Source organism: Triticum dicoccoides, chromosome 7A (assembly GCF_002162155.2).
Source record: "Triticum dicoccoides isolate Atlit2015 ecotype Zavitan chromosome 7A, WEW_v2.0, whole genome shotgun sequence".
Taxonomy (NCBI): Eukaryota; Viridiplantae; Streptophyta; class Magnoliopsida; order Poales; family Poaceae; genus Triticum; species Triticum dicoccoides.
This window is the reverse complement of record NC_041392.1, coordinates 389,349,094-389,421,182: the sequence shown is the minus strand read 5'-3', so window position 1 is coordinate 389,421,182 and position 72,089 is coordinate 389,349,094. Positions and strand designations below refer to the sequence as shown.

At 44.3% G+C, this 72,089-nt stretch overlaps 1 protein-coding gene across 3 annotated transcripts; it reads right to left on the bottom strand.

The window, feature by feature from the left end:
- Window positions 1-47,907: 47,907 nt before the first annotated feature.
- On the bottom strand, window positions 47,908-52,262 carry LOC119329195 (cyclin-B1-2-like). Of its 3 annotated transcripts, XR_005159340.1 has the most exons (4): window positions 51,687-52,262; window positions 51,490-51,590; window positions 48,945-49,102; window positions 47,908-48,336 (listed from the first exon to the last, which is right to left on the bottom strand). XR_005159340.1 is itself a non-coding variant. In XM_037602199.1 (3 exons), exons 1-3 carry the CDS (start codon window positions 51,813-51,815, stop codon window positions 49,048-49,050), a joined length of 285 nt encoding a protein of 94 aa, XP_037458096.1. In that variant the 5' UTR covers window positions 51,816-52,262; the 3' UTR covers window positions 47,908-49,047. The 3 variants fall into 3 exon arrangements, 2 of the variants coding, with proteins under 2 accessions (XP_037458096.1, XP_037458097.1); XM_037602199.1 differs by having other exon boundaries at window positions 47,908-49,102; XM_037602200.1 differs by lacking the exon at window positions 48,945-49,102.
- Window positions 52,263-72,089: the final 19,827 nt, after the last annotated feature.

Here is a 72,089-nt window from a genome sequence, read left to right as displayed (position 1 = left end):
TGTCCCATTATATTTGGTAGACCCTTCTTAAATACTGTTAATGCTAAGATAGACAGCAATAAGGATATTGTTTCCGTTGGTTTAGGGGATATGTCTGATGAGTATAATTTTTCTCAATTTCGTAGACAACCCCGTGACAAAGGATTTCCTAGTAAAGATGAAATTATTGGTCTTGCTTCTATTGTCGTGCCTCCTACTGATCCTTTAGAACAATATTTGCTAGACCATGAAAATGATATGTTCATGAATGAAAGAAGGGAAATAGATGAAGTATTCTTTAAACAGGGACCTATTCTGAAACACAACTTGCTTGTTGAAATCCTAGGGGATCCTCCTCCACCCAAGGGTGATCCTGTGTTTGAGATTAAACCTTTACCTGATACTCTAAAATATGCTTATCTTGATGAAAAGAAGATATATCATGTTATTATTAGTGCTAACCTTTCAGAGAAGGAGGAAGAAAAAATATTGAAAACTCTAAAGAAGCACCACGCTGTTATTGGATATACTCTTGATGATCTTAAAGGCATTAGTCCCACTCTATGTCAACACAAAATAAATTTGGAGAAAGACGCCAAACCAGTTATTGATCACCAACGACGGCTAAATCCTAAGATGAAAGAAGTGGTAAGAAAAGAAATATTAAAGCTCCTTGAGGCAGGTATAATTTATCCCGTTGCTGATAGTCAGTGGGTAAGTCCTGTCCATTGTGTCCCTAAGAAGGGAGGTATTACTGTTGTTCTTAATGATAAAGCTGAATTGATCCAGCAAAGAATTATTACAGGTTATAGGATGGTAATTGATTTCCGCAAATTAAATAAAGCTACTAAAAAGATCATTACCCTTTGCCTTTTATTGATCAAATGCTAGAAAGATTATCCAAACATATACACTTTTGCTTTCTAGATGGTTACTTTGGCATCCCTCAAATACCTGGATCAGCTGATGATCAAGCAAAGACCACTTTTACTTGCCCTTTCTGTACTTTTGCTTATAGACGCCTTTTGGTTTATGTAATGCACCTGCTACCTTTCAAAGATGCATGATGTCTATATTCTCTGACTTTTGTGAAAAGATTTGTGAGGTTTTCATGGACGATTTCTCCGTTTATGGATCCTCTTTTGATGATTGCTTGAGCAACCTTGATCGAGTTTTGCAGAGATGTGAAGAAAGTAATCTTGTCTTGAACTGGGAGAAGTGCCACTTTATGGTTAATGAAGGTATTGTCTTGGGGCATAAAATTTCTGAAAGAGGTATTGAAGTTGATAAAGCTAAAGTTGATGCTATTGAAAAGATGCCGTGTCCTAAGGGCATCAAAGGTATAAGAAGTTTTCTGGGTCATGCCGGTTTTTATAGGAGGTTCATTAAGGACTTTTCAAAAAATTCCCGACCTCTGACTAATCTACTACAAAAAGATATTCCTTTTGTCTTTGATGATGATTGTGTAGAAGCATTCGAAGTACTTAAAAAAGCTTTGATTTCTGCACCTATTGTTCAGCCACCTGATTGAAATTTACCTTTTGAAATTATGTGTGATGCTAGTGATTATGCTATAGGTGTTGTTCTAGGACAAAGAGTTGATAAGAAATTAAATGTTATCCAATATGCTAGTAAAACCCTAGACAGTGCCCAAAGAAATTATGCTACTACTGAAAAAGTATTTTTAGCAGTTGTATTTGCTTGTGATAAGTTCAGACCTTATATTGTTGATTCTAAAGTAACTGTTCACACGGATCATGCTGCTATTAAATATCTTATGGAAAAGAAAGATGCTAAACCTAGACTTATTAGATGGGTTCTCTTGCTACAAGAATTTGATTTGCGTATTATTGATAGAACGGGAGCTGAGAACCCCGTTGTAGACAACTTGTCTAGGTTAGAGATTGTTCTTGATGACCCACTACCTATTGATGATAGCTTTCCTGATGAACAATTAGCTATCATAAATGCTTCTTGTACTGCTCCTTGGTATGCTGATTATGCTAATTACATTGTTGCTAAATTTATAACACCTAGTTTCACATACCAGCAAAAGAAAAAGTTCTTCTATGATTTAAGACATTATTTCTGGGATGACCCACACCTTTATGAAGAAGGAGTAGATGGTGTTATTAGACGTTGTATACCTGAGCATGAACAGGAACAGATCCTACACAAGTGTTACTCTGAGGCTTATGGAGGACACCATGCTGGAGATAGAACTACACACAAGGTATTGCAATCCGGTTTTTATTGGCCTACTCTCTTCAAGGATGCCCGTAAGTTTGTCTTATCTTGTGATGAATGTCAAAGAATTGGTAATATTAGTAGACGTCAAGAAATGCCTATGAATTATTCACTTGTTATTGAACCATTTGATGTTTGGGGCTTTGATTATATGGGACCTTTTCCTTCCTCTAATGGGTATACACGTATTTTAGTTGTTGTTGATTACGTTACTAAGTGGGTAGAAGCTATTCCAACTAGTAGTGTTGATCATAACACCTCTATTAAGATGCTTAAAGAAGTTATTTTTCTGAGGTTTGAAGTCCCTAGATATTTAATGACTGATGGTGGTTCACATTTTATCCATGGTGCCTTTCATAAAATGCTTGCTAAGTATGATGTTCATCATAGAATTGCATCTCCATATCACCCGCAGTCTAGTGGTCAAGTAGAATTGAGTAACAGAGAGCTCAAATTAATTTTGCAAAAGACTGTTAATAGATCTAGAAAGAATTGGTCCAAGAAACTTGATGATGCATTATGGGCTTATAGAACTGCATATAAAAATCCTATGGGTATGTCTCCATATAAAATGGTTTATGGAAAAGCATGTCACTTACCTCTCGAACTAGAACATAAGGCATATTGGGCTATTAAAGAGCTCAACTATGACTTCAAACTTGCTGGTGAGAAGAGGCTTTTTGACATTAGCTCACTTGATGAATGGAGAACCCAAGCCTATGAAAATGCCAAGTTGTTTAAAGAAAAAGTTAAAAGATGGCATGACAAAAGGATACAAAAGCGTGAGTTTAATATAGGTGATTATGTGTTGCTATACAACTCTCGTTTAAGATTTTTTTACAGGCAAACTTCTCTCTAAATGGGAAGGGCCTTACGTTATCGAGGAGGTCTATTGTTCCGGTGCCATAAAAATCAACAACTTCGAAGGCACAAATCCGAAGGTGGTGAACGGTCAGAGAATCAAACATTATATCTCTGGTTATCCCATAAATGTTGAAACTAATATTATTGAAACCGTAACCCCGGAGGAATACATAAGGGACACTTTCCGGAACGTTTCAGACTCCGAAAAGGAATAGGTACGTGGTATGGTAAGTAAACCGACTCCAAAACAGTTCTAATGTCAATTTTTCTCTGTTTTGGAATATTTAAGACAATAGAAAAATAAGAAGCACACCAGAAAGGACACGGAGCTTCCAGAGGGTGGAGGGTGCGCCCTACCCCCTGGGCGCGCCGCCTATGTCGTGGGCACCTCTTGCACTCTCCGGACTCCGTTTTCTTGCACGATATTTCTTTTGGTCGGTAAAAAATCATTATATAATCTTCTGAAGGTTTTGACCACCGTATCACACAAAAATTCTCTGTCTTTGTTTCGAGTTGTTTCTGCTACAGATTAGAGCAATATGTCATCACAAGATTCGGAGGGAGAAGCTATGTGGCTGATTACCTTGCAGATCATAAAGTCTACGGGGACTTGGAGCATTGTGGTTGGACCACGGAGGAAGAAGAAGACTATGAGCCTAGGGGAAAGGAGGAGACGAGATCAGATGAAGATGAAGTCCCATTACCTCAACCTGGGGACATGCATGTGGAGTTCAAAAAGTCAAGCCTCCCCAATAGAGCAAAGAAACCTAAGATCGAATTTATCCCTTTTCGTCTCTTGCGGGAGGACAAACAAGAACTATGCAAAAAGGTACTAAGCCTTGAGCAGGAGATCGAGGACCTAAAGGAGCAGAATTCTATTCTCAAGCACAAATTAAGGAAGAAGCGGACATCATCAACAACTCCTTCATCACCACCTCCGAGGAAGGAAACATAAACACATGGGTATGGGCACTCCCCTTGGCAACTGCCAAGCTTGGGGGAGTGCCCCGGTATCGTATCACCATCACAACTTTTATCTTTACTGTTTTTCTTAGTTCGATTCTTTTGGTAATATCTTGATCTAGTAGAATAAAGTTTTTGTATGATCTAGTTGTGAGTTTTGCTTTATGATCCTTCTATGTAATCGAGTCCGTGAGCTATATATAATAAAGATTAGTGTTGAGTCAAGGGCTTGATTATCTTGCTATGATCTTGATGGAATAAAATAAAAGAGAAAGAATAAAAAGAAATAAAGAGATCATATGGATCTTATGGAGAGTAATGACTTCACATATAAGAGTATGATGAATAAAAGTTGTTGAGAGTTGACAAACATAGTTTTGGTCATCGTTGCAATTAATAGGAAGTAATAAAGAAAGAGAGGTCTTCACATATAAATACACTATCTTGGACATATTTTATGATTGTGAGCACTCATTAAAGTATAACATGCTAAAGAGTTAGCGTTGGACAAGGAAGACAACGTAATGGGTTATGTTTTCTTACATCTGAGATAAATTATATTGTCATGGATCATCTAACATGTTGAGCTTGCCTTTCCCTTTCATACTAGCCAATTCTTTGCACCATGTAGAGATACTACTTGTGCTTCCAAATATTCCTAAACCCGTTTTTGCCATGAGAGTCCACCATACCTACCTATGGATTGAGTAAGATCCTTCAAGTAAGTTGTCATCGGTGCATGCAATAAAAATTGTTCTCTAAATATGTATGACTTATTAATGTGGAGAAAATAAGATTTATACGATCTTATGATGTGGAAGAAATAAAAGCGACGGACTGCATAATAAAGGTCCATATCACAAGTGGCAATATAAAGTGGTGTTCTTTTGCATTAAGATTTTGTGCATCCAACCACAAAAGCGCATGACAATCTCTGCTTCCCTCTGCGAAGGGCCTATCTTTTACTTTTAGCTTCTACCTTATATAAGAGTCATGGTGATCTTCACCCTTCCTTTTTACATTTTATCCTTTGGCAAGCACAATGTGTTGGAAAGATCTAGATACATATAGCTAATTGGATGTGAGTCTGCATGAGCTATTATTGTTGACATTACCCTTGAGGTAAAACGTTGGGAGGCAAAACTATAAGCCCCTATCTTTCTCTGTGTCCGGTTAAAACTCCATACCCATAAATATTGCGTGAGTGTTAGCAATTGTGAAAGACTAAATGATAGTTGAGTATGTGTACTTGCTGAAAAGCTCTTATACTCTTTCCTATGTTATGATAAATTGCAATTGCCGCAATGACTGAGATTGGAGTTTGTTAGCTTTCAATGAAGTTTATGATTCATACTTGAAATTATGGTTGAATTGGTACTTTAGCATAAGAGATCATATGACAATATATATATATATATATATATATATATATATATATATATGTTGTTCTAAGAATGATCATGATGCCCTCATGTCCGTATTTTATTTTTTAGCGACACCTCTATCTCTAAACATGTGGACATATTTTTCGATTTTAGCTTTCGCTTGAGGACAAGCAAGGTCTAAGCTTGGGGGAGTTGATACGTCCATTTTGCATCATGTTTTTATATCAATATTTATTGCATTATGGGCTGTTATTACACATTATGTAACAATACATATTCCTATTCTCTCTTATTTTACAAGGTTTACATGAAGAGGGGGAATGCCGGCAGCTGGAATTCTGGGCTGGAAAAGGAGAAAATATTAGAGACCAATTCTACACATCTCCAAAAGTCCTGAAACCTCACGGGAGCACGTTTCAGAATATATAAAAAATATTGGGCGAAAGAAGTACCTGAGGGGGGCCACCCACCATCCACGAGGGTGGGGGCGCGCCCTACCCCCCAGGGCGCACCCCCTGCCTCGTGGGCCCCCTGGTGGCCCTATGATGCCCATCTTTGGCTATATGGAGTCTTTCGTCCGAGAAAAAAATCATAAGCTAGCTCACGGGACAAAACTCCGCCGCCACGAGGTGGAACCTTGGCGGAACCAATCTAGGGCTCCGGCGGAGATGTTCTGCTGGGGAAACTTCCCTCTGAGAGGGGGAAATCATCATCGTCGTCATCACCAATGATCCTCTCATCGGGAGGGCATCAATCTCCCTCAACATCTTCACCAACACCATCTCATCTCAAACGCTAGTTCATCTCTTGTATCCAATATTTGTATCCAAACCTCAGATTGGTACCTGTGGGTTGCTAGTAGTGTTGATTACTCCTTGTAGTTGATGCTAGTTGGTTTACTTGGTGGAAGATCATATGTTCAGATCCATTATGCATATTAATACCCCTCTGATTATGAACATGGATATGCTTTGTGAGTAGTTACGTTTGTTCCTGAGGACATGGGAGAAGTCTTGCTATTAGTAGTCATGTGAATTTGGTATTTGTTCGATTTTTTGATGAGATGTATGTTGTCATCCCTCTAGTGGTATCATGTGAACGTCGACTACATGACACTTCACCATTGTTTGGGCATAGAGGGAGGCATTGGGGAGTAATAATTAGATGATTGCTACCTCTTGAGCACTGCGTTGGTTTTCCCTTGAAGAGGAAAGGGTGATGCAACAAAGTAGCGTAAGTATTTTCCTCAGTTTTTGAGAAACAAGGTATCAATCCAGTAGGAGGCCACGCACGAGTCCCTCGCACCTACACAAACAAATAAAATCCTCGCAACCAACACAATAAAGGGGTTGTAAATCCCTTCACGGTCACTTACGAAAGTGAGATCCGATAGATATGATAAGATAATATTTTGGTATTTTTATGATAAAGAGGCAAAGTAAAGAAAGCAAAATAAACGGAAAAGGAAATAGCTTGTTGACGGAAGATTAATATGATGGAAAATAGACCCGGGGGGCCATAGGTTTCACTAGTGGCTTCTCTCGAGAGCATAAGTATTACAATGGGTAAACAAATTACTTTTGAGCAATTGACAGAATTGAGCATAGTTACGAGAATATCTAGGTATGATCATGTATATAGGCATCACGTCCGAGACAAGTAGACCGACTCCTGCCTGCATCTACTACTATTACTCCACACATCTACCGCTATCCAGCATGCATCTAGAGTATTAAGTTCAAAAGAACAGAGTAACGCTTTAAGCAAGATGACATGATGTAGAGGGATAAACTCATGCAATATGCAATAAACCCCATCTTGTTATCCTCGATGGCAACAATACAATACGTGCCTAGCTGCCCCTACTGTCACTGGGAAAGGACACCGCAAGATTGAACCCAAAGCTAAGCACTTCTCCCATTGCAAGAAAGATCAATCTAGTAGGCCAAACCAAACTGATAATTCTAAGAGACTTGCAAAGATAACCAATCATACATAAAAGAATTCAGAGAAGATTCAAATATTGTTCATAGATAAACTTGATCATAAACCCACAATTCATCGGTCTCAACAAACACACCGCAAAAGAAGATTACATCGAATAGATCTCCACAAGAGAGGGGGAGAATTTTGTATTGTGATCCAAAAAGAGAGAAGAAGCCATCTAGCTAATAACTATGGACCCGAAGGTCTGAAGTAAACTACTCACACTTCACCGGAGAGGCTATGGTGTTGATGTAGAAGCCCTCCGTGATCGACCCCCTCCGGCGAAGCTCCAAAAAGGCCCCAAGATGGGATCTCACGGGTACAGAAAGTTATGGCGGTGGAATTAGGTTTTTGGCTCCGTATCTGGTAGTTTGGGGGTACGTAGGTATATATAGGAGGAAGAAGTACGTCGGTGGAGCAACATGGGCCCCATGAGGGTGGAGGGCGCGCCGGGGGGTAGCACGCCCCGCTGCCTCGTGCCCTCCTGGTTGCTTTCTTAACGTAGGGTCCAAGTCCGCTGGATCATGTTCGTTCCAAAAATCACGTTCCTGAAGGTTTCATACCGTTTGGACTCCGTTTGATATTCTTTTTCTGCGAAACTCAGAAATAGGCAAAAAACAGCAATTCTGGGCTGGGCCTACGGTTAATAGGTTAGTCCCAAAATTAATATAAAAGTTTATAATAAAGCTCAATAATGGCCAAAATAGGATATAATATATCATGGAACAATCAAAAAGTATAGATACATTGGAGACGTATCAATGATGGGTTGCTAGAGTGATAGAAGCTTAAACCCTAGTTTATACGTTACTTCGTAAGGGGCTAATTTGGATCCATATGTTTCATGCTATGGTTAGGTTTACCTTAATACTTCTGTTGTAGCTGCGGATGCTTGCAATGGGGGTTAATCATAAGTGGGATGCTTGTGCAAGTAAGGACAGCACCCAAGCACCGGTCCACCCACATATCAAATTATCAAAGTACCGAACGCGAATCATATGAACATGATGAACACTAGCTTGACGATAATTCCCATGTGTCCTCGGGAGCGCTTTCTGTCGGGGATATACCCCGTGGTATGACCCGGGCGGATGTATGACCCGGCTGGAGCATGGCGACTCACTGGCAGCTCGCTTGAGCATTATGATTCACTGATGACCCAACGGGCGGGTCAGACGGGCGACAAGGCCCAAGGCCCAATAGGCTAGTTCATGTAATGATGGGCCAGCTTAAGAGGAAAGTATAAGGAATATTCCCCTACAAAGGAAGCAAGACTAGGACTCCACTTGTAATAGAGTAATCATAATCCTACTAGGACTAGTCATGTAACCCGCCCCTTCAACTTATATAAGGAGGGGGCAGGGCACCCCAAGAGGGGGGAGAAGAGAATCGCGAAGGCTAGACACAACTAAAGAGGAGCCGGCTTATGCGACGACTCCCTCATGAGCATAATGAGACCTAACCACAAACAGCATGTAGGGCTATTACCGGATGATGTTTCCCGGGGCCCGAAGCTGTCTAAACCCTTGTCTTGTGTTGCGTCTCTCGATTCTGATCAACCCCTCTCAAGCTACCACATAGATGCGTTGGTCTCACGACTAAGTCCTTTCAACGAGGACATCTGCCGTGACAATTCCATGACAGTTGGCACCCACCGTGGGGCCTGCGCACGGTGGTATTGAGTTCTTAGAGGGCTCTATCTCAGGGATCAAGAAGTTTGCAATTTACGGATGAGACGCAACCGGATTGATTAAGTTTGTCGGTTAAACTTTGAATCAGGCAGTGCAATATTTTTTGAGTTCAAGATATGTCAACCGCTGTTTGTTTGAGCGGGCGGTCGAATTACAAGTCGCCGAGGACGTCGTTTTTTCCGCTATAGCTTATTTCGCCGGCATGTCAAGTTTGGATCTATAACCACCGTCAAGTCAGAATTTTCAATTCAATCAACCGAGGCATGGTTAAATTTTCCTACTCAAGCCCCAAGAAGATCCGGCGTTGTAGCAAGTCATGATGGTGTTTGACCAATTAGTGGTACTACTCATTACCTGAAGGGAATCAAAGACAGTCTGGATTGTGATGATAAAAAAGGAAACTAATCTGTTGATCCAATGATTTCCCACGAAAAAGGGCTCTAGACCCAAAAAGAAAAAAAAGAGGGTGTGGGGACCGTGAGCTGGAGAAAGACCCGGATGAGGATTGATCAGATCAACCACGACCCGGGGTAGGAGTTCGATGCGCCTCTGCTTCCTGCTGCCGCGGCCTTGCTTCGCTGGCACCTTCCCACCGTCGCTCTCCACTTCCACCTGCAGAGAACCGGCCACAACCTTCGCCCCTACACCTGCGGCCTCGTCCGCAAGTCGGCCACTGTCGACCCGCTGTCTTCATGGCCCTGCCGCCGGCCGCCGGCGGCGCCTCTGCAGCCGCTGCCGTCTCGACTCTCCGCCTCCGCGTTGCTCCGCTGAGCCGCCCCCTCGGCGTTCAAACTTTCGTCTTCCAGCAGGCCCTCGACCTTCACGCCCGGTTCGTCTCCACCTGAGCCGCCCGCGCCTCGCCGGTTTTGCCTCTACGTTGAGTCACCGTAGTGCTGCCTGCCTCGGGTCGACCTCCCTTCGCCGGTGCTCCGCCACTGCATCTGCGGTCAGCCTCAACCACCACCTCGGGTCGACCTCCCGCCGCATGACTCCGCCTCTAAGTCATCGGCCCTCATCGCAAGTTGCCTCTGTCGGCCGTCTTTAAAACAGCCGGCCGCGCCTGAGCTGCCAACGCCGGCGCGCTAAGCCGTGGTTGTGGCCTGTTTTGACCTCGCTCCTCGAGTCGCCGACCTGCCTCACAACGCCGCCGCTTTACCTCTAAACCGCCATCACTGGTTTACCTCGCTGCCCCCGCCGACAGTACACCCCGTCGCTCCTCCTTAAATCGCCTCCGGGCCGGTCGTCGCTGTCGCGCCCTCGTCGTTCGACTCATCGGTGCCTCTCCGACTGCACCGCGAGCAGCTTCCCATGAGCCATGACAAGGCCGAGCCGCCGCCTGCCTAAGTTGCCCCGCGACCATTGAACCGCCGGCCGCTCCTCTCGATATTACCGAGAGTTGCTCCTGCTAAGCCGCCGCCAGAGAAACACCGTCCCATGTGAGTTGCTGCCTACCCTTGGGTTGACTCGCCCCGCCTTGTCGTGCGCCTCCGCCTCGATTTCAGAGAGTCGCCCGCACCCGAGTTCCTCTTCTTCGCCACCGGGTTGCGTCCGAGCGGTTGTGGCCTTGTTCTACCTCTGTTCCAACTCGCCCCCGAGCAACACCCTCCGCTGCTGCTGGCGGGTCGCTGTCCTCTGTGCCAAAACGCTATACGCCTCCAGCCCAGTACTCCTCCCGAGACATCGCTCACACCGGATTCTAACTCACCTCGTGAGGAGCAAAGGAAAAAGTTGCAGCTCAAGCACGGGGCACCACTACGAGCCGGATCAGTAGTGTCAATCCAGTAGACAATTCAAATCATGGAGTATTAGTGCTTGCTACAATGACCCCATGTGAAGCGTCAATCAAATGGAAGATGGTGCGTGTATGCACAAATTCTGGATGGTAATAGAATCGCCAGCGCGCCAAGTTGTCGGCCGCTTTGACATTGTTCCTCCAGCCGCCCTCCGCTATGGTCTCACCTCGCCTCCGACGGGAGTCGCCCTTGTGCGGCCTTGTCCTGAGACGCCCCGGCCGGCTATCGGTTTCGACCCCCACGACCTCTGGTTGACCTGCTTCTGAGACACCGTGACTCGTGCTGCAAATCGCCGGCTTTGAGCTGCCGCTACCATTGAGAGCCTATACCTCGCCTCATCGGGTGATCCACCAGCACCGGCCCTTCGCATCGCCGAGCTGCCCTTCGTTTGAAGCCGCCGAGGTCGTAACCCGCCGGCACCCCCATTGAGCCGCTGCTGCACGCCACCTCTGTTTTGGTCCAGAGCCTCTGGGCCGGCCTGTACCGCTGATGAGTCGCCACTCCGGGTTGCCTCCGTCGTTGTGCCTCGAGTTGCCACGTTCCTTCTCCGCTTTGCCGAGGGCTTCCTTGAGCCGCCTCGCTCTGCCACAGATGAGCCGCCCTGCCTTGGAGCTGCTCCATTGACCCGCCGGCGCGGCCTTCAGCCGCCCTCCGCCGGTTGCGTTTTACTTTAAGCCGCCCCTGCTCGAGGACACCTTGCACCTTGCCAGCTGTTGCTATTCAGCTGCCGTGGTTTTTTCCGTTCTGGATAACAAAAACAAGGAAAGGCTGGGTTGGGCAAAAAGTCAAAGTGGTCAGGGGTTGAAAAAAAATAGCGGGTCAACATGACCCGGAGAATCAATCTTGAGCCACCCGGTTCCGCGCTTTAAGCCGCCACCTTCACCGCGGCCATGAGAGAGTGGCTAAATCACAGTTGAAGTGACTGGAGGTGATCTATGGACGCTATATACGGCTCATTTTTCGTCCAGACAAATCAGGTGAAAGTTGTCCAATCAATTTTTATTGATACATTTTTATTTTCTTCAAGAAAAATTACTCTCGTTTGTACAATTTCTTATGCAAAACAATTCATCATTACAATAGAGACCATCAAACTATGGCCCTTGCCTACACCGAACGGGTCAATGGACAGGGTCAATTATAATCCACCGAGATTCAACATATTCCAGCAATCCACTGGTCATATCATGATCAAGTATGGAGAGTCTCAAGTCAACTCCTCAAGTAAGTCTTAAGACTCGGGGGCTACGATGACATGCCTTGGTAAACATTGTGAGATTCAAGACCCCGGATCATTGGAGGGAAGATAACCTGGTTCCGCAGGCTGCCACCATATTGGTGAAAAAAATTTAAAAGCCATCAGAAAATTGCCGATTCAAAATGAAGATTTTGGTTTAAAATCCGGTTCAAGAGACATCCCTCTCCCACAAAGATTTGAAGCTCTCAAATCCGGTTCAAAATCCGGCTCAATGTAAATTTGTCTCTCACAAAGCCTTGAAGCTCTGAATATCCAGTTTAAGAATTTCCGGTTCAAAAAGAATTAGTCTCTCGCAAGTTCGAGTTCTCAGAAAAATTAAAGGGACTAAAGAGATTCTGTTGCAAAGCGCAACTCAAACATAGGTACACTGCTTCCAAGACCATTGGGGGTTGATCGTATTCGAATCTAGCTTAACCCCTTTTTGGTCCGACTTTGATCGTATTCGAATCAGAGTCGTTAAAAAAGTCTCAAGGTCATTTGGGGGCTTCCTGTTCAAACATAGGTTGTATTCGAACCAAAGAGAACATAGCTGTCAGTACCCTCTTGATCGGCACAATGCCAAACCCACTAGGGGGCTTCTTGATCGTATTCGAATCATAGCTTAACCCCTTTTGGGTCCGACTTTGATCGTATTCGAATCAGAGTCATTAAAAAACTTTCAAGGTCATTTGAGGGCTTTCTGTTCAAACATAGGTCGTATTCGAACCAAAGAGAACATAGTTGTCGGTACCCTCTTGATCGGCACAACGCTAAAGCCACTTGGGCTACATGATCGTATTCGAATCCTAGCTTAACCCCTTTGGTCCGGTTTACTGATCGTATTCGAATCAGAAGCCTCAAATTTTTCTTTCTATTTTGCTTAAGTTTTTTGCAAACAATCTTTGTTTTTGTCTTGAGGCTTTTGTCCAGATCTAAGTATAAGTGTGGTTTAAATTTAACCCGGCTTGACTTTGGATGATAATTCGCCATTATATGACAATCATAAACATTTGGAAGTTTTGGCTTCTAAAGATTGGGTTATCACCCTTACTGCACAGGTATCATAAGCCGACAGTGCAATTCAATATCACAGGTATGATATAGTTTATACATGATTATGTTTAAACCGGCCCTGGCTTTTGACGTTAAGTCGCCAGGGCATATGTTGTTTAAACTCTGTGCAGGATTTGTAGAACTATGCCTTATATAAATGCTTAAGTCCAAGCTCATCATTAAAATTGATGCTTCAAAATGATTATCTATTCTGGATTTTCTCAAAGGCTATAAGCCGTCGGGTTATAAAAATTCTGGCTTACAATGGAGGTGTATTAAATCGACATTGGTCAAGAGCCGCCAAGTATTTAAACTCCATATTTACTTGTCAATAGATAAGGTATTCAAAGTCGGTTTGGCGCAATGGCTATTATTTTATCAATGGATATTGTTTATTCTACAATGGAAGGAATAGTCCCGAGTCGCTGCAGGCTTACGACCCGGGGGCTACATTACTCAAATTGAGATTATATCAAATATGCAAGTCCCATGTCACTGCCAGCATGCACCATGGCACTTGGGGGCTAATACAAAGTCATTTTTTGCTCAACTTATTGAAGACCCGACTCATCACATTCTGAATGAGTCGGCCCTTGGGGGCTACCAATTGCTGTCAACAATTCAAGGTACACAAGTCTTAATCCATTATATTGAAGGGTCCACTGCTCAGTTGGTAAAGCACAAAGCTCTTAACCTTGTGGATGTGGGTTCAAGCCCCATGGTGAGGGTTACATCATATGATATTATTGTCAATGAAGTATATATAAAGTCCCAGCTTAGTATTATCTTACTAAGCCGACCCTTGGGGGCTACACTGATTGAAGTTTTTATAAGCATAAGGTAATTTTCAAGTCCTAGGTTGCTGCAAGCATGACAACCCAGCACTTGGGGGCTACATATGTGGAATACTCAGTTCTGACTAAGATGAACAACATGAATTCTTTCAAAGTGGTAATATTTATATTGAAGCAAGTCTTAAGTCATCACTTTGCTCTAGTCAAGACTTGGGGGCTGCAGGTAATATGGATATGAGGGAGAGAAATCTTCAAAATTCTCGGTTTTGACCCGGCGTCAACAACAATTATGACCCGGTGCTATCAATATTTACAAGCTGACAATTTTGGATAAACAGGGAAGTTTTACATCTTTAAGCCGGATGAATATCAATTGAATATTTGCAGACCAATATTTTTTGTCAAGTGATTGAAGGTCGACTCAAATGGATTCTTTGTTTACAATATTTCTTCTACAAGCAAATTGATTATGAAGCTGGTCTATTGACCCAGATTTTCTAGAAGGAGGAAATGACAAGGATTTAAGGATGATCAGGTGCCGGCTTACAAGAATATTTAACCTGGAGCACAACCTGCCAAATTTGTTCTTGTGTTTATGTTGCAGATCAGTTTAACATGGATAAATCCAAATTAAACTGGGGGCTAATGTCGAGGATATACCCCGCAGTATGACCCGGTCGGATGTATGACCCGGCTGGAGCTTGGCGACTCACTGGCAGCTCGCCTGAGCATTATGATTCACTGGTGGCCCGGCGGGTGGGTCAGACGGACGACAAGGCCCAAGGTCCAATAGGTCGGTTCATGTAATGATGGGTCGGCTTAAGAGGAAAGCATAAGGAATATTCCCCTACAAAGGAAGCAAGACTAGGACTCCACTTGTAATAGAGTAATCATAATCCTACTAGGACTAGTCATGTAACCCGCCCCTTCAACTTATATAAGGAGGGGCAGGGCACCCCAAGAGGGGGAGAAGAGAATCGCGAAGGCTAGACACAACTAAAGGGGAGTCGGCTTATGCGGCGACTCCCTCATGAGCATAATGAGACCTAGCCACAAACAGCATGTAGGGCTATTACCGGATGATGTTTCCCGGGGCCCGAAGCTCTCTAAACCCTTGTCTTGTGTTGCGTCTCTCGATTCCGCTCAACCCCTCTCAAGCTACCACATAGATGTGTTGACCTCATGACTAAGTCCTTTCAACGAGGACATCTGCTGTGACAATTCCACGACACTTTCCTTCATATAAGAGTTTGTCCAGGCTTGTCCTTTGCTACAAAAAGGATTGGGCCATCTTGTTGCACCTTATTTACTTTTATTACTTGCTACTCGTTACAAATTACCTTATCACAAAACTATATGTTACCGATAATTTCAGTGCTTGCAGAGAATACCTTACTGAAACTACTTATCAGTTCCTTCTGCTCCTCGTTGGGTTCGACACTCTTACTTATCGAAAAGCAACAATAGATCCCCTACACTTGTGGGTCATCACCGGTGCACAAGACATTTCGACAATGGTAAAACAAATCCAGCAAGACCTCTCGACGTGCTGACACCCTGATAGTAGCCGCGCGTATCTCGTCTCAGGCCATGATCAGATGGGACAAGCTACGAGTAAAACTAGCCCTCGAGTTTCCCCGAGGTGGCCCCGCAGGCTGCCCGTTTGGGACCAACACCATTAGCACTGCCCCCCTGTTTATGTAGAAAGAATCCTCGGGTTCATGACGCCTTATGCCAATTAATTATTTATTTCAATATTATTATGTAGGAAAATGTTAAAACCAATGTTGGGCCTTGCTGGAAGAGTTTTATTCAAAGCGAACTATCAAGAGGGGGCCATAAACCCTCATCATGTTAGGGACGCAAAATCAAGGAATATAAACCGGTATGACAGAAACTAGGGCGACAAGAGTGGAACAAAACACCAGGCAAAAGGCCGAGCCTTCCATCCTTTGCCAAGTATATATGTGCATTAATTAAATAAGAGATATTGTGATATCCCATGATATCCATGTTCCAACATGGAACAACATGCACCTGCAACTAGCAATGCTATAAGAGGGGCTGAGCAAAGCGGTAACATAGCCAAACAACGGTTGCTAGGATGGTGGAAAAGGTTAGAGGCTATCATGGCAATTTGGGAGGCTTGATAAACAAGTGGTAGGTAGCGCGACATAGCGATAGCATCGAGACAACTAGCATAGCAAAGATAGTAGTGAGATCCAAGGTGACGGTCATCTTTCCTGAAATCCCGCTAGGAAGAAGAACGAGTCCATGAAGAAGGCAAACGGGCGTAGTCGAACGAATCCTCACGATCGCAACAAAACAGGAACTATCGAGAAGAAGCACAACCGAAAAGGAGCAAACAACATGGTAAACACACAAGACATAACATGGTGTGATGCTCATCCAAGTATGATGCATGACAATTCTATATGATGCTACTCATGGCACGAGATGATGCATACAAGAACATCACATCAAAGCAAGTTTAAATGAGGCCGGAAACAACATATAACAATTTCGGAAACTCCCCATATGCAAATTTCGAATTTGGTACTGATCTGAATAACACATAATGTTGAAGTTGTTAAACAGCAAGTTAAAGTGAACCATGATGATTTACGTGTCTTTCTAGTCAAGTTACATATAAAGTTCATTTAATTTAGAGCTACGGCCTAGAAGATATGAGCGAAACAAGTTAAACATGGCATTGATGCAAATGCAAGCAAAACAACATCGCAAACACTCCAAAACAAGGATGCAACAAGGTAACATGAAACTACATGCAAAACGAAGCAAGTTTCATATAGAGCATGCTCAAAACGGAGCAACGGTTCAACACATACACTCAATACAAGTTCCAAACACAATCTGCCCAAAACAGCAACTAAGCACTTTGCAATCAAGGAAACAACATGCTACAGGAGACATATGGACACAAACTTGCTATGCACTTGAAGTACAGATTAAATGCTTCAATTATCATCAAGGTTCAGGTTCATAGGCATAAAGATTAATCCAACGTGATCAAAGAAAAAGGCAACTTTATAACACGGATTATAACTTAGTGAAAAACAGGGCATACATGTGAGCAGAAATAACATGTTGACATGTTGGAGGCATGAAACAAACATGCTAGAGTGCAAGATCATGGCAAACAAAAGCATGACATTAAAGTACAGGCTATACATGGCAAAAAAATCATTACTAAGCATCTCCATATATGTCGTGGAATTGTCACGGCAGATGTCCTAGAGCAAGGACTTAGTCATAGGGCCATCGCACTAGGAAGCTTAAAGGGGTTAATCGGGACAAAGGACACGAGAGGGTTTTATACTAGTTCGGCCCCTTACGATGAAGGTAAAAGCCTACATCTAGTTGGGATTGGTATTGCTGGGGTTTCGATCACCAAGAGGCTCAACTCGCCGGCTTGGTTATCGACTTGTTGTTACTTGCCCTAAGCCGCCACCGGGTCATCCCCTTATATACATAGGTTGACGCCTGGTGGCCTACAGGGTCCCGGCCGGCTCATAATCGTGTCCGGCTCGGTGACTTCCTTTATATGCCTTTCTTTACAAGTCTTTCCTTACATACGGTGGTTTACAATATCAGGCCTTAAGCCGCCCCCAGGCCTTTGGGCCTTCTATAAGGTTTAATAAACTATCATCTTGAATGTTCACTGGGCTTCTTATGTAACCCGCCATTGGGGTTGACCCGGCCCCTCCTGGGCAGGTCATACTGATAGTAATATCCCCAACATTAGGCCCCAGGTTGACTTTGAACTTCGTTCTTGGTCAATCTTCAATACTTAGACAAAAATTCATCTTCTTATCTTCGCTGAAGTTGTTGTAACCTGTCGTGACGTCATCTTTTGAAAACGCAAAAAACTTTCATGACGTCATCTCCCAACAGATCTTTTATCTTTAATGTCTCCCGAGAATCGAGGCGCCTATGTAGATGGATAACCATTATTCGACTCTTCCTTGATATTCGCGCCCGTCTGTTCACATCTTTCCCTTATAAATAGGCACGCCTCGGCCTTCTCATTTTCCTCTCTCACTCTGTCTTCTTCCTCTCGCAAACCCCCTGCTGCTCGATTCTGCCACCGCCGCACCTCATCTCCGTCTCCGTCGACTTTGGCCGCTGCATCAACCCGAACCGATCCAGAGAGACCGCGGCGACCTCCGCAGAAGACCTGCAACCATAAGTTTTCTTTCCTTCGTTTCTCAGATCTGCATTAGGGTTTCCGAGCTCCTGCGTGTTCTCCATAGTTCATCGCAGTTCATCGTAGTTCTTCCACCGCAAGCCTTTCTTGATCCAAAAAGATATATATATATATATATATATATATATATATATATATATATATATATATATATATATATATATATATATATATATGCTCGCGCGGTAGTGTTTTTGTACCTCTTCTTGATCCATAAATCCCTTTTTCGAATTCAAAGGCTGCTTTTAGAACTTACCAACTTCTCTGTACTGAACTTTTTAGGTCTAGAATTTTTTTCATTTTGAATAGCCATTTGATCTGAAATAATATCAATCAATGTAGGAAACTTGTTTGTCTCAACACTTAGCTGAAATTGCCTTCTTAAAATATCTGTAGTCATGGTGGCTTATCATACCGGCTTAATTTTCCTTATATGTCATTAGCCCTTAACTAAGCCGCCATTACTTGTTTGCATCTTCATCACTTAACTGTCAATCTCACCATTTAAACTGAACTAGCATGTTGCTTTTCTTTTCAGTTCTTCTTTGCACATCATGCCGTCCAAAGCACCAACCATCTGTAACTGGGTTCCCTCAACCGTAACTGAGGAACGTTTAAAAGAGTTCTTCACTATAGGATTTCTCCCAGCGAAAACCGTCATGTCTTATCGTGCCCCTGACTCGTAAGAAGAACAACCCAATCAACCATCTGTAACTGGGTTCCCTCAACCTTAACTGAGGAACGTTTAAAAGAGTTCTTCACTATAGGATTTCTGCCAGCGAAAACTGTCATGTCTTATCGTGCCCCTGACTCGTAAGAAGAACGACCCAATCCAAGAGACGGTGAAGTGATCGTTCTCACTGAACACATGAACCGTGGCTTCTCACCGCCCGGCTCAAAGTTCTTCAAAGAGGTCCTCCACTTTTTCAAGCTCCACCCTCAAGATAGCGGGCCTAATTCCATATCTAACATATGTAACTTCCAAGTACTCTGTGAAGTATATCTTCAACAAGAGCCGACCGTGGAGTTGTTTAGAGAATACTTTTATCTGAACCGGCAAAACGAGTGCACCAACGGTCTTAGCTTAGAGCTTGGAGGCATATCAATTCAGCATCGGCAGGGTGCCGTCTTCCCCCTCATTGTCTTACCAAGTCACCCAAAGGACTGGAACCAGACTTGGTTCTATTGCCAGCACACTTCACCAGCAAACGAGAAGCCACTGCCGGGTTATCGCCCCGACCGTCTTGACTCCAAGTTCGTGCTTCCTGATAAGCTTACTGTCGCTGAACGCAAGAGGCTGATACCATCCATCAAAAGGATCAATGCTCTGTTGGGGAATGGGTTAACTGGAGTTGATCTGACCAGCTGCTGGATCTCATGGCGGGTCATCCCTTTGAGCCGCCGGTCAAAGCTGATGTATGAGTATGGTGGTGGCCCGAATGACTCTCTTCGTCACAGCCCCGTTCAATTGACAGAAGAAGATATTGTCTCAATGTCAACTCTTCTGTTGAACGGGAAATACGAAGATTGTAGTGTCGTCGGGTTAAACCCCTTCTGCCAGCTTAACCCGGTGCCAGAAGTAAGGATGTCGTTATTTCTCTCCTTTGTATTTTCCCAGCCGTATTGTTTTAATACTTGCCTGACTCTTTATCTTGTTTTTACCTGTCTGCAGGCCAACTCTGACTTCTGGAAGGTTAAGTATGACCACGAGGCTGCCAAGAAAGCGAAAGTCGCCGCCATAAATGCCAAGAAAACGAGCCGGAGGTCGAAAAAGAAGAAAAAGAGCACTGCTGAAGATTTGATGAAACTTGATGATACATCTGATTCAGAGGTAGCCCTTGATTCCCTTGGCCAATTTTTTAACAATCTTATTGACGCTGATCATTAACAGGATGACACTGGGGCCAGTCAGGCTGTGGAAGCAGAGGTAACTATCATTTCCTCTGACTCAGAGCCTTTGCCAAGACAACAAATTCGACGAGTGATTCGTAAAGTAAGGTTTCTAACCCTTTAGCTCACTTGGATCCCACCTTTCGTTTGAAAAAGCAGCAACATGAAAGCCGCTGTCAGGCCCGGACTGAAGATGAGCCGGCTGTCATTCTTCAACAAACTCCTCAGAAGCGCCCAAATGAGGTTTACTTCTTTCTGTCTTTAACTCTGTTTAATGGATCATTTCCCCTGCCTTACTTTTAACTTTGTTTTATCTTTTCAGGAGGTGTCTCGCTCTTCTGGCGACTCATCGCAGACGCAATTTCCGGCCTTCAAGACTACCCCTGGGTAAAAAATCCTCATTTTTTCTGGTTTGTTCAAATTGTATCTTTATACTGACAATCCTGCAACATTTCTCTTAGTGGCCAAGCTAAATCCAAGAAGGCAAAGGCAGCTAAACCGGCAGAAGACCCGCCGGTGCTTGCATCTGACCCGGCCAGGCCACCTTCTCCATTAACCGACGCTCCAGAAGGCCCGCCTGTTGATACAGAAGCAAATCCTCCTGAACCGTCGTTTGATGAGACCACTGTAAACCCGTCCGCAACTGGACCATCAAGCTCAGTCAACCCGCCATCACCATCTGCCCAAGACATTTAGATCACCAAACAGATATAAACAAAGGACAAGGGCTGAGACTAACTCTTTTAGTTAATGTAGCAGGTAATTGCGTATAAGTAATAACCACACCTTGTACCTTTTGATCCTTAGACCACCGGCTTGAATAACCCGGGTGATGAAGTTGATAATTCAAACTTTATGAGAAGTCAATGCTTTTGAATACCCAATGATCATTATACCTTGGTAGCTGTGTTGTCAAATAGTCGAGCCAGTGAAGAAGACCAGGCTAATTATTTGTAATATTGAGACAACAAAAAACTAAAAGGCAAACAACAGATAATAAGTATAATTTAACCTTGTATTCAAAAGGTTGGGGGCTTCTGATTCGAATACGATCAGTAAACCGGACCAAAGGGGTTAAGCTAAGGTTCGAATACGACCATATAGCCCCCAGTGGTTTTGGCGTTGCGTCGATCCATAGGGTACCGATAGCTATGTTCTCTTTGGTTCGAATACGACCTATGTTTGAACAGGAAGCCCCCGAATGACCTTGAGAGGTTTTTAACGACCCTGATTCGAATACGATCCAAGTCGGACCCAAAAGGGGTTAAGCTATGATTCGGATACGATCAAGAAGCCCCCAAGTGAGTTTGGCCTTGAGCCGATCAAGAGGGTTACGACAGCTATGTTCTCTTTGGTTCGAATACGACCTATGTTTGAACAGGAAGCCCCCAAGTGACCATGAGATTTGCAGCTAGATTCGGATACGATCATAATTCGGACCAAAAAAAGTTAAACTTGATTCAAATATGATCAGCTCCTTAATAGTCATTCGAAAATAAGAAATAACAAAGATGCATAATCTTTGAAAAGAAAAGAGACCGATGGTCTTACTTTATTGCTTATCATGGTATATACAATGTTAAAGTATGTACATGATGAGAGCCGGTGGCTCAGGTGTAGTATGGCCGAAGTTGGGCAATGTTCCACGGCCAGCGGGTCTCCTCCTCCGACTTACGTGAGTCTTTGTGCTCTCGAACGTCAATGAGGTAATATGACCCGTTGTTTTAAGTTCTTACTGACCACAAAGGGTCCTTCCCAAGGTGGGGATAACTTGTGTGCATCTGACAGATCCTGGATTAGCCGGAGCACTAGGTCGCCTTCCTGAAAAGTCCTGGACTTAACCCGGCGGCTGTGATAACAGCGCAGGTCCTGTTGATAAATTGCTGACCAGGCCGCTGTTAAGTCTCTTTCTTCATCCAACAAGTCAAGTGCATCATGTCTGGCTTGTTCATTATTAGCTTCAACATAAGCCGCCACACGGGGCGAGTCATGACGGATGTCACTAGGCAACACTGCTTCTGCTCCATAAACCATGAAGAAAGGTGTGTAACCTATAGACCTATTAGGTGTGGTGTTGATACTCCACAACACCGAGGGTAATTCCTCTACCCAACAACCCGGCGTTCGCTGTAAGGGAACCATAAGCCGGGGTTTGAGACCTTTCAAAATTTCCTGATTGGCTCTCTCAGCTTGACCATTGGATTGAGGATGAGCTACAGAAGAAACATCAAGACGGGTGTGCTCACGTTGACAAAACTCCTCCATAGCCCCTTGGGATAGTTTAGTGCCATTGTCAGTGATAATGTTGTGTGGAAAACCAAAACATAAGATCACCTTTTTCATGAACTAAACCGATGTGGCCGCGTCACACTTACTCACTGGCTCCGCCTCAACCCACTTAGTGAATTTATCAACTGCCACCAAGAGATGTGTCTTTTTATCCTTAGACCTTTTGAAAGGTCCCACCATGTCAAGCCCCCAGACCGCAAACGGCCAAGTGATTGGAATCATCCGGAGCTCTTGAGCCGGCACATGCGCTCGTCGTGCAAACTTTTGACATCCATCACATCTGCTGACCAGATCCTCTACATCAGCGTGAGACGTCAACCAGTAAAAACCGTGACGAAAAGCCTTGGCCACCAGAGATTTTGACTCGGCGTGATGACCACAATCACCTTCATGGATCTCATGAAGGATTTATTGACCTTCTTCGGGGGAAACACGCCGCTGAAACGCTCCAAAAATGTTGCGATGGTATAATTTTCCAGCCGAAATCGTCATTGACTTAGACCGCCGGGTTATCTGTCGAGTCAGGGTCTCATCCGCTGGCAACTCTCCCCGGGTCATGTAAGCCAAGAACAGCACTGTCCAATCTGGGATGACATGAAGAGCTGCCACCAACTGCGCCTCCGGGTCAGGAACAGCTAAATCCTCTTCTATGGGCAACTTGACAGACGGGTTATGCAAAACATCCAAAAAGGTGTTAGGTGGTACCGGCTTATGTTGAGACCCCAACCGGCTTAAGGCATCAGCCGCTTCTTTCTTTCGACGGTCAATGTGCTCCACCTGATAACCTTTAAAATGCCCTGCAACAGCATCAACCTCCCGGCGATAAGCCGCCATGAGAGGGTCCTTGGAATCCCACTTGCCTGATACCTGTTAAGCCACTAGATCTGAGTCGCCAAGACATCTGACCCGGCTCAAACTCATCTCTTTTGCCACTCGAAGACCATGGAGCAAGGCTTCATAATCTACTGCATTGTTAGTGCAAGGAAACATCAACCGTAACACATAACAAAATTTGTCACCTCGCGGAGAGGTTAACACAACTCCAGCCCCCGAGCCTTCCAACTGTCTGGACCCATCAAAATGAATAGTCCAATATGTGTTGTCTGGTTTTTCTTCTGGCATCTGCATCTCTGTCCAATCATTAATGAAGTCAACCAGTGCTTGAGGTTTGATCGCGGTGCGTGGCACATACTTCAACCCATGAGACCCAAGCTCAATCGCCCACTTGGCGACTCGTCCAGTGGCTTCCCTGTTTTGAATGATGTCTCCCAAAGGAGCAGAGCTAACCACGGTGATTGCATGTCCCTGAAAATAATGCTTAAGCTTCCGGCTTGCCATGAACACCCCATATACGAGCTTCTGCCAATGTGGATATCGTTGCTTGGATTCAATTAGCACCTCACTAGCGTAGTAAACCGGCCGTTGAAACGGATGCTCCTTGCCAGCCTCCTTGCGCTCCACCACAATAGCCACACTAACAGCTCGTGAGTTGGCGGCCACGTATAACAGCAGCGGCTCTTTCTCAACTGGAGCAGGCAGGACCGGCGACTCAGCAAGCTGTGTCTTCAGATCTTCAAAAGCAGAGTTCGCAGCATCGCTCCAAACAAAATCATATGTTTTCTTCATCATCTGATACAGAGGCATTGCCTTCTCCCCTAACCGGCTTATGAACCGGCTCAAAGCAGCAACACGGCCCGCCAGTCGTTGAACGTCATTGATGCATGTTGGTTTGGCCAGGGATGTAATTGCCTTGATTTTCTCCGTGTTAGCCTCAATACCTCGGTTAGACACCAAAAAACTCAAGAGCTTGCTGGCTGGGACTCCAAAAACACACTTGGTTGGGTTAAGCATCATTTTGTAGACCCGGAGATTATCGAAAGTCTCTTTCAGATCTGTGACTAAGGTTTCCTCTTTCCTAGATTTTACCACTATATCATCCACATAAGCATGAACATTATGCCCAATTTGATCGTGAAGACAATTCTGCACACACCGTTGGTAAGTCACCTGGGCACTCTTAAGCCCAAAAGGCATAGACACATAGCAAAAAGCTCCAAAAGGAGTGATAAAAGCCGTCTTCTCCTGATCCTTGACTGCCATCTTGATTTGATGATAACTAGAATAAGCATCCAGGAAACTCAAACGTGCGCAACCCGCCGTAGCATCAATGATCTGATCACTACAGGGGAGAGCAAAAGGATCAGCCAGACAAGCCTTGTTTAGATCGGTGTAATCCACACACATACGCCAGGTGCCATTCTTTTTTAGTACAAGCACCGAGTTGGCTAACCACTCTAGGTGAAAGACTTCTACAATGAACCCAGCTGCCAAAAGCCAGGCCACCTCTTCTCCAATGGCCTTGCGCCTTTCTTCATTGAACCGTCGAAGAAATTGTCTGACAGGTTTAAACTTTGGATCAATATTGAGAGTGTGCTCAGCGAGTTCCCTCGAGACAACCGGCATATCTGAAGATTCCCATGCAAAGATGTCCCGGTTCTCATGGATGAACTCGATGAGCGCGCTTTCCAATTTTGGATCCAAGTTAGCACTGATGATGAACTGCTTGGATGAGTCGCCAGACACAAAGTCAACCATCTTGGTGTCATCAGCTGATTTGAACTTCAACACCGGCTCATGCTCTGTTGTTAGTTTCTTTAATGACGTCATGTCTGTCGGGTCAACATGATCTTTGTAAAATTTTAACTCCTCTGTTGCATAAATAGATTCAGCATAGGCAGCATCACCTTCTTCACACTCCAAAGCTATTTTCCGGCTCCTGTGTACTATAATGGTGCCCTTATAACCCGGCATCTTAAGTTGCAAATACACATAACACGGCTGAGCCATGAATTTGGCATAAGCCGGCCGTCCAAATAGAGCATGATACGGGCTTTTGATCTTAACCACCTCAAAGGTTAATTTTTCTGCTCTGGAGTCATACTCATCCCCAAAGGCTACTTCCAATTCAATCTTACCCACTGGGTACGCCGACTTGCCAGGAACCACACCGTGAAAAATAGTGTTGGATTGTTTAAGACTCTTATCAGTCAATCCCATCCGGCGGAACGTCTCATAGTAGAGGATGTTGATGCCGCTGCCTCCATCCATGAGTACCTTAGTGAATTTGTATCCACCAACCTGAGGCGCCACCACCAAAGCCAAGTGACCCGGATTATTGACCCAGGGTGGGTGATCCTCTCTGCTCCACACAATAGGCTGCTCTGACCAACGTAAGTAACATGGAACCGCCGGCTCAACGGCATTGACGGCCCTCTTGTGAAGTTTCTGGTCTCTCTTACATAAGCTAGTGGTGAATACATGGTACTGCCCACTATTCAGCTGCTTCGGGTTGCTCTGGTATCCGGACTGCTGCTGATTACCTTGGCCGGGTTGTGGATTATACCCTCCTTGGTTACCAGGATGGCCCTGACCGTGGAATCCTCCTCCACCTAAGCCGGCACCCAGGCCTTGGAAACCGCCTCCACTTGAGCCGCCACCTGGGTCGTGACCTCCATCAAATGCGTTTGAATTTTTAAACGCCTTCATGATCGTACAATCTTTCCATAGGTGGGTGGCTGGCTTCTCCCGGGTGTCGTGCTTTGGACAAGTCTCATTCAATAGTTGCTCAAGGGTGGGACCTGACCCGCCCGATCGAGGGGGTTGTCTGCCCTTGCGCCGTTGATTTCCGCCATGTGCATTGTTGTTAGCAACAAACTCATCAGCCTTACGTTTATTACCTCATTGATTCGTCGGGTTATGCTGGTGACCCTTGCTGTTGCCGTTCTTCTTTCCCTTTGTTGCCTTTTCTTTGTCAGACACCGGGTCCTTGGTAGTATCAGAATCAGCATACTTGACGAGAGCCGCCATCAACGTTCCCATGTCATTACAGTCACACTTGAGCCACCCCAGCTTCTGCTTCAGAGGTTCAAAACGGCAATTTTTCTCCAACATTAAGACTGCTGAGCCGGCATCCATCTTATCAGATGAATGTATTATCTCTTTGACCCAGCACACCCAATGGGTTGTGGATTCACCATCCTCTTGCTTGCAATTGGTCAGGTCCACAATCGACATAGGCTGCTTACATGTGTATTTAAAGTTTTGGATGAACCAGGCCTTCAACTCCGCCCATGAGCCGATAGAATTGGTTGGCAATCCCTTCAACCAAGTACGAGCTGTTCCATCTAACATCATAGTGAAATACTTGGCCATTGCTGCATCGCTGACCTCCAATAACTCCATAGCCATCTTATAACTCTCAATCCAAGCCCCGGGCTATAAGTCAGCTGTGTAATTAGGCACCTTACGAGGACCCTTAAAGTCCTTTGGCAAACGCTCATTATGTATGGCCGGCACCAAGCAAGGAATGCCTCGGTTCTTGTGGCCACTCCTGCCTCGACCAAGGTTGCTGGATAAGCTGGAAAAGTTTGATGAGCCGCCTGATCTGCTGCCATTTGAACTGCTCGTTTCGCCTCTTGACGAATCCTCTCCTGATCCGCCAAGTTAAGGGCTCCAGCCCGCACTGGCTCATGCTTGTATGGCCGGTTGTGGCATTGAGCATTGCTTGACATATCTGCGGATTCCATATGCCTACTGTAACTCGGGCTCCGGCTTGGGCGGGGAGTTGAATGGATCATGTCTCGACTGTAGGAGTATGCATCCTGCTGCGCCAGAGCTGTTTGAAGTTCTCTTACCGTCCGTGTTTCAATTGTCGTCGGTGAGTCACCTTCCATCGGAAGAGCCGCCAGACGAGCCGATGCTGTGATGAGGTTTTCCAAAGGGTTGGAGAAGTGACCCGGCGGTGTTGGGACATAATGAGGCGGAGCGGTAATTATACGAGGTGGATCCATGGTGCGCGGCTGGACCAGTGCGCCGGGTGTTGTAATCCGGGTTGCCTCCGGCGGGTTACTTCCCCCGGCTCCGGGTGTGTGAAAAAGATTCCTAGGATCGAGCGTCAGAGGCAGACGTGATTGGTTTTTCTGATGCCTCCTCCTCATGACCTTGTTCGATGCGTTCAGATCCACCAAGAGCCAGAAGGTCTCCGCTTGAAGCTTTTGAGCACGCACGTCCAAAGCCGCCCGCTCTGCTGCCATCCTGACTTCCTCTGCGGCTAGATTTCCTTATCTTGCACCATCTCTTCATGTACGCGTGCCACCTCTGCGTCATGCTGGGCTTTATCCGCCTGCTCTACCACGGCAGTCAACAGAGTCGTTAGTTTATCCATGAGGTCCATCAAGATCTGAGCCGGGGGGCGCGCGGGGTCTCCTGACCCGGCTGCAGCCGACCTGGTGGTTGTTGCCGCCGCTGCTGTAGAGTTCTGCCCGGGCTATGTCCCTGCCATGAAGACTCCGGCCCAATTCGGCAGCTCAAGAGGGTCCGGAATACTGCTGCCATCGGAACAGCCCCTGAGCATGTCGTCCTGCAGCTGGTACAAAGAGTCTGTCTCGCCCGTTGATGATGCAGTGTCAGAACAGACGGTCGTCTCACCGCCCTCCACCGATCCTTTAGAGTATTCACCGCCGTGGACGCAGCCTACAAAGGCATGCTTCACGGCAGATTGAACACAGGTGGTCCTCACGCGCCGAGCCGTTTCGATGAGGTTGGTGTGGACGTCCGGCTCAGGACCTGACTCTCCGATCTGGCCGATGAAGACATGAATTCCACTGAAGGGGACCCGGTATCCGTACTCAATTGAGCCGGCCTCGGGGCCCCAGCCTTCGTCGTCGATGTAGAGCTTGTCGCGATGACTCTTGGTCATCCAACCCACAGCGTATCCCTTGAACCCTTCGAAGTTGCCCTTCAAGAACTCAAATCCACCATGCGCTGGGCCCACGGTGGGCGCCAACTGTCGTGGAATTGTCACGGCAGATGTCCTAGAGCAAGGACTTAGTCGTAGGGCCATCGCACTAGGAAGCTTAAAGGGGTTAATCGGGACAAAGGACACGAGAGGGCTTTATATTAGTTCGGCCCCTTACGATGAAGGTAAAAGCCTACGTCTAGTTGGGATTGGGATTGCTAGGGTTTCGATCACCAAGAGGCTCAACTCGCCGGCTTGGTTATCGACTTGTTGTTACTTGCCCTAAGCCGCCACCAGGTCGTCCCCTTATATACATGGGTTGACGCCTGGTGGCCTACAGGGTCCCGGCCAGCTCATAATCGTGTCCGGCTCGGTGACTTCCTTTATATGCCTTTCTTTACAAGTCTTTCCTTACATACGGCGGTTTACAATATCGGGCCTTAAGCCGCCCTCAGGCCTTTGGGCCTTCTATAAGGTTTAATAAACTATCATCTTGAATGTTCACTGGGCTTCTTATGTAACCCGCCATTGGGGCTGACCCGGCCCCTCCTGGGCGGGTCATACTGATAGTAATATCCCCAACAATATAACCTCTATATCAATGGAAATCATCAAGGAAGTAACCAAGTCATAACAGATTCTGAGACTTGGTGAAAAAACAGAAGGCTGAAAATAGATTCACGATGCACACTTTGAGATAACAAAAGTATATGCTACAGGAACATTTCGTGGCATCAAAGGGCATGGCAAGTATGTACAAGTAGAGCACCACAAAACATGAACACTGAGCTACTACTAGAAAGCATTAGAACATGCTCAAAACATCATGGCAAGGATGCAAATGATTCCAGATTCACAGACTTAGTGGAATTTAGTGAACATGGCAGAAACAGTGACAAGTAGACATGTTTGCAAGCTTGGTTAACTCAACATAAAGCATATCATGGCAGGTGAATATAATCAACAGCAATAAGACATATTTGTGCAACTACTCATGTCCAAAACAAGGTCATAAGATGCATAGAACACTAGCTATTCACATGAAAAAACTGAACTTACTATTAGCAGACTGAAAGAAACATTAATTAGCAATTTGAGAGCATGGTAATGACAAGCTACAACAGGCCATAAATGAAAACAAGGGCATGGATGGATAGAGCATAACAAGATCTACGAAACATCCTTACTAGGAATATCCAGATTATGCATAGATTCACTAGTAGCATCAAATTAACATGGCAACATAATGTAGCAGATTCAGACTTGGCAGAAATCAGTCACTGAAATCAGCAACAGCAACTAGCCTACTTTGCATGCTTGTGCTAGTCACCATAGGGCACATACAAATACATGGATTGCACCACTATAGAGATGGCATGAATAGGCTCCTAAAACATGTTGACATGATGCTCAAAAGATAGACACAGAAAATGTTATGAAAAAGAAAAATCACCAAGTTATGGTAACTTCCAGCAGGTTATAACATTTAGCACTTTTGCAATGACGATTAAGGCATCAAGATGATCAGTAACATGAATGCAAATTACACTAGCGTGTAGAGCATCAAGAGATGAACAATTCTATATAAAGAACATCATCATAGGATTAACATGCACAAAGTTATGCCCATCACAAGATGCACAGATAACATTCCAGACCCGGGACTTGGTGGAAATTTCACCTCGTGAAACGGGACGGGGAGATTCCGGGACGGAGGGATCCGGGGACGGGGCGTGGTGTTTGGTTTGGGGGAGTGGTGGATCTGGTCCACTCCCCGGATCCGACGCCGGCGAGCTCCGGCGAGCGCGACGCGGAGGAGGACGGCGCGGTGGAGGCGAGGGGCAGTGGCGAGCTTGGCGGGCGGTGAAGCGCGGCGAAGCAGCGGCACAGGTCACCGGCATGAGGGCGCGCAGGGCGGCATGCCGTGGCGGTGGCAGCACGGCTTCCGGTGGTGGCGTTGTGGGTGGCGATGGCGGCGCGTGGCGGCGAAGGCGGAACGGGCGGCGGCGTGGGGCGGCAAGGCGGCGCGCGATAGCGAAGGCGGAGTTGGCGGCGGTGGTGACGCGCGGCGGCGGCGGGGTTCGGCAGCGGACCGGTGCGAGGCGGCGGCGGCGGCGGCGGGATGGGCTCACACTGGCCCGATCCGGGCCGGGCGGGCCTGGCGCGATGGGAAGGAGAGAGAGGGATGACAGGGTGACGTGTCGCGCCCTGATTGGCTTGGGGCGGCGGCTGGACGCGTCCAGCCGTCCGCGGACACGTCCGGCAGCGGGAGGAGGAGGAAGCTAGGGTTTTGTCCGAAAATGGAGGGGGTGCCTTTATATAGATTCTGGGAGCTAGGAAAGGGCTATTGAGGTGCAGTTTTCGCCCACATGGTCGTGATCCAACGGCTAAGAGCATGGTGGGGGTTTAGATGGGCTTGTGGGCTATTGTGGAGGGGTTCTGGGCTGCAAAGAGAAGGAGGGCTTCGGTTAACCTAGTTAACCGTTGGGGCATCAAATGACCTCTAAATGGAACTAAATTTGACAGGCGGTCTACCAGTGATGTACCAAGACCACTCGTCAACTCTCGGCCCATTCCGAGAATGTTTTTCTCCCGCTCACAAAACAAGATCTGGGAGGTGCGACTGGTGCGTGTGAGAGTGTCGGATACTGAAATGGACAATAGAGAAAAATGACCGGATGCAAGAGAGGAACACGAATGCAAATGAGATCCACATGATGACTTGAGATGAAATGCAGATGATGACATGGCAACATGTAACACGCAAGCAAATGACATGGCAATGACGGCGAATAACTGGAAGACACTTGGAGCATCGGACTCGGGGCATCACATCAGCTTCCTGTATAAAGAAGCTGTGTCCGGCTCTGCACAATCAATACAACCCTTAGCCATGAAGGCAAAACATCAAAAACGGGAACAGTGTCTGTTACTGACAACTTTTTCGGTGAAGCGTCACACTTGACCCTTCAACATTTTGAACCGTTTTCACACCTCCCGTTTCGTGTTTCGAGGCTTAGCCTCTATTGGTACGTCTTGTCAAAACAGATATCGTGCCCGCCCATTACGGGATTCTCATCAAGATCGTTTGGGTAACCCAACCGTGCCTTAACGCACCATCTTGTTGGGAACAGGTGAGGTTTACGGCTTGAGAGGAGGGGCGTTTTGTATTTTCGCTGCCTATAAGAGGGTAAAAATCCCTTCTCTTTTTTCCCATGCCTTCCTCTAGCCTCTGTCTTCCCATCTTCAAGCTCGAGCGCCCAAAAACTCCAATCTTTCACACCACTGCCACCCTCCCCAGCAATGGCTGGATCCGGCTCCAAGGGCAAGTGGGAGACCTCCTCCGTCACCAAGAAGGACATCAGGGAGCTCCGGAGCGCGGGCTATTTGTCCGCAGATATCACGCATAGGCTCCCTGACAAAGATCATGTTATCCCCACTCCGGAGGTCGGCGAGAGAGTTGTGTTCATTCCTCATTTCCTCCGAGGGCTAGGGTTTCCCCTCCACCCCTTCGTCCGAGGCCTCGTGTTCTATTAAGGGCTAGATTTCCATGATCTAGCCCCAAATTACTTCCTCCACATATCGGCATTCATTGTCGTGTGTGTGGCTCTTCTCCGCATCCCCCCACACTTCGGCCTATGGCTCAAGGTCTTCAATCTGAAGCCGAAGGTGGTCGACGGACAGCACGCGAACTGCGGTGGGACCATGGTGAGCAAGCTTCCCAATGTCATCTGGCCCAACGGGGTTGTCCTGGAGACGGTCAAGGTGTGGCAGCAGGAGTGGTTCTACATCACCGAACCTCGCGACACCAACTGGGCGGCCATGCCTGATTTCAGATCCGGACCCCCCCACGAGACTTACCTCATGGATCTCTAAGGGCCTTGATTGGGGGTCCCAACCAGAGGTGCAGATGCTGCAGAAACGCATCTCCAACATGTTGGGTTCGAACACCGGACTCACAAATATGATTCAGGTGATGCTCTTCCGCTGCATTCTTCCCTGCCAACTCCGGGCCTCCCGCATGTGTGAGTTCAATCTAGAGGAGCCACGGACCTTGAAGCGCTTCTTCAGCATCACGCACGAAGACATATGAAAGCAGCTCTTCAAGGCCCAGAAAAGTTGGCCTATGAAGACCAAAGACATCAGACTCGATAGCAAGAACCCGGCCTCACCGGTAAGCATAATATTTCCAAAGACCTATTCGATCAGATAAGTTAGATATAATGTGTTGCATGTCTTCCGTACAGGGCTGGACGGTAAAGGCGGAGCGGATCAACTATCCTGCTCTGCTGCCCAAAGACCCAGCTACACCCCAGCTAACAGAAATGCTGGTCCCGGTGCCTTATCAGGCGCTGGAGAAGAAGGCCAAGAAGAAGAAGGGCAAGGAGGCCAAGGGCGGTCCCCGCCACAAAGGTCCTTCGGACACGGTGTCCGGAGAGACAAAAGCCCTCTCTTCCCACGAGGGAGATGAGGAAGAAGAGGAGGAGGAGGTGGAGAGCGACTCCCCACGCAAGGGGAGGGAGAAGAAAAGGGCGGCATCTGAGGACCCGGAGGGGGAGGCGCCCAAGAAAGGGAAGGTGGTCCTCTCGGATAGTTCAGACTCAGAGTCTGAACTAGTCCCCAAGAGACCTCCCAGGGTGAAGCCCCTAGCCGAACCGTAAGTATTCAGAACTCTATTGTTTATCTTCGGTCTTCCTATTTACATTATATAAATTATTTTGTTATTTTGCTTTTCAGCCCTCCATGCGAGCTCCCACAAACTCCAATATCGGAGGGGAACTCTCTGCCACCCGAAATGGCAGAGAGTGACACGCCGCCGCGAGCCCCCTCGCCTACCCCCATGGAGGACGCCGAAGTGTCGTCCCGAAGGACCTCTCCAAGCGAGGGGGCGAGAAAGGTAGTCGAGAAGGCATCCGAGGTTAATACCTCGTTCACCGAAGACGAGGGACAGCCCCCATGACAACCGACGACGAGGAGCCCCAACAACCCGGGCCCCAGCTGAACATCGTCCCGGAGACCAACACGACTCCGAGATCAGGCGAGCAGCCCCCTTTGAAAGAGGGGGGAGGAGCATCATCTCCGTCAGTGACCTCCACTAATCCGAAGGCGCCCGGCGCTCTGGAGGAAGCACTGCAACGTGCTTCCATCATGGCGAAGCACCGCACCCTGATGGGTGTGGTGGTGGAGAAGGTTCAGTCTGCTTAGAGCGGACTGAACGAAGCCTTTACCAGCCTTTTGACAGGCTTTGAGGTATGTCACGTAATGCTCTAAAAAACTTTTCATATAGAGGAATATACCTGTACATAGACAATAGTGTTGGGGAACGTAGCAGAAATTCAAAATTTTCTACGCATCACCAAGTTCAATCTATGGAGAAGTCTACCAACGAGGGAAGGAGAGTGCATCTACATACCCTTGTAGATCGCTATGCGGAAGTGTTCAAGAGAACGGGGTTGACGGAGTCGTACTCGTCGTGATCCAAATCACCGATGATCCTAGTGCCAAACGGACGGCACCTCCGTGTTCAACACACGTACAGCCCGGTGACGTCTCCTACGCCTTGATCCAGCAAGGGGAGAAGGAGAGGTTGGGGAAGACTCCATCCAGCAGCAGCACGACGGCGTGGTGGTGGTGGAGGAGCGTGGTACTCCAGCAGGGCTTCGCCAAGCACCGCAAGAGACGAGGAGGGAGAGGGGTAGGGCTGCGCCAAGAAGGAGAGGAACTCATCTGTAGGCAGCCCCAAGTCCTCAAGTATATATAGGGGAGAGGGAGGGGTGCGCCCCACCTAGGGTTCCACCCTAGGGGCGGCGGCCAGCCCCAATCCCATCTAGGGTGGCGGCCAAGTGGAGGGGGAGAGGGAGGCGCACCAGGCATGGGCCTTAAGGCCCATCTGCCCTTAGGGTTTGCCCCCTCTTCCCCTTAGGCGCATGGGCATTGGTGGGGAGGTGCCCCATCCCACTTAGGGGCTGGTCCCTTCCCACTATTGGCCCATGTAGGCCTCCGGGGCTGGTGGCCCCACTTGGTGGACCCCCGGACCCCTCCGGTGGTCCCGGTACACTACCGGTGATGCCCGGAACACTTCCGGTGGCCAAAATCATACTTCCTATATATTAATCTTTACCTCCGGACCATTCCGGAACTCCTCGTGACGTCCGGATCTCATCCGGGACTCCGAACAACATTCGGTAACCACGTATATCTATTCCCTATAACCCTAGCGTCATCGAACCTTAAGTGTGTAGACCCTATGGGTTCGGGAGTCATGCAGACATGGCCGAGATAACTCTCTGGCCAATAACCAACAGCGGGATCTGGATACCCATGTTGGCTCCCACATGTTCCACGATGATCTCATCGGATGAACCACGATGTCAAGGATTCAATCAATCCCGTATACAATTCCCTTTGTGTAGTGGTACGATACTTGCCCGAGATTCGATCGTCGGTATCCCGATACCTTGTTCAATCTCGTTACCGACAAGTCTCTTTACTCGTTCCGTAACACATCATCCCGTGATCAACTCCTTGGTCACATTGTGCACATTATGATGATGTCCTACCGAGTGGGCCCAGAGATACTTCTCCATTTACACGGAGTGACAAATCCCAGTCTCGATTCGTGCCAACCCAACAGACACTTTCGGAGATACCTGTAGTGTACCTTTATAGCCACCCAGTTACGTTGTGACGTTTGGCACACCCAAAGGATTCCTACGGTATCCGGGAGTTGCACAATCTCATGGTCTAAGGAAATGATACTTGACATTAGAAAAGCTTTAGCATACGAACTACACGATCTTTGTGCTAGGCTTAGGATTGGGTCTTGTCCATCACATCATTCTCCTAATGATGTGATCCCGTTATCAATGACATCCAATGTCCATGGTCAGGAAACCGTAACCATCTATTGATCAACGAGCCAGTCAACTAGAGGCTTACTAGGGACATGGTGTTGTCTATGTATCCACACATGTATCTGAGTTTCCTATCAATACAATTCTAGCATGGATAATAAACGATTATCATGAACAAGGAAATATAATAATAACCAATTTATTATTGCCTCTAGGGCATATTTCCAACAAATAGCCCCTGAGGCTCTGTCCGGTTTTTAAAAGAAACCGAACAGAGGATCCACATAGTATTCGGGAGAGCTAACATGTTGCTTTGTTATTGTAACATGCTTCCCTGTTGGCAGCAACCGCCCAGGCCGCAAAAGTTTTTGAACTTAATCAGAAGCTTCAAGTGGCTGATGAAGAGATCGACCGCGTTAACAAGCGGTTCGACGAGACACGAGGTATGCGTATAATGTTAATAACTTATTTGTATATCAGAAGTGATATGTGAGTTTAGAGGTTAACTCTTTGAATGCTTTGATTATGATCGCAGCTAGCGCAGCCGAGGTCGAGACCCTCAAAGGCTCTCTTGCCCAGGCCAAGAAATAGGTGGAGGCGAATAAGGCAACCGCTGACAAAGCGGCTGCGGAACTGAAGACCGAGCAAGCTGCCCGCAATCAACACGAAGCTTGGGTGGCCGAGGTCAAGCAGGAGCTGAAGGATGCCATCCGCAAATGCGAGACCTTGGAGGAGAAGGCTTTGGCCCAATCATCCGAGCTCACCAAGGCTCTTCAAGATGCTTCCGAGTCTGCTATCAGTCACACATTTGTTGGTATGGCACATTCATTCAGGCTATGAAACAGAATGCACAAACAAAAGTGTGGATGTGTGGTTATGGATGCTTGTACACATATGTGAATTGTGATTTTTTGCAGTCCATGCAAAAAATGAGCTAAAAATGAAGTTTTATTATGGCTGTTAATTAATCTAGTTATGCATACAAAACACATATTTACACTTTCAACAATTGATACTACGACCTACATTCAATTTGTATGTTGTACCAGCTACAATACGAATAGGACGCGGAGCTACTTGTTGTAGGCTATTCTCATAGAATGATAGTAGATGACTTCTCATCATCACCAGCTATAAATATCTACTTTGGGTTTCTATATTTATGCAACTTAGTGAATTGCTAAGGTTTAATTAGGTATACAGAAACAAATAACGAGACACTGATATAACGTTTCTTTGTATGACTAATTTCCAAATTCCATCTCAAGTAATAAAAAAATGTTTCATACCTTGAGAATATATTTCCAACATGGACTATATGTAGCAGTGTCCCGAATTCCAGTTGCAAATAAACCAAAGGCTCCAGCACTGCATCCATGCAAATTGATAATAAGGAGAACATATGCAAAAATTGGAGCAGGTTAATCCTGCATATAAAACTTAGAAGACAATATATATGATGGCCTTTTAGGCCAAACATGATTGAACTAACTTGAGCTTCTTAGTCATATATATTACACGCATGTCACGTCAAGTCCTCCTAAGAGCAGATCAATTTGCAGGAGGCAAGGATGCATACTTGTGATGGCTTGAAACTTTAAGCTCCCAACAGGTTTTGAAAAGGCAAAGTGTAGTGACCCGACCTCAAACGGCCAAGCCTCTGTGTATCCGTCCCATCCCTGGATCGGTATGCTGGCACACACAGTACATCAATGTATATATCAAAGTGCAATCACATGTATAAATAACGTAAAACTGATATATATACCTCATAAGTCTCAGCGGAAACAAACATAAGGGTATGGAGTCCATCAACGCCAACGGCAAGTTGAGTGTAGAACGTAACCCTACAATGTAACTCTTACTCGTCATAGAAAATTCCTGCAACATAAGATGTTGCAGCCCTGTAGGTCAGTACATTGAATGTACTGGCAAGTCACATCATAAGAATAATGAACCTATTTGTACATGCAATTTGGCTGGTGGAAAGCTCTAAGTTTAGTTTTTTGCATAAAGCTAGTTTTTCCCTAGAATAAAAGATATTATTCTACCACTAGTGTATAGCATAGGATGAGTTGGTAAACCCAACTCAATCCATTCCCAAAGTTTCATTTAAAACCCAACTGTTTAATTAAGAGTGATGAGATCTCCCAGCATTTCCACTACTAGATGCTCAAGTTGTCCGTAACCGGGGACACGACTAATCGATTAGGTTTTAACACTCTGTAGAGGTTTGCGCACTTTTCCCCACAAGACTTGATCGCCTCCCTTGAAATTCTCGCACTGCCTGGTGTTTGATAACAGGATGACCAAAACATAGTCTTTCAAAAGTATTTCCCCTTAACCCATGGGTAGGCCGGTACACCTACTCATTCTACATCTGCTAGCCCATCCCGGAAGGGGTCACACTAACTGCTCAACTAAGCCAGAGCCCATATTGGCTTGTGGCTGCACACATAAGCTTCTAGACATGAGAATATAATTGATCTCTTTGAGCCTGGGCAGACGGACCACTAGTGGTGCACCACCATGGATTTCCCATGCATGCTCCCACTATACTTCACCACCATTCAAACCAAACCTCCGCCCAGGTAGTTCATTAAGTTATCTTGGTCCTACTTACTACTTTGTCACTCTTCTCTCACAATGAACACTTCCCAATCCACGTCTACATTGGCGAGGCAAAATTAAACTTAAGCGGTGGTGACAAAGGTATATGGTTCAAACCTACCTCAATGAACTACTAGGTAAAAACATAGCCAACCTACATAAATTTCCCTACCATGCATTCCTACTACAACGGACTAAGTGCAGATAAAAAAACATAGGTAATTAAAAGTATGGTCAAATGTGAACTTGCCTTGATACTGATAGTTGAATTGTAGAGATCGGTAGTACTCGGCTTCGCACTTCGAACAGTCTATCGTCAAAGTAAAATAGCATACATAAGCAATCATTCCAGAGAGCAATAACATGCAACACAAAGGACTCGAAAAACCAAATGGAAACCCAACACACATAACTTGCATGCAAATAAATCTAGGTGCCAACAATAAGTGACATAAGGTGCAAAACCGTGATGTGATCTATCGTGCATACTTGCATAGTAATAAAACTATCATGGACAGATCCTAGGTGTGTGAAAATATGTGACAATGGTCCAAGTGGTAGGGTTTGGCTACGGTGACATGGTGCAAAAAGAATCACATCAATCGGAGCTACGGTTTAGGAGATATGGCCAGTTGAAATTTGAATTCAAACCTGAATAAATTCAAATTTGAAATTGGCCAAAAGTTTTCGAAGCTGGTTCTTTGGTTAAAGCTATTCGAGACGAACATTTTGCCACTAGTTTCGTCGAATTTGGACTTACGGTTAAAAAGTTGTGGCTATTCTAAGTTTAGGGACTAATCTGCTAATTACATGGACTAAACAGTGAAGAAAACTATCGCAAACAGGTCCCTGACACGTGGCAAATTCCTACTGGTGCATACCCATTCGTTGCGGAGCTTAACCAGCGAACGGTCGACATATAAGAAAAACGGGCTACCGCGGCTAAACTAAGTGAACCGACTGGTTTAAAAAACGGTGTTTTTTTCGTGTAACGGTTCACAAAAAAACCTAGACTTAGAAAAGAACGAGGAGGCGGGGCGGCTCACAGAGGGCAACTGCGGCAGCGCCGGCGTTGGCCAGGACCTCGGCGTCGACGGGGCGACAGTTCCGGCGGGCTTCGATGGTGGCGAAGTGGACGGAGGGGTGCGGCGTGGCGCGGGCGTCGCGGTGGTGGTGGCGGGGATCCTCGGGGCGTCCGGATGGGCGGCGCGAGGACGACGGGGCTCCGTGCTCCGGTGGGGCTATCCGTCGGTGGGGCGGCGGCTGCGGCGGTCCTCGGCAGCAGGGAAGGCGACGTGGAGATGCGGCGCGACGCGACGCGCTCGGTGGTGGTGGAGGGGTTCCTCGGGGCGTCGGAGTCGAGAGGGGCGAAGGCGGCAGAGCTCCTGTGCTCCGGGCGCTCCGGCGAGGTCAGTATCGATCGAGGCGTTGTTCCGGCTCGAACTAAGACAAAGCAAGACCTTGGCTCCGGTGAGATGCAAAACGACGAGGAGGCGGCTACAAGCGGCGTGGGTAGATGCGAGACGGCGGGATCGACAGAAGGGAGTCGGGGGCATTTGTAGGCGCAGTCTGGTGCTCCGGTGGTGAGGGGATAAGCTCTATCCTGAGCGGAGCGGCCAGCAGTTGCGGGCGGCACAGGCGCGAGCTTGTTTCGAGCGGCACGGCGGGAGGTTGGGGGCGACCCGGGGATGGGCCCTGCTAGTCGGCGGCAGCGGTGGGAGGTGAGGGAGGGGGAGGTGCTGGCGGTCGACTGACGCAAAGGGCGCTCGGGCGCGGGGCAGGCTGTGGGCCGAAAGGCGGAGCGGGCCGGCTCGTGTGCCTCTGGGCCGAACAGCGTTCCGGTCCAGGCGGTGCGTGTGTGCGTTTTTTTTCTTTTAGAAAAACACAAAGGAAAACTGATGTAGAATAAAGTAAATAAAAAATTACATAGGCATATTATATACAGAAATGTTCAAAAAATTACCAAGAATAAGATGAACTATTTCTCAAGTTTAACTAAATTTCATAAAAGTCAAACAGTGCTACTGTTGCTTTTAAAATCAATAAAAATCATTTTTTTTAATAGCAAAATGATTTCAAACTTATTTTCTCCTAATTTTCCATTGAAGGGAATCATTTTACCCTTATTTCCATTTATTTATTTTTAGGAGAAAAATAGTTTGAATTAAAACTAAATAATTTCCAAGAGGATTTGAAACTTGGAAATTCAAATAACTTCAAAGTGACTTCAAATTATTCCTTTGAAACTTCCAACTCTCTTTCTTAGAATTTGAAGAAGTCATTTTAGCTTCCCTCATGAACTCATTGAGTTGCTTAAAGTTTCTAAATTTGAAATTTTTTAAATGGAATTCAAATCATTTTCAACCCCCTTTTTTATTTCTTCAAATGGAAGAAGTCATATTATCTTCACTCTAGGGTCTTGTGATGAGATGACTTTGAATTCATGGAGATCAAGAAAAATGCAAGATGGAAGTTTTAGGAAAGTCCTTTTATTCCCTCTCATTCAACTTTCAAAAAAAATCAATTTCCACTCAATTTCACACCATCATTCACACAACAATCAAATAAACAGTCGTAATTAATTATTTATATAACATTCCAAAATTTAGAATTTTGGGGTGTTACAAACTACCACCCTTAATGAATCTCGTCCTGGAGATTCGGAGTGGCTAGAAAAAAGGTTAGGTTTGGGGGTCTTCTTGGAAATCCATTAATCAACCCAAGAGGTATGGGGTGCTACCACCCTTAGAAGCATGGTCACGGTTCCAACAAAACTCGTGTACTCCATCCTTTGCGTTGACGGTGTCAGTCTTCTCATATTCTCCGAGATAACTCCTTCACTTTTGCTCTTCTGGTAAGGGCATGGCCTTTTCCTCAAAATCAGGAGTCCTTGCATCAAAATAGGATCCTTCTGAGACTTGACAGGTCTGGTGTCAATGCTAAACAACTATCGAAAACCTCATGGTGGTCGACAATTTTTTTGGTTTCTCCTGCAGGAAATGGGTCTGGGTTAAATCTCACCGTATAACCTACGATTTGCAACGGTTGCCTGTACATGGTTTTCATCGTCCTGTCGTTCTAAGGCTTTTGGTTTGTCGTGTCGACACTCTTCTAAGTTTTTAAGGCTCTCTGATTTTCCATCAACATAAGATATCTCATGATAGAAGTCTCCGGTATGGGGGCCAATCCATCTCGTACTTGAATCATCACCACATACGCAGATAGTGAATCACGTATTCTAACACTTGGGCATCCTCACAAGCATTGCAGAACTTCTCTTCTCCATGATCTGGGTTCAGGTAAATCAATTGGTTCTGCACGCCAAACAAAACCTCTATCGTTTCTTCAAAACTCTTGGGTTTACATAACCTCCTATGAAACGTCTGCTGATGAAATCACAGCTTCTACTATAATTCTTCCTGCAACAAGGTTGTGCTTGTTCCTTTTTCAAATCATGGGTCATGTGGGTTATGGACCCACTTCAACACTTGTATATTTTTAACTCATCCTTGGAGTTACTATTGTTCCATATTCCAACATTATATCTCCTTTAAATCCAATAGTACTTCATTCCTTCATACTCTTGGGTAACCATCATAACTAAAACAAAACTCCAACTCATTTGTCCAAACTCCACTCTGTGGAATACATTTTCTTTTCCATTGGTCAAGTGTTCACACAAACAAGTATCGCCAAAAATGCACTGGTTCATCCATAATTCATATTCTCTTCATATCAAATCCTTTATTACACCTTAACCACTACTCAAAACTCAAATTTCAAAAGTACTCTATTACAAAAGCTGCCACCCACATAGTTTGGCATGGTCAAGCATTACTTCCATCTTTATTATTTTGCCCTACTTGAAGATGCTTCAGTCCCACTAGAATTTGCGATGTGATCCTTCAGATCATCGATGTTTTGCTTCATCGTGGTGGCCATGAGCTTCATCTCTGCACACACCTCCCTCAAGTATTCCTGAGTGTGACGGAGTCTTGCTTCTAGTATTTCTCCAATCCGATGTATGGCTTCCATGGCAGCTTCACGAATAGAATCAAAGAATGTTGCTCATGGTACTCGAGAAATGAAAAGGTGTTGACCCATAGTCTTTGGGCAAACTCCCTTCACACGGTGGAGGTGTACCTCCACATACCAAAGTTCAACTCCCTTCTCCATGAAAGGATAACCCTTGTAAACTGCATTTCCTTCAAGATGAATATGCTTCATCATGTCCTTCAGGATCTTCGGGTAATCCTGATCACTAGTCACGGTCATGATCATTTCCGAGCCCTTGAGAAAAGACTCGTAAAGGGTTTTCATCTACAGGTATAAGATAGAATGGGTACTCAGGATATTGTATGTATTTCCTTGGGTGAAATGTGGTTATTTTTCGGGGAAAGGTTTGGAGTCAGCTTGTCCATGGGTTCAAGGTTTAAGTCTGAGTAACATAGTGAGAGAGGCACTCACAATCAACAAACAACTCATAACATTTCATATGAGATTCCAAACACCTCAACTTTTATTGCTCCATGAGCTATTACAATTTCCATTTCACAACTCAACTCAACATCCCCAATGAAAATAAAAGTGTGTTCCAACTTTATTACATGCTTTATTCCAATATCAAGATCTCAACTACTCTACTCAAGCTCTCCTCGGGTCTGAACATTCTCTGGCAAAATGTCCTACTCCTGTGCAGCATAAACAAATGACTTCAGACGAATCCAGGGGCTTCCTGGTGGTTATCTTGGCTCCTTGGGTTCTTGGCTTCCTTGCTAGGCATTTGCTAGCGTAATGACCTAAATCCTTGCGCCTGTAACAAGTGATTTGACTCAGGTCCTTTTCTGCAGAAATTGGGTTGTTCTAGGGATACATGCTCTTTCTCTTCCTCGACTTCTTCGTTTCGATCAATTCCTCTATCTCTTATCGATCAAACTCCACTTCTTCCGTCGAGAAGTTTCCCAGATACTCTTGGCTTTCCTTCGTGCAATACTGTGAAAAATGTCCTTCTCCACATGAATAGCAAGCATTGGAGTAAAATCTGTTTAGGCTTTCTCCATCAGGGTCGTCAACATCTTCTTTCATCACCGGTTTTCTTAAACTTTCCCCGAGGGCTTCTTTCACTACTTCCTTCTGCTGCTTGGTAATTTCTTGTACCTTGGGATAAATATGACACTAGGCAGGGTAGTGTGTAATTCCTTCACACAAGAAACAAGTAACCTTCATGGTTGGACATTCTTCAGCTTGGTGATTTCCTTCACAATGAGGGCATCCATGCTTGTGTTCTTCATGGGTATGTCCTATCTCACCACAAATCTTGCATGCACAAGGTTTCTTCATTTTATTGCCATAGGGCTTCTGAATAAGACGAGACCTCGGTAGAGTCATCTTGAATTCCTCCCAAGTTTTTGCTCCGTTACATCCTTGTATGGCCTGATGCATTTCCGCCAGGTTGCAACACTTTTTGTAAAGTACCGAAGAGCGTATTGAACCTCATACTTCCTTGCAAGCAAATTGCTCCTGAAGTGATTCTCCATGTTTTGAATCCACAGCTCTGCCTCCAACTGAGTGATCGGTTCAGAGAATACAAGTCCATCTTCATTCATCATTTATTGGGTCCAAGGGTTTTGGGATGAGATAAGAGAGATAGAGAGAGATACACACAATACAAACAATATAGTTTCGAAAATGGTTTTTTTGCTGTCAAAAAACACACACACAAACACACACAAAATATGACAACTCACAAATCATCGCATCTAACGTGAGTACTCAACAAGGGTTTAGTCCTCTAAAGGTCATATAAATCATGGAATTCGTCAGTGTCTTCAAATTCTTCAATTCTTCGAAGGCTTCGACTATTGTAGTTTCAACTCTTCTAGTGTATGGTGAAGTCTGGTATCTTGCCCTTCTCAGAGTGGTCTCATCAGTTGATCCTCCGCGTGGTTAAAGGTAAAAGGGGTATTGTCTAACTATTTGAGATAAAAGAAAAGATTTGATAAAGCTCAGGAAAAAAAAGAGGTAAAGGATCTTTTTGAAAATTAAGTTTTAGAGAAATCCTTTCCTAAAGGCTTTCTAGTTTCTAAGGTCACGTCCTACAGTCAACATGTGCTCTGATACCATCTCTGTAGCGACCCGACCTCAAACGGCCAAGCCTCTGTGTATCCGTGCCATCCCTAGATCGGTATGCTGGCACACACAGTACATTAATGTATATATCAAAGTGCAATCACATGTATAAATAACGTAAAACTGATATATACCTCATAAGTCTCAGCGGAAACAAACATAAGGGTGTGGAGTCCATCAACGCCAACGGTAAGTTGAGTGTAGACCGTAACCCTACAACGTAACTCTTACTCGTCGTAAAAAATTCCTGCAACATAAGACGTTGCAGCCCTGTAGGTCAGTACATTGAATGTACTGGCAAGTCACATCATAAGAATAATGAACCTATTTGTACATGCAATTTGGCTGGTGGAAAGCTCTAAGTTTAGTTTTTGCATAAAGCTAGTTTTTCCCTAGAATAAAAGATATTATTCTACCACTATTGTATAGCATAGGATGAGTTGGTAAACCCAACTCAATCCATTCCCAAAGTTTCATTTAAAACCCAACTGTTTAATTAAGAGTGATGAGATCTCGCAGCATTTCCACTCTCTATAGCGACCCGACCTCAAACGGCCAAGCCTCTGTGTATTCGTGTCATCCCTGGATCGGTATGCTGGCACACACAGTACATCAATGTATATATCAAAGTGCAATCACATGTATAAATAACGTAAAACTGATATATACCTCATAAGTCTCAGCGGAAACAAACATAAGGGTGTGGAGTCCATCAACGCCAACGGCAAGTTGAGTGTAGACCGTAACCCTACAACGTAACTCCTACTCGTCGTAGAAAAATCCTGCAACATAAGATGTTGCAGCCATGTAGGTCAGTACATTGAATGTACTGGCAAGTCACATCATAAAAATAATGAACCTATTTGTACATGCAATTTGGCTGGTGGAAAGCTCTAAGTTTAGTTTTTTGTATAAAGCTAGTTTTCCCTAGAATAAAAGATATTATTCTACCACTACTGTATAGCAGAGGATGAGTTGGTAAACCCAACTCAATCCATTCACAAAGTTTCATTTAAAACCCAACTGTTTAATTAAGAGTGATGAGATCTCCCAGCATTTCCACTCTCTGTAGCGACCCGACCTCAAACGACCAAGCCTCTGTGTATCCATGCCATCCCTGGATCGGTATGCTGGCACACACAGTACATCAATGTATATATGAAAGTGCAATCACATGTATAAATAATGTAAAACTGATATATACCTCATAAGTCTCAGCAGAAACAAACATACGGGAGTGGAGTCCATCAACACCAACGGCAAGTTGAGTGTAGACCGTAACCCTACAATGTAACTCTTACTCATCGTAGAAAATTCCTGCAACATAAGACGTTGCAGCCCTGTAGGTCAGTACATTGAATGTACTGGCAAGTCACATCATAAGAATAATGAACCTATTTGTACATGCAATTTGGCTGGTGGAAAGCTCTAAGTTTAGTTTTTTGCATAAAGCTTGTTTTTTCCTAGAATAAAAGATATTATTCTACCACTATTGTATAGCATAGGATGAGTTGGTAAACCCAACTCAATCCATTCCCAAAGTTTCATTTAAAACCCAACTATTTAATTAAGAGTGATGAGATCTCCCAGCATTTCCACTACTAGATGCTCAAGTTGTCCGTAACCAGGGACACGGCTAATTGATTAGGTTTTAACACTCTGCAGAGGTTTGCGCACTTTTCCCCACAAGACTCGATCGCCTCCCTTGAAATTCTCGCACTGCCTAGTGTTTGAGAACAGGATGACCGAAACATAGTCTTTCGAAAGTATTTCCCCTTAATCCATGGATAGGCCGGTACACCTACTCATTCTACATCTGCTAGCCCCTCCCGGAAGGGGTCACACTAACTACTCAACTAAGCCAGAACCCATATTGGCTTGTGGCTGCACACGTAAGCTTCTAGACATGAGAATAAGATTGATCTCTTTGAGCCTGGGCGGACGGACCACTAGTGGTGCACCACCATGGATTTCCCATGCATGCTCCCACTGTACTTCGCCACCATTCAAACCAAACCTCCGCCCAGGTAGTTCATTAAGTTATCTTGGTCCTACTTACTACTTTGTCACTCTTCTCTCACAATGAACACTTCCCAATCCACGTCTACATTGGCGAGGCAAAATTAAACTTAAGCGGTGGTGACAAAGGTATATGGTTCAAACCTACCTCAATGAACTACTAGGTAAAAACATAGCCAACCTGCATAAATTTTCCTACCATGCATTCCTACTATAATGGACTAAGTGCAGATAAAAAACATAGGTAATTAAAAGTATGGTCAAATGTGAACTTGCCTTGATACTGATAGTTGAATTCTAGAGATCGATAGTACTCGGCTTCGCACTCTGGACAGTCTATCATCAAAGTAAAAATAGCATACATAGGCAATCATTCCAGAGAGCAATAACATGCAACACAAAGGACTCGGAAAACCAAATGGAAACCCAACACACATAACTTGCATGCAAATAATTCTAGGTGCCAACAATAAGTGACATAAGGTGCAAAACCGTGATGTGATCTATCGTCCATACTTGCATAGTAATAAAACTATCATGGACAGATCCTAGGTGTGTGAAAATATGTGACAATGGTCCAAGTGGTAGGGTTTGGCTACGGTGACATGGTGCAAAAAGAATCACATCAATCGGAGCTACGGTTTAGGAGATATGGCCAGTTAAAGTTTGAATTCAGACCTGAATAAATTCAAATTTGAAATTGGCCATAAGTTTTCAAAGCTGGTTCTCTGGATAAAGCTATTCGAGACGAACAGTTTGCCGCTGGTTTCGTCGAATTTGGACTTACGGTTAAAAAGTTGTGGCTATTCTAAGTTTAGGGACTAATCTGCTAATTACAGGAACTAAACAGTGAAGAAAACTATCGCAAACAGGTCCCTGACACGTGGCAAATTCCTACTGGTGCATACCCATTCATTGCGGAGCTTAACCGGTGAACGGTCGACATATAAGAAAAACGGGCTACCGCGGCTAAACTAAGTGAACCGGCCGGTTTAAAAATAAAACCGGTGATTTTTTTCGTGTAACGGTTCACAAAAAAAAACCTAGACTTAGAAAAGAACGAGGAGGCCGGGCGGCTCACAGAGGGCAACTGCAGCGGCGCCGGCGTTGGCCAGGACCTCGGCGTCGATGGGGCGACGGTTTCGGCGGGCTTCGACGGTGGCGAAGTGGACGGAGGGGTGCGGCATGGCGCGGGCGTCGCGGTGGTGGTGGCGGGGATCCTCGGGGCGTCCGGATGGGCGGCGCGAGGACGACGGGGCTCCGTGCTCCGGCGGGGCTATCCGTCGGTGGGGCGGCGGCTGCGGCGGTCCTCGGCGGCAGGGAAGGCGACGGGGAGATGCGGCGCGACGCTACGCGCTCGGTGGTGGTGGCGGGGTTCCTCGGGGCGTCGGAGTCGAGAGGGGCGAAGGCGGCAGAGCACCTGTGCTTCGGGCGCTCCGGCGAGGTCGGTGTTGATCGAGGCGTTGTTCCGGCTCGAACTAAGACAAAGCATGCGCGAGGAGTAGGGGAGTCAGAAAATTACCAAGAATAAGATGAACTATTTCTCAAGTTCAACTAAATTCCATAAAAATTCATAAAAGTCAAACAGTGCTACTGTTGCTTTTAAAATCAATAAAAATCATTTTTAAAATAGCAAAATTATTTCAAACTTATTTTCTCCTAATTTTCCATTGAAGGGAATCATTTTACCCTTATTTATATTTATTTATTTTTAGGAGAAAAATAATTTGAATTAAAACTAAATAATTTCCAAGAGGATTTGAAACTTGGAAATTCAAATAACTTCAAAGTGACTTCAAATTATTCCTTTGAAACTTACAACTCTCTTTCTTAGAATTTGAAGAAGTCATTTCATCTTCCCCCATGAACTCATTGAGTTGCTTAAAGTTTCTAAATTTGAAATTTTTCAAATGGAATTCAAATTATTTTCAACCCCTTTTTTATTTCTTCAAATGGAAGAAGTCATATTATCTTCACTCTAGGGTCTTGTGATGAGATGACTTTGAATTCATGGAGATCAAGAAAAATGCAAGATGAAAGTTTTGGGAAAGTCCTTTTATTCCCTCTCATTCAACTTTCAAAAGAAAATCAATTTCCACTCAATTTCACAACATCATTCACACAACAATCAAACAAACAGTCATAATTAATTATTTAATATAACATTCCAAAATTTAGAATTTTGGGATGTTACACAAAGGGAGAAAGGGGCACGCAGCCAGAACAACTCCTTCCAGCAGTTCGATCAGTCTGGTAGATGTAAATGTCGTTGTTGTGGTTCCCGGGCTATTTCAGCTACCCTGAACCAGGAGTGCCGCCACCATGGGGATTCCCTCCACACTTCCAGCAAGGGCCCTTCCTCCCAACAAATAAATCAGTGGATGGCCAAAGGTAACTTCCAGCAGATCCCGCTTCAATATAGCAATTCTAGGCAGCCTCCTCTTCTTGTTGCACCTTTACAAGTTCAGCAACAGCACCTTCAAGTTGAGCAGAGTGGGGCTCTCCAGTGTCTCACATGCAAACTCAACCTGTGCAGCAAGCAAATACTCAGGGTCAGCAGCAGACAACAAACTAAACTACAAAGCAGAAAGCTCTTTAAAGCAAAATAAATAAATCCCATTATTGGTTCTGAAGCAGTAGAGGAATTGACAGTACAAAGGATGTAAAATTTCAGGGAAATTGTCCAGACACACAAACATGGTAAATGTCTTTCAGACTGTAACCAAGCGCCTCCTAATTTGGCAAACAAATTAATGAACTCCGGGATAGTACAAATAAATCTTGAAAAGAACCAAAGCTATATAAGCAACTACAGAGCATTCTTCGGGTATTGGTAACTCGGCCCCTATGCCTAGAATCCAAGATTAGCTGCACATGTATAGGGTCGACATCAAGAATCCAATCAACCATACATGAATACATCTATTAATTATATCTATTTTATCACTAAAGTATGAAGGCATGCATCTAGCAAATTTGGTCAGACCACATAAGAAATGTAAAAACACAACATCTCTCAGTTTGTACAGATCGATGTTATATTTAGGTGGGTTGCCATGTTTCTAACAGAATTTAGATTCAACCAAAGGAGGTGCATGATAACTACATTTAATCAAATTATCAAATTCAGTTGTACTTTCTCAAATATGAAGTGGCACGTGATGACTTGCAGACTTTGCACATTTGGAGTCATATGTCTCTTCCCTTGTGTACACAGCTCGTCACAAGTAGTAGCGTTGTCAACTGCTTTCCAGGCCCCCAGGAACAGCAGGTTCTCCTCCATGAGCGCATAACCTGCTTGCGTGAGTCTCAAAACCACAAATCAACCAGAATTGAAGAGGCGGTTAGTCTGACTCTGAATGAAAATATCAATTTCCCAGTGTTGGCTTAATTATATGAGTGTGGGGTGCAGCAGTAGCCGACACATAGAGGGACGATCGCGTGGCAGCTGAGACTGGATGCGTCTGTCTCCACCGGGCTGGCCACGCCACCGTCGAGCCCCGGAGGAGACTTGGTCGACCTTCCTAAACCGGAGCTCCGATTGGCCGCACCCGCCACTGTCGAGCCCCGAAGGACACCCGGTCGACCTGCCTAAATCAGAGCTCGGATGGGCCACACCCGTGGCAATTAGCCATGGCTGCCGGCACCGCTCGCTGGACCCCAAGGTAGGAGATGTGCAATGGAAAATCGGGCGAGACGTGGCCGCGTGCGGGCGGCGCATGTGGTTAGCGGCCCGGCGAGGGGAGCTTGGGGCATTTCCATTTGGGGACGATGGGAGAGGGGGGTGAAGAGGGCAAGCCTGAGTAGGAGACGTGCTTGGGGCAGAGCGGCACCCGGCGGCGGCGACCAGGCGGTCTGAAATTGGAGATCATGTGTGGGGATAGGCGAGGGCATGTGATGAACAGGGAAGAAATCGAAGCGGTAGGCTGACTTACAGATAGTAATGATGCGGACTGTGGGTTGATTCTTAAAAAGTATAGGGACCTTTGTGTAAAAAGAATGCGATGGTGAACCCGATAGAGTCAATCTATACTTTATTATATATATATATATATATATATATATATATATATATAGTATATACTAGCACATATGCCCGTGCGTTGCAATGGGAGAAACAAAATTAATGTATTTCTTTTTTCAATTTTGTTGTTGTTATACATAAGCATAATGTCCCATAATGAATTCACTACGAAGAACATGCTAGTTGTCCCGTCAAACAAAATACACAACAACATAGAATCCAGCATGATAATAAAGTCTAAAAGAAATGTATACCAATCATTAATCACGAAAAGAGCATTAGCGTCTCATACTCTGTTAAAAAAAAGAGCCTTAGGGTCGATGGTATGTCTGAATGTTACAGTCCAGCAGCACTAAAGATGACTTATTTAAATTAAAGCCATCTCAAATTCCCCAAATCCTTGCCCACAAATCTTTCTGCATTTATCAAAGCTCCACACAAAAAATCTCAACATTTTTGGGCACTTTCTAGAACCTAGTCCTAGTTACCCATTTGAATTAAATTCAAATATGTTTGAATTTAAACCTTGCAGTCATGTCCACTTCACTTTTATCGATCTAAATCTGCTGTATCCAAATTCATTTGATTTATCCAGCCTACCTACACATTTTACTTAGAGATTTGGGAAGTGACTAAAGATATTCCACAAGATAAAAGCCAGGCCCAGATGATTTTTCTTCTAGCTTCTTTCAGGATTTAGACCAAACATCTCTGTGGCTGACTGCAGGAGAGGTGGGGAATGGACTGTGCACGCACAGCATATTACATCTGATCAGGCCAACAGCGAACTCAAGGTTCTAGCTCAATTCCTCAGTTCTGTCTATCTCAAGGTTGGATCCTTGGATAAACGAGCTCTTAGAATGAACCACTCAGTGGAATTTTCAGTCAGGAAATCCCATCAGCTTATGAATTTTGGAGGATGTACTGAGCTCATTTATCGGTGTATTTGGGACTGCTCGTCACCAAAAAAGGAAAAAAATTGCCTGGATGCTCATCAGAAACCATATCAAAGTCAGAGAGCTCCTTAAAAAGCAAGGACTCGACGACAGTGATACCTGCCCCTTTGGATGCAACGACCAAGAAACGTTTGCACATTTAACTCTGAAGTGCATCAGGATGAAACATATATGGGGCCTTATGGGCATAAGGCTAGATGATGTGAAAGAATCGGCTGGCATTTTTAACACGGGTGACAAGCTTCTCTGTGAGACAAAAACAACGAACCATATACTCTCTGGTCCATTTGGCTTGCAAGGAATCGAAAGGTCTCTGATGACATTAATATACCTCCAGTCATGAAACAATGTGTGAATTTGGTCAAAATATGGGCGCACAGGGCAGGAAAAGATGAAAGGCTCTCTATTAATTTGGCAAAACTGAACTCCCCCTCTCTCCCTAATGCATCAATCACTCCGGATGCACTTGCTGTGCTCTGGTTTGTAAAACTCTCATTCACAAGCGTTAAGCGTGTGCGCTTCTAGATGTAATAATCTAAAGGTAGGGGCCCTGATTTGCTCAACAAAACAAAAGAAGTAAGGTCGAATTGACGACCCCAACAACTGCAGCTCCCAGATCATACCGCTAAAAAAATCTAATACCGGTGGCTCTTTAGTTAGACAAAACCTATTTCCAGGAGGGGGGCAGTGAGAGAACCAACCTGGAGAGGATCTGGGTGTCGAGATCCCTGCGGATGTTGAAGGTCGATCCGTAGATGGCCTCGGTCCCAAACTTCTTCTTCTTATCCCAGAACTTGGCCTCCTACACGCGCGCGCACCAAAAAAAGAAAAAAAAACTCTGATTCAGCACGCGCTAGGGTTTGGGGGAATGAACGGGGGCGGATCGAGGAGGGTTTACCTTGATGGTGGCCTGGACGGGGTGCGCTAGCGCGAGGTCGCCATGGACGCTGTTGTTGACGCCAAAGCGGAGGACGTCGTGGGTCTCGCCGAGCTCCTTCTTCGTCATCAAACCGCCGCCGCTCGCCATCGCCGCTACTGAGCTTTTTTCCTCTCTCTGTTCTCTCTGTTGTCTTGGGGTCGTGTGCCGCTATGCTCAACGCCATCAGGGGGGACGCGCTCGATCCCCACGTGCCCGACCGACCCTGCCGCCCGGCGAACCACCACCAGACCGCCGCCTACCGGTACCTCGCCCCTTCTGCCCCGAGGTCGCCTCCCATGGAGCCGTCGTCACTCCTGACGTGCTTCAGCCGGCGGCACTCCAAGACCGCCTCCAGGGCCAGGATCCACTGGACGCCCTCTGCCCCGAGGTCGCCTCCAATGGATGCGCCGTCATCTTCCCTCGCAGACGCGCCGCTGCTCTCTGCTCCTCTCGTGCTCCGACCACCGCAAGCTGCCGCCCCTGGCGGTCGTCCGCATGCCGTCTCAGCCTGCCGCTACCGCCGCTTGCTGCGTAGATCGCCAACCTCCTCGCATATCTCCTCTGCCTACGCAGCACCCGAGCCAAATTAGTACCACCTTGTTTATACTACGATTTTGTTCATACAAATTATAAAAGCGTATTATAACATGAGAAAAAAGTATATTGTGACGGTGAACCCACGGAGTCAATCCGTGTTTTATTATTATTAGGGATAGATATAGCAAAAAGGCCCGTGCGTTGCAACGGGTAAAAATAAAAAATGTGTGCACCTTTACTTGCTAAAACCACGATAGCACTGCTATAGATGATTAATTTTCCACTATATAAATAGAGTGGAACAAAAGTTGTTGAGTAATTAATCTAGAAGATATGTCATTTTATTCACTGTTCAGCAAATATGATGCAACAAAAGCTAAGAATTATGTGGCTGATAAATCACATCTTGTGGAATATACATGACCATTGATGTGGATATAAATATTAAGGGAAAGCATAACTACTTGGCTTTTTTCACAGGTTTAATAGGATTTTTATTCCATAGTAACACGGTTATAATTTAGAGGTAAGATTTTCTCTTACATGAAGGTCCTAGATCCAACCACATAGTCATGCTATGATACGACTATATCCTGCTAAGCAGTCTGCAACCTTTGTTCCATGGACTCACAAATCCCACAATCTCCCTTCAAGGCATCTGGAACAGAATAGGTGATGTACTCCCCATGACCCCACCCTTTGGTCATGTGATTCACGAATCAAGTTTGATTAGTCGACTGGACGCATGAAGCACTGATTTAATCTCCAAATGGGCTCATGAATCCCACTCTCTCCCTCAAATATGTGTGTCTAGATTAAATCGGAGAGCCCCCACTCGTTGCATCATTGCCCACCTCAGTCTCTCCCGTGTCTCATGAATCCCATCATAATTAGCTAAAGGTGTGTTATATCGACTAGAGGGGGTGAATAGGCGATTTTTACAAATTCGTCACTGAGGAATTTCAGGATGAGGAAATTCCTAAGCAAAGAACTACTTAGCAGCGGAATAAGTACTCAGATGCACGCATAACAGAGTAGTAGCACAGTCATCATGATGAAATGAAAACAAGCACAGAGTACAAGTAGCGTAAACACAAGATAAGCAGGCTGAAGACAAACTGATTGAAGAAATAGGATTGAGGAAATTGAGAAAGTCTTCAGTCAAAGTCTTCAAACAGTAATGATCAAGTACTTCTACACAAAAATGAGGAAATGAAAGAGTTGAGGAAATAGAACCAGTAGCTTGGTGAAGACAATGATTTGGTAGACCATTTCCAACTGATGTGACAGTCGTATGTCTGGTTGGAGCGGCTAGGTATTTAAACCTGAGGATACACAGTACTCATTGTATTCTCCTTGAGCTAAGGTCACACAGACCTCGCCTGATCACTCATGGGAAGTCTTCAGGTGACTTCCAAACCTTCACAGACTCGGTCACTCAGCGATCCACAATTTCCTATTGGATGCTCTAGACCATGACGCCTAACCGTCTGAAGGATGCACAGTCCTCAAAGGTAACAAGCGTCAGTTCCACACAAGGACAATCTCTTCAGTGATGCTCAATCACTTTGGGTTTGTAGGTGTTTGGGTTTGGATTTTCCTCACTTGATGATTTACGCTCAAAGCCCTCGGAGGATGGGATGCTCTCAATGACAAGTGTCAGTTTCTCGCGGAGCAGCCAACCAGCTAGTGGTTGTAGGGGCGGCTATTTATAGCCTAGGGAGCAGCCCGACATGATAAGACATAAATGCCCTTCAATGATATGACCCTTAGGTGGGTAGATATTTTGGGACAGCTGGCGCATAGCATAGCAATGGTCGGAAATTTCACTATAAAATTCCTTAGGGCTATCATGTTCCTCACTTGTAGGCAATTCGCACTAGTGAATTCCTAACTCCTTAGTCAGAACAAATTCTTTAGAGACCAGAAAATTTTCGTCTCTGTCATTGAAGAAATTGACTGAACTGTATGAGATTTCCAATCGCTTCACTCGAAAGGATTGGTAGGTGTAGGATTTTCAGATGAGCATCACTTGGAAACTTTTACTTAGTTTTATCTCGGTCCCCTTTAATAGTATGGTGTTTCCTATGACTCAAGAAAGAGAAAATGAAACTACGAAAACAAAGTCTTCACGCTTCATATTCCTCGCATGAATATCAAGTCTTCAGGGTCACACCAATTTCTTCACTTTCAAAGTCTTCAGTTGAAGACATTCATTTTTAAGGGTCGACTTTCTCTGTAAAAATCAAACTCCTCATAGACTTATAGACCTGTGTACACTCATAAACACATTAGTCCCTTAACCTATAAGTCTTCAATACACCAAAATCACTAAGGGACACTAGATCCACTTACAATCTCTCCCTTTTTGGTAATTGATGACAATATAGGTTAAGTTTTCAACGGGGATAAACATATGAAGTGTAAATACTGATATTGAGGAATTTGATTGCAATATATAGAAGAACTCCCCCTGAAGATGTGCATATGTGAGGAATTTGCCTTGAATAGCAATTGCACATTGTAGAGTAGAATCATGGAGACCTCCCCCTATATCTTGTAATTCATACACGCATTTAACATATGATATGAAGAATTTGAAGTGCATGATGAAATATGGTGACTGATGTAATTCAGCATGCGTGCATTAACATATATGAGGGAATAGCATGCAGAAAAACATAGCAAAAGTATCAGACCACCATCAGACTTACGTTTACAACTCGATCCAACAAATGCTTCAGAAGAACGAGAGTTGTAACTTAGCAAAAAAATGCCCATATATAGAGACCCGCTTGATGACTAACTCAAATTTCTCCCCCTTTGTCATCGAGTGACCAAAAGGTACGAAAAATGAGGACTAACGCCCCTAAAGAATATCATCATGAAGTCGATGGAGGAGCGCCAGCGTTGTTGGGGTCGCCCGTTAATGTAGGGCCTGCAGTAGTGTCATACAAGTCTTCATGTTCATCAGTCTCGCGCGATGAAGAATATGAGTTGGCCACCAAGTGAGGAACTTTGACCTTCTTGAATTTCTTCGAAGATGGATGAGACCAGTCAAAGTCCTGCTTGAAGCCCATTTGCTTGAGATCTTCTTCACCATAGAGGTGAGACAGTACAGCCCAGGTGCGATCAAACACTTCATGCAGATAGTAATGGTTCTTCTTCATGAGTGTTCTGCGTGATTGTCATGTTCTGAAGAATTGAACCAAACTATCGCTTGACCCATTTGTGGTTGCGATCGACCTTCTGATGAAGACTGGGGAGAAGCTCACAATCAGTCATCACCCTTGGAGTAGTGGCTTGAGGAAATTGCTTTGAAGCATTTGTGGCAGTGTCATGAGTGGTTGAGTCATCATTAGTGGAGTAGGATGCAGCTTTGCGAAACTGTCCATCCAATGGACGAGTACCTTCATCAATTACAGCAGCCTTGCCCTTCTCATTAGTTGAGGAAATAGTCCGTTTGTGGACTTCAATTGGGGGCAAATAGCTAAGATGACGTTGACAATCAGCCTTGTAATGAATTGAAGACCTTGATCTGATGAATCTCATGATCCAGGGAGCGTAATGCTTCAATTCAAATGGTGATAGAGCGACATTAGCCAAAGTCCTGATGAAGAAATCGTGGTAGTTGATAGGAATAACATGTATGATGTTGAAAAGCAGATTCTTCATGATGCCAACAACTTCTTCATCATCAGAGTTCTGGCCCTTGATTGGACTGAGGGTTTTGGTCAATATCTTGTATATTGTCCTTGGCACATAGAGCAGTTCCTTGACAAGGAATTTGGTTCTCGGAGCTTGGTCTGGCTTCAAAGGCTTCATCAGCACTTGCAGCAGATGATTTGAAAGCTCAGGTTCATCATAGAGGCGCCTTGCACCTCAGTGGGAGGACTGAATGGGACGACGTGAAGCAATTCAGAGGCCGGAGCTTTGTAGTGAGTATTTTCAGTCATCCAGTCCAACACCCATGAATTGACGTCTTCAACATTGCCAATGATGTGCAACGTGGCATAGAACTGAAGAATGAATTCTTCATTCCAGTCGCAGATGTCAGTGCAGAGGTTGAGCAGCCGAGCGTCATGAAGAACACTGAGGCCTGGGGTGAAGCAGGGCAGTGACTCCATATCCACATGAGGAATTTGCTCATGGTCAAAGATCTTGTCTTTATCAAACAGCAGTGAGGAATAGAAGTTCATTTGACTTGCTGTCCAGAAGCGCTTATGTCTAAGTCTTGCAGAGTCATAAGGATTGTAATCCGTGAAGAATATGTGCTCAGCAAAGAAGTCATCAGCCTTGAACTTCTGCTTCTTGGAGTGAGGATTTTGAGGCTTGGGCTGAAGATTAACTGTTGAAGTCGTCACAGCCTCTTGAATCACAGTCTCTGGAGCCACAGGCTGAGGAATTTCAGTGGCAGTCTCTTCAGCAGCCTTGGCCTCCATCTCTACACCAACATTTTCATCAGCGCTAGTGGCTGGAACTTCTTCAGGAATAGTGAGGAGAGATGCTTGGTGTTCTTCAGAGCCCGTGTGAATTTCTTTAGTCTGAACAGGGGACCGAGGAATCTATTGCAAAGGGGTGAACAGTGGTGAATTGGGGTGATGACTTTCCCAGTAGTCATCATTCAGAATTGGAGTGGTACACCCAATGTCCACATCTTCATCTTCCTCATCTATTTCTTCAACGTCGGCCTCTTCAGCTGTGAACTGAGGCATGGGCGATGATACCAGTGGAGTTGAAGGGATGTTATCCACTTCAATTTCTTCATTCAACTACTTTGTTGAAGCAGCAGAAGGATCTTCTTCATCTGATTCATTGGGAATCACATATTCCTCGGCAAAGGGAACAATCTCCTTTGATGGCATGCTTGATAGAGGAACAACATCTATAGGATTTTCATAGGAGCTCGTCAAAGTCTTCACTTTCTTCAGAGCTGAAGACTCTGAGGAGGCATATGCTTTCCTTTTCTTCACAGTTGCTCGCTTTGCAGCCTTCACTTTCTTCGCTTCTGATGCAGAAGGAAGGTTGATGCTTGTTGTTGGTGCCGGAGGAGCGGAGGAAATTGGTTCAGTTTCTTCAGACACAACTGATGCAGTTATCCTGGCTTGGTCAGTCTCTTCAGGCGTTGTAGCAGATGCTTCAACAGGCATGGCTTGTTCTTCAGGCGCAACACTAGAGGTTGCCCTGGCAGATTCTTGAGCGGCTGGAATGTCTTCATCAGCCCTGGTGCTTTCATTTTCTTAGCAGCCTGATTTTCATCAGCGGTGCTGGCATGTTCTTCAGTAGGCTGAGCAGATGCTTCAGCCTGAGGAATTTCATGTTGCATTGGGGCTGCAACATTTGAGGTGAATCCCTTCGCCATGTTGACGAATCTGACCTTGGCTCCCAGGCAATCTGCACGGTATACGTCAAATTCATCACTGAGTGCTTTGATCTCAGCTTGCATGGTCACAAGTTCATCAGTTGTCATTTTGACAATGTTCTTCTTCAGAAGATGCTCCTTCTTGTACTGAGCCTACTTTAGCTTCCTGGCCTTCTCAAACTTCCATTTTTCTTCGCCTATGAAAGCTATGAACATGTGATTCTGGCCAGGTGTGATTTTAAATCAGGCATAGGAGTGTTGGTGTCCTTGTGCCAGAGATCAATGAAGTCTAGGATAAACTTGGGATCCAGTAGAAGATGCACATTTGTGCCTTTGGCTCTAGCGACCCGTTGTTGTCTGTCTCTGATGATTTCTTCTAATTCCTCATCATCAGCTTCATCTTCACTAGACGGCACATGGAAGGCAACCTGCTTCTTGTGAGGACTTGGCCTTTTACCTCATCCAGCAGTGTCCTTTGTCTTCAGCAAAGTTGGGCCTGTTGAGGACTACGGAGGAGCTGAAGAACTTGCATATGCTCCTGAAGCAATTGAGATACTGGTTGTCCTTTGGCACAAGGCGAGGTGCGCAGGTGCCGAGGACTTTGCAGCAGCAGCCGAAGATTTTGTAGCAGAGGGGACTGGAGCTGCTTGAGGAATATGCCATGAGGGCTTTGATGGGCTTGGCTGTGAGGGCATTACAACTGAGGAACTAGGCTTGTGCGCATGCTTCTTGGGCATAGCCTTCTTGGGCTTGCTAGCAGAGGCCTCAGCAGCGACAGCAGGAGAATCTTCATTGAATTTCTTCACCGCTTCCTTGGCCAACTTGGCTTGCCGCTTGGCCCATTCATCTGGATAGTCCTCACCGCGCTTGAGGCTAGTGGGATCAGCGATTTGGCCAGGCACCAAAGGAGGTCTTGGGCAAGGAGGGTGTAAAGTGAATTTCTTCATGTACTTAGGAGTGACATATCTGTACTCCCTCCATTCCCGTGCCCATCTCCTCTCTATCCTCTATATGCACACATTGCACTGATTCTTGTTCTCCTTGCCATGTTTGGCTTCATCAAGAGTGCAATATTTCTGAGAAGTTTTTCAAAAATAACAAGTTTGAGGAATTTGACCAGCAGTGTCTTGAGGAATTTCACTAAGCGGTCTTTGACTTAGGTTCCAGAGTTGTATAGATTGAAAATCCACACAATTGAGGAATCTCGAAGAAAAATATTGCTTAGAGAAATAGATCAAGAACAGGTGCATGTGAGGTGTTTAACGAGCGGGAAGTTGAAGAATAAACATCTTTTGAAGATTTTGTGAAAATCATCAGAATCAACAAGGGCAGTAAAAATAGATTTTATTTACCCCTGTCGAAGAACACGGCGAACTGGGAGGTGTAGATGGGAAGTTCGTCCATTCAGATCTTCCACGCCCTAACTTGGCGGCGGAAGACAGCTACAGCGGCGGCGGAGTGAAGATTTCCGCGGCCGGTGCGAGTACGACGGCGACGAGGTCGAGGCAGTGAAGCTCTTCCTCACCGGTGACGATGGAAGCAGCGGCGGCGCTAGGTATGAGAGCTCGAGCGAGGGGAGTGAGGTCGAGCGGGGTAAATGCAGTTTGAGGAGGGTGAGGGGTATTTATAGTCGAGGTGAAAAATCGCTCGCCCGAGGAAATTGGACGAACGTGCGCCCGACCCTTCTCATCCTAGCGACATGTGTCACCCACGTACAGTGAGGTGGAGATCATGTGAGATCATGGGTGAATAGAATAATCATATTGTGGGATGTGGAATGGTTTGAGCGGCAAAAGCCGAAAATTGAGATATGAAAATTTTAATGTTCCATTCACAAATTCTTCAGCTGACAAGGACACAGTGAAGATTTTGAACGGCTTTCAAATAGAACGCACGTGAAAAATTTGTGAACAAACTGGGTTGAGTTTAGCATAGAGGGGGAAGGGTCCGAGCACATTCACTTAGCAGAAAAATCAACTTGAAGAATTAGCAATAAGTGAATGTTGTAGAGGACTAAAACTCATATAAATATAGCCAATGAAGAACACGGTCGGAAAGAGTGAAGACTATGCAAAGTTGAAGAATTTGAACAACTGAGGAATTTCAAACTGAAGAAAAACTCAAATTGAAGATTTTTCAACTTTTGTTGGTGGTGTGACCCACCGTATAAGAACGATGATTTTAGACGCCGCATACAATTATCGTAGGGCTATGAGGATCAAATTCTTTGTTAAGTTCTTCACACTTAGAGGGTTAGTCTTCATTGATTGAAGAAAAACGTTACTTCGTGTGTTGCACATCTAACTCATCAATTTGCATAAGTGTTAGGATATGTGTCATCTTCAAAGAACATTTGAAGATTCTAAGATATTTAGCTCACACTACAACTTGCTAAATATCTTCTCATCCAAGGGCTTTGTGAAGATATCGGCTAGCTGTTCTTCAGTCGTCACGTGCTCGATAGAGATGTCGCCCTTCAACACATGATCTCAAAGAAAATGATGACAAATCTGGATGTGCTTTGTCTTCAAGTGCTGAACTGGGTTATGAGCAATCTTGATGGCACTCTCATTGTCACAGTAGAGTGGCACATTCTTCACATTGATGTCGTAGTCCTTGAGGGCTTGCTTCATCCATAGCAATTGAGCACAGCACGAACCAACAGCAATGTACTCAGCTTCAGCAGTAGAGAGTGATACGCAGTTCTGCTTCTTCAACGAACAACATACTAAGGATCGTCCGAGGAAATGGCATGTGCCTGATGTTGACTTGGGGTTGATGACCCACAAGTATAGGGGATCAATCATAGCCTTATCGATAAGTAAGAGTGTCGAACCCAACGAGGAGCAGAAGGAAATGATAAGCAGTTTTCAGTAAGGTATTCTCTGCAAGCACTGAAATTATCGGTAACAGATAGTTTTGTGATAAGGTAATTTCTAACGAGTATCAAGTAATAAAAGTAAATAAGGTGCAGCAAGATGGCCCAATCCTTTTTGTAGCAAAGGACAAGCCTGGACAAACTCTTATATGAAGTAAAGCGCTCCCGAGGACACATGGGAATTATCGTCAAGCTAGTTTTCATCACGTTCATATGATTCGCGTTCGGTGCTTTGATAATTTGATATGTGGGTGGACCGGTGCTTGGGTGTTGTCCTTACTTGGACAAGCATCCCACTTATGATTAACCCCCATTTCAAGCATCCGCAACTACAACAGAAGTATTAAGGTAAACCTAACCCCATAGCATGAAACATATGGATCCAAATCATCCCCTTACGAAGCAATGCATAAACTAGGGTTTAAGCTTCTGTCACTCTAGCAACCCATCATCTACTTATTACTTCCCAATGCCTCCCTCTAGGCCCAAACAATGGTGAAGTGTCATGTAGTCGACGTTCACATGACACCACTAGAGGTATGACAACATACATCTCATCAAAATATCGAACGAATACCAAATTCACATGACTACATATAGCAAGACTTCTCCCATGTCCTCAGGAATAAACGTAACTACTCACAAAGCATATTCATGTTCATAATCAGAGGGGTATTAATATGCATAATGGATCTGGACATATGATCTTCCACCAAGTAAACCAGCTAGCATCAACTACAAGGAGTAATCAACACTACTAGCAACCCACAGGTACCAATCTAAGGTTTGGATACAAAGATTGGATACAAGAACTGAACTAGGGTTTGAGATGAGATGGTGTTGGTGAAGATGTTGTTGGAGATTGACCCCCTCCCGATGAGAGGATCGTTGGTGATGATGATGGTGATGATTTCCCCCTCCCGGAGGGAAGTGTCCCCGACAGAACAGCTCTACCGGAGCCCTAGATTGGTTCCGCCAAGGTTCCGCCTCGTGGCGGCGGAGTCTCGTCCTGAAAGCTTGCTTATGATTTTTTCCTTGACGAAAGACTCCATATAGCAGAAGATGTGCATCGGAGGGCCACCAGGGGGCCCACGAGGCAAGGGGGCGCCCAGGGGGTAGGGCGCGCCCCCACCCTCGTGGCTGGTGGGTGGCCCCCCTCTGGTACTTCTTGCGCTCAGTATTTTTTATATATTCTGGAAATAACTTCCGTGAAGTTTCAGGAATTTTGGAGCTGTGCAGAATAGGTCTATAATATTTGCTCCTTTTCCAGCCAAGAATTCCAACTGCCGGCATTCTCCCTCTTTATGTAAACCTTGTAAAATAAGAGAGAATAGGCATAAGTATTGTGACATAATGTGTAATAACAGCCCATAATGCAATAAATATTGATATAAAAGCATGATTTAAAATGGACGTATCAACTCCCCCAAACTTAGACCTCGCTTGTCCTCAAGTGAAAGCCGAAATCAAAAAATATGTCCACATGTTTAGAGATAGAGGTGTTGATAAAAATAAAATACAGACATGAGGGCATCATGATCATTCTTAGAACAACAACATATATATATTTTGTCATATGATCTCTTATGCTAAAGTAACAATTCAATCACAATTTCAAGTATGAATCATAAACTTCATTGAGAACCAACAAACTCTAATCTCAGTCATTGAGGCAATTGCAGTTTATCATAACATAGGAAAGAGTCAATATAAGAGCTTTTCAGCAAGTCCACATACTCAACTATCTTTTAGTCTTTCACAATTGCTAACACTCACGCAATTTTTATGGGTATGAAGTTTTAATCGGACACAAAGAAAGATAGGGGCTTATAGTTTTGCCTCCCAACGTTTTACCTCAAGGGTAATGTCAACAATAATAGTTCACGGAGACTCACATCCAATTAGCTATATATATCAGGATCTTTCCAACATATTGTGCTTGCCAAAGGATAAAATGTAAAAAGGAAAGGTGGAGATCACCATGACTCTTATGTAAGGTAGAAGATAAAAGTAAAAGATAGGCCCTTCGCAGAGGGAAGCAGAGGTTGTCATGCGCTTTTATGGTTGGATGCACAAAATCTTAGTGCAAAAGAACGTCACTTTATATTGCCACTTGTGATATGGACCTTTATTATGCAGTCCGTCGCTTTTATTTCTTCCACATCACAAGATCGTATAAAGCTTATTTTCTCCCACACTAATAAGTCATACATATTTAGAGAGCAATTTTTATTGCTTGCACCTATGACAACTTACTTGAAGGATCTTACTCAATCCATAGGTAGATATGGTGGACTCTCATGGCAAAAACGGGTTTAGGGATATTTGGAAGCACAAGTAGTATCTCTACTTGGTGCAAAGAAATTGGCTAGCATGAGAGGGAAAAGCAAGCTCAACATGTTGGATGATCCATGACAATATAATTTATCTCAGATGTAAGAAAACATAACCCATTACGTTGTCTTCCTTATCGAACGTCAACTCTTAGCATGTCATACTTTAATGAGTGCTCACAATCATAAAAGATGTCCAAGATAGTATATTTATATGTGAACCTCTCTTTCTTTATTACTTCCTATTAATTGCTACGATGACCAAAACTATGTTTGTCAACTCTCAACAACTTTTATTCGTCATACTCTTTATATGTGAGCTCATTACTTTCCATAAGATCCATATGATCTCTTTGTTTATTTTTTATTTCTTCTCTTTTATTTTATTCCCTCAAGATCATAGCAAAATAATAAAGCCCTTGACTCAACACTAATCTTTATTATATATAGCTCCCGGACTCGATTACATATAAGGATTATAAAGCAAAACTCACAACTAGATCATACTAAAACTTTATTCTACTAGATCAAGATATTATCAAAAGGATCGAACTAATAAAAACGGTAAAGATAAAAGTGATGGTGATACGATACCGGGGCACTCCCCCAAGCTTGGCAGTTGCCAAGGGGAGTGCCCATACCAGATACTCAGTTCTTCTTTGTTGGTGAAGAAGGTGGAGTTGTTGATGATGGATAGTCGCACATCGAGCGTAGGAGGTCCTCCAACTTGCGGATAATGCCCTTGAGTGCGATGATATGCTCCTTCAACAAAATATTTTCACGTGTGAGATACTTGTTTTGTATACGGGCTAACTCAATCATCTTGAAAGCTTCGATCTCAGTTGGGGTAAGAAGATTGTGATCAAGTTGAAGGATGTCTTCTGCTGCCGGAACTTGGTCCTCCGTGGCCTTCTTGATCCCTCCATCGTTGTTGATCTCTCCGGGCTCTTCTCTCTTCAGTTCTATCTTCATTAGCCAAGCATTGTTGCCCTCATTGTTGGAGGAGGAGGGAGACGACATGATGCTTGGCCTTGACAACCCTGGCAGAAAACAGCTCGAAACAAGAACAGGAGATTTTTGCGTGATACGGTGGTCAAAACCTTCGGGAGATTATATAATGAATTTTTACCGACCAAAAGAAGTATCGTGAAAGAAAACGGAGTCCGGAGAGCACACGAGGTGCCCACGAGGCAGGGGGCGCGCCCAGGGGGTAGGGCATGCCTCCCACCCTCGTGGAAGCCTCGTGTCCTTCCCGTACTGCTTCTTATTTTCCTATTTTTCTAAATATTCCAAAACGGAGAAAAATTGCCATTAGAACTATTTTGGAGTTGGTTTACTTACCGTACCACATACGTATTCCTTTTCAGAGTCTGAAACATTCTGGAAAGTGTCCCTTATGTATTCCTCCGCGGTTACGGTTTCAATGATATTAGTTTCAACATTTATAGGATTACCTGAGATATAATGTTTGATTCTTTGACCATTCACTGCCCTCGGATTTGTGCCTTCGAAGTTGTTGATTTTTATGGCACCGGAATGATAGACCTCCTCGATAACGTAACGACCTTCCCATTTAGAGAGAAGTTTTCCTGCAAAAAATCTTAAACGAGAGTTGTATAACAATACATAATCACCTACATTGAACTCCGCTTTTGTATCCTTGTATCATGCCATCTTTTAACTTTTTCTTTAAACAATTTGGCATTTTCATAGGCTTGGGTTCTCCATTCATCAAGTGAGCTAATGTCAAATAACCTCTTCTCACCGGCAAGTTTGAAGTCATAATTGAGCTCTTTAATAGCCCAATATGCCTTATGTTCTAATTCAAGAGGTAAGTGACATGCTTTACCATAAACCATTTTATACGGAGACATACCCATAGGATTTTTGTATGTAGTTCTATAGGCCCATAATGCATCATCAAGTTTCTTGGACCAATTCTTTCTAGATCTATTAACAGTCTTTTGCAAAATTAATTTGAGCTCTGTGTTACTCAATTCTACTTGACCACTAGACTATGGGTGATAAGGAGATGCAATTCTATGATTAACATCATTCTTAGCAAGCATTTTACGAAAGGCACCATGAATAAAATGTGAACCACCATCAGTCATTAAATATCTAGGGACTCCAAACCTCGGGAAAATAACTTCTTTAAGCATCTTAATAGAGGTGTTATGATCAGCACTACTAGTTGGAATAGCTTCTACCCACTTAGTAACGTAATCAATAGCAACTAAAATATGTGTATACCCATTAGAGGAAGGAAAAGGTCCCATATAATCAAAGCCCCAAACATCACATGGTTCAATAACAAGTGAATAATTCATAGTCATTTCTTGACATCTACTAATATTACCAATTCTTTGACATTCATCACAAGACAAGACAAACTTACGGGCATCATTGAAGAGAGTAGGCCAATAAAAACCCGATTGCAATACCTTATGTGCAGTTCTATCTCTGGCATGGTGTCCTCCATAAGCCTCGGAGGACACTTGTGTATGATCTGTTCCTGTTCATGCTCAAGTACACAACGTCTAATAATACCATCTACTCCTTCTTTATAAAGATGTGGGTCATCCCAAAAGTAATGTCTCAAATCATAGAAGAACCTTTTCTTTTGCTGGTATGTGAAACTAGGTGGTATAAATTTAGCAACAATATAATTAGCATAATTAGCATACTATGGAGCAGTTCGAGAAGCATTTATGACATTTAATTGTTCATTAAGAAAGCTATCATCAATAGGTAGTGGGTCATCAAGAACATTTTCTAACCTAGACAAGTTGTCTGCAACGGGGTTCTCAGCCCCCTTTCTATCAATAATATGCAAATCAAATTCTTGTAGCAAGAGAACCCATCTAATAAGTCTAGGTTTAGCATCTTTCTTTTCCATAAGGTATTTAATAGCAGCATGATCAGTGTGAATAGTTACTTTAGAATCAACAATATAAGGTCTGAACTTATCACAAGCAAAAACAACTGCTAAAAATTCTTTTTCAGTAGTAGCATAATTTCTCTGGGCATTGTCTAGAGTTTTACTAGCATATTGAATAACATCCAATTTCTTATCAACTCTTTGCCCTAGAACAACACCTATAGCATAATCACTAGCATCACACATAATTTCAAAGGGTAAATTCCAATCAGGTGGCTGAACAATAGGTGCAGAAATCAATGCTTTCTTAAGTATTTCAAATGCTTCTATGCAATCATCATCAAAGAAAAAAGGAATATATTTTTGTAATAGATTAGTCAGAGGCCGAGAAATTTTTGAGAAGTCCTTAATGAACCTCCTATAAAAACCAGCGTGACCGAGGAAGCTTCTTATACCTTTAATGTCCTTGGGACATGGCATCTTTTCAATTGCATCAACTTTAGCTTTATCAACTTCAATGCCTCTTTCAGAAATTTTATGCCCCAAGACAATACCTTCATTAACCATAAAGTGGCATCTCTCCCAATTCAGAACAAGATTAGTTTCTTCACATCTCTGCAAAACTCGATTAAGGTTGCTCAAGCAATCATCAAAAGAGGATCCATAAATGGAGAAATCGTCCATGAAAACCTCACATATCTTTTCACAAAAGTCAGAAAATATAGCCATCATGCATCTTTGAAAGGTAGAAGGTGCATTGCATAAACCAAAAGGCATACGTCTATAAGCAAAAGTACCGAAAGGGCAAGTAAAAGTGGTCTTTGCTTGATCATCAGCTGACACAGGTATTTGAGAGAAACCAGAGTAACCATCTGGAAAGCAAAAATGTGTATGTTTAGATAATCTTTATAGCATTTGATCAATAAAAGGTAAGGGGTAATGATCTTTTTTAGTAGCCTTATTTAATTTGCAGAAATCAATTACCATCCTATAACCTGTAATAATTCTTTGCGGAATCAATTCATCTTTATCATTAGGAACAATAGTAATACCTCCCTTCTTAGGGACACAATGGACAGGACTTACCCACTGACTATCAGCAACGGGATAAATTATACCTGCCTCAAGGAGCTTTAATATTTCCTTTCTTACCACTTCTTTCATCTTAGGATTCAGCCGTCGTTGGTGATCAATAACTGGTTTGGCGTCTTTCTCCAAATTTATTTTGTGTTGATATAAGGTGGGACTAATGCCCTTAAGATCATCAAGAGTATATCCAATAGCAACACGGTGCTTCTTCAGAGCTTTCAATAATTTTTCTTCTTCATGCTTTGAAAGGTTAGCACTAATAATAACAGGACATATCTTATTTTCATCAAGATAAGCATATTTAAGAGTATCGGGTAATGGTTTAAGCTCAGACACGAGATCACCCTTGGTTGGAGGAGGATCCCCTAGGATTTCAACAGGCAAGTTGTGTTTAAGAATAGGTCCTTGTTTAAAGAATACTTCATCTATTTCCCTTCTTTCATTCATAAACATATCATTTTCATGGTCTATCAAATATTGTTCTAAAGGATCATTAGGAGGAACAGCAATAGAAGCAAGACCAATAATTTCATCTTTACTAGGCAATTCTTCATTAGGGGGTTGTCTACGAAATTTAGAGAAGTTAAACTTATGAGACATATCACCCAAACCAATAGTAACAACATCCTTCTTGCAATCTATCTTAGCATTAACAATATTCAAGAAGGGTCTACCAAATATAATGGGACAAAAGTTATCTTGAGGGGAACCAAGAATAAGGAAATCTGCAGGATATTTAGCCTTCCCACACAAGACTTCAACGTCTCTAACAATCCCAATTGGTGAAATAGTATCTCTATTAGTAAGCTTAATGGTAACATCGATATCTTCTATCTCAGCTGGTGCAATATCATGCATAATTTCTTTGTGTAAGGAAATAGGTATTGCACTAGCACTAGCACCCATATCACACAAGCCATGATAACAATGATCTCCTATTTTAACAGAAATAACAGGCATGCCTACCACAAGTCTATGTTTATCTTTAGCACCAGGTTTAGCAATTCTAGCAGTCTCATCACAGAAATAAATAACATGCCCATCAACATTATCAGCCAAGAGATCTTTAACAATAGCAATATTAGGTTCAACTTTAACTTGCTCAATAGGTGTATAAGTTCTAATATTACTTTTTACGAACCACAGTTGAAGCTTTAGCATGATCCTTTATTCTAACAGGGAAAGGTGGTTTCTCAACATAAGCAGTGGGAACAACAGGATCATCATAAGTGATAATTTTTTCTTCAAATTTAATAGGTGCAACTACTTTTGTTTCAATGGGAGGATTATATTTAAACCACTTCTCCTTAGGGAGATCAACATGAGTAGCAAAGGATTCACAGAAAGAAGCTACTATCTCAGAGTCAAGTCCATATTTAGTGCTAAAATTAAGGAAACCATCGGTATCCATAAAAGATTTAACACAATCAAACTTAGGTGTTATACCTAACTCCTTACCTTCGTCGAGATCCCAATCTTCAGAGTTGCGTTTAATTCTCTCCAATAAATTCCATTTGAATTCAATAGTCTTCATCATAAAGGAACCGGTACAACAAGTATCGAGCATGGAGTGATTGTTGTCAGAAAGCCAAGCATAAAAATTTTGAATAATCATTTCTCTTGAGAGCTCATGATTGGGGCATGAATATAACATTGACTTAAGCCTCCCCCAAGCTTGAGCGATGCTTTCTCCTTCGCGAGGCCAAAAATTATATATATAATTACGATCACGATGAACAAGATGCATATGATAAAACTTCTGATGGAATTCCACTTTCAACCATTTGTAGTCCCATGATCCCATATCATCACATAGCCTATACCATGTCAATGCATCTCCCTTCAAAGATGAAGGGAAAACCTTCTTCTTGATAACATCATCGGGCATACCTGCAAGCTTAAATAACACGCAAACTTCATCTGCATACATTAGTCCCACCTTATACTCTTAAATATGCTTATCTTGATGAAAAGAAGATATGTCCTGTTATTATTAGTGCTAACCTTTCAAAGCATGAAGAAGAAAAATTATTGAAAGCTCTGAAGAAGCACCGTGTTGCTATTGGATATACTCTTGATGATCTTAAGGGCATTAGTCCCACCTTATATCAACACAAAATAAATTTGGAGAAAGACGCCAAACCAGTTATTGATCACCAACGACGGCTGAATCCTAAGATGAAAGAAGTGGTAATAAAGGAAATATTAAAGCTCCTTGAGGCAGGTATAATTTATCCCGTTGCTGATAGTCAGTGGGTAAGTCCTGTCCATTGTGTCCCTAAGAAGGGAGGTATTACTATTGTTCCTAATGATAAAGATGAATTGATTCCGCAAAGAATTATTACCCACTGATAAATTATTAGTCGGGATGTAATGTTCCATCTCCTGCAAAAGGATTAGCTAGCAGTTTCTCTATCATACCCAAAGGAATTTCGAAGTAAACATTTTCAGTAGGTTGAGGAGCAACTATTTGCTCTACCGGTCGGGGTGAAGATACCCCGAACAAGCCCCTCAAAGGATTACTTTCCATAGTAACAAGTGACAGTAAATTTCAGCACACTATATAAATTTTTCCTTACCAAATTCCACCTACGAAAGGCACTTCGCGCCCCGGCAACTGTGCCAGAAAAGAGTCTTGATGACCCACAAGTATAGGGGATCTATCGTAGCCTTTTCGATAAGTAAGAGTGTCGAATCCAACGAGGAGCAGAAGGAAATGATAAGCAGTTTTCAGTAAGGTATTCTCTGCAAGCACTGAAATTATCGGTAACAGATAGTTTTGTGATAAGGTAATTTGTAACGAGTAGCAAGTAATAAAAGTAAATAAGGTGCAGCAAGATAGCCCAATCCTTTTTGTAGCAAAAGACAAGCCTGGACAAACTCTTATATGAAGTAAAGCGCTCCCGAGGAGACATGGGAATTATCGTCAAGCTAGTTTTCATCATGTTCATATGATTCGCGTTCAGTACTTTGATAATTTGATATGTGGGTGGACCAGTGCTTGGGTGTTGTCCTTACTTGGACAAGCATCCCACTTATGATTAACCCCCATTGCAAGCATCTGCAACTACAACAGAAGTATTAAGGTAAACCTAACCATAGCATGAAACATATGGATCCAAATCAGCCCCTTACGAAGCAACGCATAAACTAGGGTTTAAGCTTCTGTCACTCTAGCAACCCATCATCTACTTATTACTTCCCAATGCCTCCCTCTAGGCCCAAACAATGGTGAAGTGTCATGTAGTCGACGTTCACATGACACCACTAGAGGGATGACAACATACATCTCATCAAGATATCGAACGAATACCAAATTCACATGACTACTAATAGCAAGACTTCTCCCATGTCCTCGGGAACAAACGTAACTACTCACAAAGCATATTCATGTTCATAATCAGAGGGGTATTAATATGCATAATGGATCTGAACATATGATCTTCCACCAAGTAAACCAACTAGCATCAACTACAAGGAGTAATCAACACTACTAGCAACGCACATGTACCAATTTGAGGTTTGGATACAAAGATTGGATACAAGAGATGAACTAGGGTTTGAGATGAGATGGTGCTGGTGAAGATGTTGATGGAGATTGACCCCATCCTAGGATCGTTGGTGATGACGATGGTGATGATTTCCCCCTCCCGGAGGGAAGTGTCCCCGACAGAACAGCTCTGCCGGAGCCCTAGATTGGTTCTGCCAAGGTTCCACCTCGTGGCGGCGGAGTCTCGTCCTGAAAGCTTGCTTATGATTTTTTTCCTCGACGAAAGACTCCATATAGCAGAAGATGGGCATCGGAGGGCCACCAGGGGGGCCACGAGGCAGGTGGCGCGCCCAGGGGGTAGGGCGCGCCCCCCACCCTCGTGGCTGGTGGGTGGCCCCCCTCTGGTTCTTCTTGCGCTCGGTATTTTTTATATATTCTGGAAATAACTTCCATGAAGTTTCAGGACTTTTGGAGCTGTGCAGAATAGGTCTCTAATATTTGCTCCTTTTCCAGCCCAGAATTCCAGCTGCCGGCATTCTCCCTCTTTATGTAAACCTTGTAAAATAAGAGAGAATAGGCATAAGTATTGTGACATAATGTGTAATAACAGCCCATAATGCAATAAATATCGATATAAAAGCATGATGCAAAATGAACATCTCGGGGGTCCACACGATGACCAGCATAGTCAGAGTCAGAATATCCAATGAGATCAAAAGCCGAGCCCTTGGGATACCATAATCCAAGTGTTGGTGTGTGAGCTATATAGCAAAGAATATGCTTCACAGCCTTATGGTGTGATTCCTTCAGTGTAGCTTGAAATCGGGCACACATGCAAACACTAAGCATAATATCTGGCCTATATGCATATAGATACAATAAAGAGCCAATCATGGAGCGGTATACCTTTTGATCGAAGTCAATACAATTTTCATCAGTGCATAGATGGCCATTTGTGGGCATAGGGATTTTGATGCCTTTGCAATCTTGCATGTCGAATTTCCTCAACACATCCTTGAGGTATTTCTCCTGAGATATGAAGATGTCGTTGCATTGTTGACAAATTTGAAGACCTAAGAAGAATTTCAATTCTTCCATCATAGGCATTTAATATTCCTCACTCATCATTTAGGCAAATTCGTTAGTGTAATGTTGGTTAGTACAGCCAAAGATAATATCATCAACATAGATTTGGCACACGAATAATTCATCATCATACGTTTTGGTGAAAAGAGTTGGGTCAAGTGAACCGGGCTTGAAGCCTTTCTTCATTAGGAATTCCTTCAAAGTATCATACCACGTCTGAGGGGCCTGCTTGAGGCCATAGAGGGCCTTATTGCATCTGAAGACTTTGTCGGGGTGCTTCGGATCTTCAAAACCTAGGGGTTGAGCAACATATACTTCTTCCTCAAGCTTACCATTGAGGAATGCACTTTTCACATCCATTTGATATAAGATGATATTATGATGGTTAGCATAAGCAAGCAATATGCGAATAGCCTCAAGTCTAGCAACAGGTGCAAAAGTTTCATCGAAATCAATTCCTTCAACCTGTGTGTAGCCTTGAGCTACTAGCCGTGCCTTATTACTCACCACAAGGCCATTTTCATCTTGCTTGTTGCAGTAGATCCATTTGGTGTCGATGATATTGTGCTTGCGTCGGTCTGGTCGCTTGACAAGTTCCCAGACATTGTTGAGCTCGAATTTATGTAATTCCTCTTGCATTGCTTGAATCCACTCAGGCTCCAGAAATGCCTCATCTACTTTGGTGGGCTCTATGATAGAGATAAAAGCAAAGTTCCCACAAAAGTT

What these genes read in the sequence shown, in the direction of transcription:
- LOC119329195 (XM_037602199.1), bottom strand. Translation starts at nt 51,815, where the DNA reads ATGGCGAGCGGCGGCGGTTTGATGACGAAGAAGGAGCTCGGCGAGACC. An exon ending in CCGTCCAGGCCACCATCAAG is followed by an intron (nt 51,591 to 51,686) that starts GTAAACCCTCCT and finishes GCGCGCGTGTAG; the next exon opens with GAGGCCAAGTTCTGGGATAA. An exon ending in GACACCCAGATCCTCTCCAG is followed by an intron (nt 49,103 to 51,489) that starts GTTGGTTCTCTC and finishes TCACGCAAGCAG; the next exon opens with GTTATGCGCTCATGGAGGAG.